At 39.1% G+C, this 58567-nt stretch overlaps 3 protein-coding genes across 8 annotated transcripts; 1 reads left to right on the forward strand and 2 right to left on the reverse strand.

Moving 5' to 3' along the window:
- Nucleotides 1–614: 614 nt before the first annotated feature.
- On the reverse strand, nt 615–28773 carry CTNNBIP1 (catenin beta interacting protein 1). The gene is made up of 5 exons (XM_010122254.2): nt 28728–28773; nt 16897–16986; nt 14395–14516; nt 13830–13920; nt 615–2907 (listed from the first exon to the last, which is right to left on the reverse strand). The coding sequence occupies exons 3-5, from the start codon at nt 14488–14490 to the stop codon at nt 2849–2851; spliced, it is 246 nt and encodes an 81-aa protein (XP_010120556.1). The 5' UTR covers nt 14491–14516; nt 16897–16986; nt 28728–28773; the 3' UTR covers nt 615–2848.
- Nucleotides 27393–48745, reverse strand: LZIC (leucine zipper and CTNNBIP1 domain containing). Of its 6 annotated transcripts, XR_015260857.1 has the most exons (9): nt 48649–48745; nt 47704–47847; nt 46482–46617; nt 45288–45386; nt 44516–44611; nt 42581–42662; nt 41140–41202; nt 28728–28808; nt 27393–27428 (listed from the first exon to the last, which is right to left on the reverse strand). XR_015260857.1 is itself a non-coding variant. In XM_086764583.1 (8 exons), the coding sequence occupies exons 2-7, from the start codon at nt 47802–47804 to the stop codon at nt 41144–41146; spliced, it is 573 nt and encodes a 190-aa protein (XP_086620709.1). In that variant the 5' UTR covers nt 47805–47847; nt 48649–48745; the 3' UTR covers nt 33268–33291; nt 41140–41143. The 6 variants fall into 6 exon arrangements, 5 of the variants coding, with proteins under 5 accessions (XP_086620709.1, XP_086620711.1, XP_086620706.1 ...); XM_086764583.1 differs by lacking the exons at nt 27393–27428; nt 28728–28808 and adding an exon at nt 33268–33291; XM_086764585.1 differs by lacking the exons at nt 27393–27428; nt 28728–28808 and adding an exon at nt 34660–35905.
- A 50-nt stretch (nt 48746–48795) lies between these two features.
- On the forward strand, nt 48796–57524 carry NMNAT1 (nicotinamide nucleotide adenylyltransferase 1). Its single transcript, XM_086764579.1, has 5 exons — nt 48796–48811; nt 50010–52038; nt 52521–52704; nt 53404–53549; nt 54902–57524. Exons 2-5 carry the CDS (start codon nt 51915–51917, stop codon nt 55300–55302), a joined length of 855 nt encoding a protein of 284 aa, XP_086620705.1. The 5' UTR covers nt 48796–48811; nt 50010–51914; the 3' UTR covers nt 55303–57524.
- The last annotated feature ends 1043 nt before the right edge of the window (nt 57525–58567 follow it).

Genomic DNA, 58567 nt, shown 5'->3' on the forward strand with positions numbered 1-58567 from the left:
AGTATCTGAGTCAGCTCTAAATCTTTCTGTGACCTCTAAAACATTGCATTTCTTATTTTTATCTGTAATGGTTTGCCTGAGAAGGCAAAAGCACAAAGGTAAAGCCAGAGAAATCTGTACATATAATAAACAAGTCAACCACGCTGGGGTCCTCTGTGCAGGTTTCTCTACCTCTCAATTAATGCAGGCTCCAGAGTGGTAATAGGGATTTAGTTTTCATAGCAAAAAGATAAATACTTAGAAATATAATTCAAAGGGAATATCGGAAAGCCCTCTTTTCCACTTGTATGGATATCCTTGTATGTATATCCTTGATTTATCTATGAATTATTTATTACAAATCTTCCAGCTCTGGTTTAAATTTAAGAAATCACCGGTAGGGAGGAGGAGAACACACAGGTAACAAAGCAAACAAGTATTCTCAAGAGGCTGCATCTCCTTCTGAATCCCAAATCATGCTGTTACACAACACATTGCCTTTTCTCAAGATATCCTTCTCAACATATTACTCAAGACTCCAAGTTTGGAGCCTACGTGGAAGTTTTCCACAAAGGTGAAGCAAGTATTTTCCGTTTGGCAGTTTAACAGTGTAATAAATCAATAAGAAACAAGAGTAGCTATTAAAAATTGTATTTCCCCCCCAACAGTTACATTTTTAGTGAAAAGATTCAACCACATAAACACTTCACTTCTCTCCTTGAAAAGATTTAACAGCTCCAAAATGCCATAGATACACATGGAGGATGCATGTTAGCTCGACAATGACAGGCCACCACAATCCAGCCAGCAGCCAGAAACACACATATCCCCCAAAATTAACCCTTTAAGGGCTGCCCCACTTTGCACCAAAGTTAAAATTAAAGTACCTCTTAGGCAACCAGGTCAAAATTTAAAGAATCTTTTGGGCTCATTCCTGGTTTATTTTAATAAAAAAAAAAAATTCTTATCTGGGCCCACAAACAGAAGTGAAAGATTTACTTTCACATTGAACTTTACAAAGCTGTAAATTAATCAGAAGGATCTTTTTCACAAATAGACGTACAGTTGTTCTCGTTACACAGTATTTATTTGCTCAAGATAATTTCCCTCCTTGTGCTCACCAGTCCATTCTTCCTTTCGCATACATTCCACGGTTCTCTCAAGTTTCTTCCCCGATTTGAGACCACAACAGCATTCTGTCATCACCATTTCTTGCCATGAAAACGGTCATGTTGTCACAGTCAGATTCTGGAATTGTTACTTCAAATAATTAACAACCATATGAAAGGAACTAGGAACAGGTGAATGGAGTTCTGCTTTAATAGATTGTGAAACATCTTAAAGTCAGTGCAACCCACAGGGAAATCTAGAAGTAGTGTAAAAATGACCTGCACACATGAGAAAAAAAAACCCGAAGTGCTAGGTTTTAGGCAGCAGTGCTAGAAATTTTATGTGCAGGTTCCTGAACAGTCAGTGCACTTCGGGAATTTCACTGCAGGTTTTTTCAGTTTGTAAGTGTGTGTGTCTGTGTGTTTTAAGGCCTTGCAACTACTGACAGAGTAAACCTGGGAGTGTCACCTGTACACTCGCTCTTGGACAGCTTAATGCAGCGCTACTGCCTCTTGGAACAGTGCCTGAAGAAAATGGTATTCTCTTAGGATCCGGATAATCTCCAAATCACCAAACAGTTGCAAGGAGCCAAACCACATGCGATTTTTCAAGTGTCTAGAAACTTAGTTTATTAAAGCCCAGTGCAAGTTGGATTTAAGTTAATGATCATTAATTTTCCTTATGTGAGAGCTAGTCTTGTGCAGCAGTTAAAGGGTTAAAGTGGAACTATATGTCGTATTTTAAACAAGTTCGCATATCCTCTATACAAATTTGGCAAATTCACATCACAGCCATAGATCTCCTTTTTGCAATTCCTGCAAAATATCTACAGCTCCTCTGTCAGAAGCAAAGAGAAGCCACCTGAACAGCCAGGTCCACCAGGAGTTCACAGCACAGCCCACACAGTAGCACAAGACGGCTGGTGATCTCCATGTTCCAGCTTAAACAGGTAGGCTTCGTGAACTAAAAATGCTTTCGACACGTGCTCCCAAAAGAGCTTGAGGCCACAGAGCAGATGAGTATGGAAAAATTCATTGCATCAGAAACACTGCAGCCAACAGGAAATCAAAAACATGATTTCAAAGCCAATCAAAAAACCAAAACAAACCCAAAAAAGCAAGCACTGATATGTGTATGGATGTAATAAATATTGCAAAGCACATTTGTCTTTTCCCTCCAAGTCAATAAGTATAAAGAAATAACCAATGCACCAAAACATCAGTTTTCTGCAATGAAAATGTCGAAGTCAGCAAAATACCTGCAAGCCAACTGAAGAGAAAGCATTTGCATTGTCAACCAATCACAAGTTGCTTCCAGTTCTATGCAGCCAAATCAAACCCTCTTCAAATTCACAAGTTTGACCTAAATAAGCACCACAGCATGAAAAGCTTCTTTAGAAGTAGGATGTCAAGAGACTTTCTTTAAAATATAAAATAAAATGCAAGATAAAAGGTTTTCATTGGTCAAGTTTGAAAAATTGTCTTCCTTTAGCCAATCACTGTCCCTTTGAGCCAATCAAAAATACACCTTTAGGCTTGTCCTTAATTAACACAGCCCAGCTGAGCAGCAAAAACTTATAGGAACAGATGGCTGTGAGATGCATTCTGAGGGGTAGGCAAAGGGAAATAAAATTACAAAGGAGAAAATACCAAGGAACAATTAGGGTGGGCAAAGGGAATTACTAATGCTCAGCCATCCTCCTCTGTCTTCAGGAATCTCACTGTCCTCTCCAGTTCTGTGTCGTTCAGGTGTCCTGTAGTTACTGCCTTCTGTCTTCTGTCTCTGATCTGGAAAATGCCATCACAACATCCTCAGCACCTGTAATAACAATGGGTACAGGAAAACGTGTGCCGCAATTACTTCCTTTAAAGAACAAGTGGATAGATGCAGTACCCAAACTGTCATTCTACACATCCATAAAATCATTAGGAAAAGAAAGAGAAGACAGAAAGAAGACAAAGCTGTGTTTTCTTATCTTTCTGGGAGTGAAACCTGAAGTGGTCCAAACATTTCAACAGTAGATTTAAAACGTTCCTTTGCAAGCCTACAGAAATCAGTTTGTTTTTAAAGAAAACTAAGACTTCCTTGCTTTCACGTATTTCCAAGCAGTAAGACTTGAAAAAAAAACAAAACAAAAAACATAGGATTGTCACCACAGCCATGTAAAGATAATATTTTTGTTTGTTTCATTGCCCTGTAAACTCTGGCACTGCCTAAGAGAATCACTGAGCTTCTCCGAAGTATGAGGAACTCAACCGTTCAATTAAACTTGTACTGCCCCATGCATCAAATTGTCCTTTTAAAGTGAAATTTAGATATTCTTTACTTCATCTTTATTCATTACTCTTTGCTTTTAAGAATAGACATTGTTTTAACAGGCTAGTTGAAAGGTTTTTGGTGTGCCCCCTGCCCTGCCACTCAAAAATCATTTAAGCAGCCGTTATAAACTAACATGTCTTGAAAACATTCCATTCTCTAATGGAATCGCAGTCTTTTCTTTCAAACTGAGGGCTTCCATTTGCCCTAGGAACAGATTCAGCTTTGCTAAGTAATGCTTTTATCCCTAGCCTGAAGAAATCTTTTCCAGAAGAATTCAGTGTGTGGACTTTCTCAGTTATTGGATTTTTAATTTATTTTTTTTTTCTTTTCAATTGAGGCTATCAACTGTGTATAATTACCATCAAAACCCATGTGCCCTAAGCACAGAAAGATGTTATTACCTTCCTATAACCATCTCCAAGTCTTTTCAAACTTGTGTGGTCTTTCAAGTGGGCATTTATAGCAGAAAGGCCTGAATGGCTTGAGAATCACGTCTGATAAAGGCTTGTAAAGAACACTGCATGCTAAGCTCTCATTCTTCAAAAAGATACTTTGGGATATTCATTTTAAAAAAAAAAAAATCTCTCTGGACTTCCTAACTATAGCACATGGCCTAAGAGGCACTTAAAGAGAAATGTCTTCAGGACAACGTGGAAATAAAAATACATCACACGGTACTGTCAAAGCAGCCGTTTAAATCAATATCTCTAGTCTAGACAAGAACTGGAAAACAACCCTGAAGGGCTGAGTGCAGTAGTTTTGATTTCTGGTAAAAATTTGATCCCCGAGAAAGTCAGATAAAAGTAAATGCTTTCTTTCATCTGCAGATCCTCTAACAGCATTTATCTAACTGATCATAAAATACGATGAATCCTCCAGTCACTGTCTATAATTTCCAAAAATTATTTCATCCATTCAAATGATCCTAAGTGTTTCGGTCTAACAGATGACTCACTATGACCACTTTGGCCTTCATTAATTAATTTGATCTCCTTGGGATAATTTTGCTTAATAAGTTTTTCTTTAAAGCTTCTATTAAAGGATTAGACAACAAAATAGGAAATGTCAAGAGCAACAACGACTGCCTGTCCCATTCAGGTAACTGAGCAGCTCTACAGAACTCTCCTACTGGCGTTTGGAAAGTTCAAATTCAACTTGGATCAAGCATCAGCATGTAAAAATTCTCCAGTCTTTTACTTGAAGCATATCAAGAAGCAGATTTCAGCTTTATGCCCCAAGCAACTTCTGCCTATACACCTGCATACAAGGTAAAAGAGAGGGGACTAATAAAAATTCCTCATCTGCTATAGCTAGATTAATTTCCTTTTTCAGTTCTCTAATTTGCTCTTTAGTTGCAGTATAGAAGGAAAAGCAGCCAAAAAAGGGGGGGGGGGGGGGGAAGAGAAGGTTGTAAATTCCCCTTGCTAATGGCCTTAAAAACTAAATCAATGCTTGTGAAATGCGACCACATTTATTTTTATACACTGAGTTATAAGCAAAGGAGGAAATATTATGGACCAAGCAGTAGTTTGATTTTCATCTGTAGGACCCATATCTTATAGGACTACATCAAAAACTGCTCTGATGCTCTCTCTTGCCAACACTCAGAAGCCCTGCAGTCATCTCGCTTTTCATCTCCTCCACAAACTGTTTTTTCCTTGATCAAAACATAAATGATATATAGCACTACAATCCAGCTCTGCTGTGTTGATTTTTTTTTTAAATGCCTAAGAACCAGTAGCCCCTACAAAAAGAAGAATTTTATTTGCAAGGATTCTGAAAAACAAGTCCATGCTAAAAAGAGGAGGGAGTAATGACATTTAAAAGCGTTAAGAAAGCGAGTGCACATAAAGCACGGCCGATGCCACTGTATTTTTTCACATGCATCTCCCTTTAAAGCCAAGGAGGCTTTGCTATGCAAGTCCAGAGCAGCTGGAGTAGCCTAGCAACCGCAGCATCACACATGACGTCACATTAGCACAAGCGATGAGCTGGATTACTTAACAGATGTTGATTGTTTTCCTCAGGTCTCCCCTTTCTACGGTCAAAATATAAAAAAAAAAAGTCTTATAAGCATCCTTAAGTTTCAAGCAGAAAGGGCAATTTAATTCTAGATAATCATGCAACCCCATAAACACATTGGGATATTTCTGCCTGTCCCAAACAATCTCAGCTTTCGGCACTGCTCTTCCGTGCAGCCCACTGTGCCGAGGACGCAGGCGTTTAAAACCCATGATGAGCAGAAATAGCTTTCGGCACAAAGGACGCCGGGAATTCTGCAGTTCATTTTGGCTTTCGCTATCAAAACGGCTACCGCAGGAGAGCGGGTTCGCACTCAGCCAGCTCCTGTTCTGATTTTCTAGGCCCACCTGGCACAGCTTCAATACCAGCGTCGCTGTCAATACGAACTTCTGATAACTTGCTATTTGCCCAGACTTTGAATGGGAAACGAGAAGGAAGTACAAGAAATACAGCTTGTCCACACAACAGGAAAAGAGAAAAGGCCAGATTTTAAAACTGTGTTCTATTTGGAGGAAAAAGCAAGAGTACAATAAAGAATACAGTGCACTTGATAACACATAGTTTACCATATAGCACTTTTTAAATGAAGGTGCAATCAGTACAAGAACCAAGGTGGATAAACAATTCATTAAGGAAAGATTATGAATTGTGTTTGAAAGGATAAATCATTGGGCTGAAAAGGAGATTATGACTGCACTTTCTCAACAGTCGGCTTTTGGATGAATTTTACTTAACACTTTCATAAATGATCTGGAAGAGAAAAGTAGTCTTATCCTAATGAAATTTGATGGCAACATGAAGTTAGAAAGTTCCGCCAAAACACCAAGGAGCAGCAAAACAATACGCAGGAACGAACAGGGTAGCGGTAAAGACCTGAGGTGGCAAAGGGAGTTTAGCTATTCTTTTAGAAAGGAAGGAAAAAAAAAAGATTAGAAGTTATATACTTCTATGTCTCACGGTATAGTTTTAAATAAGATCAGTAAAGAATGGTTTTTAGACACAATTCTGAACAGATTTATTTCCTGCTCGCTCCTCAGTTCCTTTTCTCATTTAGTAGAACTGCCAATGTTTTCATTTGCAGGAATTATATACAACCCAGCATTTGCAAAAGCCTCTGGCAATTGCCTTTAAAAAGACAATTTGATCTATCAAATAAAAGGTAATATTACCTTCCAGGTAGACAACTAAGTGGGTGGGTAACCTGAGGGCACAGCACCCAACAGAACAACACCTTGCAGTCAAGACTCAAGCCTATGCTGATTTCTTTTAAGATTACACATTAAAGACCCAATTTAATCCTTAGTGAGGTGATAACATTATTACAAAGAGAAATATAGCCTTTATCCAAACAACAGCAGCCACACAGAAAGTTCTTGCAGGCTATCAAATCTGATGCCACCATGCAGTTACGAGTACAGGACCATCTACTTCACGCCAAAACCAGTAGTTTCCAGACAAGGTCAGCCCAGTCACTTTCAACATGCGTATCATCGCCCTCTGGGCATTGCATCTCGTGACCTTATTTATATTCACTAACAAAAGAGAGAGTTCGTTATCCACCACTTCTCCATTCTTCACAAGCACCGTGACTCTTGAGTGAGATACAAAAGGCAACAGTATTCCCCAGATCCAGAACCAGTTTGTTCAGGGGAAGTGCAAAAAGGGAAGATACCTTCATGTCCATAAGTCAATTAGTTATAATACAACAATGCCACCACCTCCTGAAGGGCAGTAAGTCCTACTGGTTTCAGCTGAGCATTTCAGTGACCTGGAAACAGAACGGAAAACTTCTCTACTGAACTCAAGCAAGACTAAGACCACAGTCTGCAAACCCAAGGAGTACTCTCAGCAGTGCTTTCAGCCTTCCAGAAGCCACTTACGAAGCATGATTATTTCTGAAGATGTCCTGTAGCAAAAAAACCTGGGTGACATCTGTCCAGAAAAAGGTCATCCACATTTCTCAGCACAAAAGCAGGTTTTGTTCAAGTCCAGTCCTACAATGCAAACTATCCAGAGGTAAATGAAACCCATCTAACAGGTCTGCTCATTAAGCAATTCTACAGCTGCCTGTGCTCATGTACAAACGCAAACATTTCCAGAGAATAGAGAAAGGGTTTCCATGTGGTGAAAGGAAAACAGGGATTAGTGAACAGAGCTTCTGCTGCAGTCCCACTTGGCTCCCACAACGGATGTTTTCTTTCTAATCAAGTAAAAAAAAAAATTAAAAAGCAGAGCACAGGTTACAAAGTTAAGCTGCACATTGCCAAAAGCCTGCACCTAAGACAATAGGACGGTGAACCATGTTTACTTTTAGCACATCCTTCACTGAGCTTTGCACTTCCAGTAATTAATGTATAGAACAATGAAAAAGGCACACTTACACCTGACCTCCTACAACCTATACATCCAACTTCACTCTCCACAGCTGTCCCTTTTCTGGGCACACATTTCTGCACTGAAATAGAGACTTACATATACCCCCCAAAATATTCCCCATCTTCTTTCATGAGCAAAGCGTTAATTGTCACAGACTTTCAGACATGCAAATTCTTCTCCCCCTTCTTCTGCCTTACACTTTCTCACCCTCATCCTTACTATAAATTAACAATAATTAACAGGTAGGCCTATGTCCTGTCTTAAAAAGCAATAGTGAGAGTCTTACTCCACTAACTTTCAAAAAAATCCCACTGCAATTAGGTTCTAATTGCATTTCCTTGGATTGCTGGATTTAGTAGTTCTTTTACACCACCTGGACTTCAGTCTGAGCAAGTCAAGATGATCTGAAGGTGAAATGACTTTACCGCACAGCAGCAGAGACTGTAGGTAGCCACTGAGCTCAGCACATGCAACTGCTCATCAGTTCACCTACATTTCAGAAAATTTCACCAAGATGACTGAAGCTGATGCTTTCCACAGCAAGTACTTAGCTACAGCGACATCAAGCCAGTAGGGTACAAGCTGGATTAAAATCACGCTACCTTAACACAAAGGAAGATGCTAACTGATGCACCTAACAGCTGCTATTTCCAAGTGTTCTTCGAATGATGAACAGATACACAGACCTGACTTGTTTGTAGTCAGCTGCAAAATTAATTAAACTCAAATATCTTTTAGAAATCCGAAGGTTAAGCCTATAATGAATTTATGAATACTGCTAAATTAAAAAAAAAAAAAAATTACTTCCCTCAAGATCTTTTTGTACAAGAAGTTCTTCAATCACCTTCCAGCAACTATCTTCTGAACATCAACTCTTCTCTAAAATTCCCAGTACTAGGATCCTAGTCTGGCATTCTAAAAATACAATATGCACTGCTAAGAGGAGGAGCACATTAAAACAAGCATTGTGTTCAGAAGAATAAAACTAGACTGAGAAGAGCTCTATACCCATTTCTCCATCACTGCCTGGTATGTTATGAGCATGGTCTCCCTCCTAACTCCACAAGCACCCTGGGTTCATTTTTAATGCCCTACCATTCAGAGAACGCGTCTAACTTAGCCGAGGCATGTGTTTGCAGCTCAGCTTTGCCCTACCCAAGGGACCCGCTTTCTTCAAGAACCAGCACGACACTCCTGTTGCTATAGGAACAGGGCTGTAATCACCAAGGTCTTAGTATAACTCACATATCGTGCTTACGAGCTGCACAGCTTCCATTTGCAGATTTGCCAGAGCAGCGACTTAAGCAAGCCAAGTGCTAGCCTACCATTTAGATATGCAAGTAACTGGGAAACAGGAAATAAGGTTTTTATGCAGGACATGCTTCTGGGCATACAACTTCCTGAAAGACATTTTGCTTGTATTAAAAAAATATGTGAGAAAGCCTTAATTTCATCATTTCAAGCTCAAGAAACCTAATGAGTCTGAGCTGCGTTAGTTCTTGCTGCAATGCAGGGAAGACGACTAATATGCTAATATCTCAAAACAGCTCATGATTACATCCCCTCTCTAGCATACACACTGGTTGAACAGAAATGCTTTTGGGTTCCTCAGTTATTCTTAGAGCCATAAAACAAACAAACAAAAAAAACCAAACCACCCACAGATGTCAGCTCAAAAGCTCCTTGAGTAAAGAAGAATGCCCTGTAGTTTGCACTTTCATAAAGGTGTGAATAACATTACAGCAATGATTGAAAAATAAAATGGTTATCAAAAAATGTGAGCATGACCTTAATATTTAGTCTCTTAATTAATACTAAATTTAAGTATTAAATACTTCAGCTTGGAGTTTTATAACCCAGGAGGGCTACTGAGATCTCATCCCCTCTGCTAGCAGTTCACCTTTCAACGGATAATGAAGTAATTTTAACACATCAGATAAGCCTCAAACCTGTCACGGATGCAACACGACTGTCTGGATCAGTTGAAGAAGAGAATGTGTGAATTGGCCCAAGTATTAATAAAAATAGACAAAATATCAAGCTATGAACAGAATTCATACATCTGAATTGTGTAAATGCTCCTTGCTCTTGGTGGATTGTAGCCCATGTTAGGGAAACAGCAGCTCTAGAGAAGTGTAACAAAGTCAAGACACTAAGCACTTCCTGGGATTCTGGAGTATACCGAAAAGAAAGGGTAAACAGAGCTGGAATTAAAAAAAAAAACACCAAAACAAATCCACAAAAAAACAAAACACCAAACCCACCTATTTCAAGACTGAAGTACATGTTCTGGTCATGCAAGATCCCTTCACAGATCTGTTGCTCTAATACATGTTGCAGCTAGGAATGTAAATAGTTTAGAACACATACTAGGAAGACAGTATTCAATTAGAAAAAGTATATGAATTAGACAGTATATCAATTAGAAAGCAGATATCAATTTGATATCTGCTACAGCACATTAGAGAGCCCTGGACATGTGTCACTATTACCTGATTTACACAAAGATATTCAGCAATGCAATCAGAATAACTTTGAGCTTCCAGTCAGAAAAACAAGATTCACTCAACAGTGCACAATGGAGATGCTTCAAGGTTGAAGGTGTTCCAAATGTACATTTCAAATATTAAAGGAGATCGGGAAACAATCCTGAAAGACAGTAATTTTGTACGTCTGAACTGATTAAATCCTTTTGAAAGCAAGATGGGAAATAAAAAGATCAAAAGTTTAATTTCTCCTCTTCCTATAAAAATAAGTACAAGGGGAGTCAGACTGAGGGGAGTCAGACTTCAGGCTTGCTTAAAAACTACAGAGGTATTCTAAGATGCTTCTTGATCAAAATTAGTAAGAAACTTCTCTTGCTGAACCCTAAGACAGCAAGCAGAGTATCTAAATGTCAGAGATATTGTTATTAATAGTGGCTCACTGAAGGTTTATGGCACAAGCACTTGAATTCAGCAGGGACAAGTGTAAAATTTCTTGAATGCACTGTCACATTGCTGCAAATATGTATTGGACACATAGGTTGCAGTGACTCCCTGTGGTCAAACAGACTCAACAAAGAAGCTGACAGGCCTTTGTCAGAAACCATCGTAGGGAGCACCAGACAGTGATAAGCTCAGCAGTCCTACCTCAAGTAATTACTATGAGGCCACCAGCCAGATGTTCTAAGATAATATTTAATGGATGCACAACAAAGAAAAACATAAAAATTGTAACAGAGACTGCAATACACTTACAAAATTCTAGACCATCCATCCTCTACATTTTTCTCCAAAAAAAAAAAAAAAAACAACTAAAACCAAAACCAAACCAAAACAAAATAACCTTCCTGTAATTCTGGAGCCAGACTACAGAATTTTTAAGTGACACACAAAAATTTACACGTCTATAACAAAGCTTTTAGAGTGCTAAGACCAAGAATGTCATTCCCTTTTTTGGAACGAAACGGGGGCATAAAATCAGCTTTGTGTTTTGTGTGCCTGCTGGAGGAAAATGACTCTAAAACAGGTCTGGGACAAGTTAGGCTGAGAGCAATCTGTCCTACTATTGGAAAAGATGATTGTGAAATCCACTAACAGGCCAACTCATAAATAAAGTACCTTTTAGTTGTTGTGTAAGGCAAGTTGCATAAAGGAAAAAAAAAAAACCCTCCAGAGGAGATTCAATGAAAACAGCAGAAAAGGAAGAAACTTCCTTTAAGCAATGCTAAAGAACACAAAACATTTTAAGTACCTCAACGCGTGGACTTAGGATGCGGTTTTTCAGCGCAAGATAATGCCATCTAGTGGAGACAGAATCTCCCTTAAGATGGTAAATTGGACACCTACGCAATTTGTGTTCTCTGTTTCCAAGACTTTCATCATCAACCCTTCCTGTTCTACACCAGCAGGATACAGAAGAAGGTACAGACAGATGGCAATGACTGCTGCTGCGTGAGCCACCACACCTAAGAGCACAGAGGAAAATTATCATAACTGACTGCTACAGATCTGGAGAGATTTCTAAGGAAATTAAAGTACTGAGCAATAAATTACAGTTGTTTATGTCTATACAGATACTACAGTTTCACCTTTCTCCAAAGGAATCAAGGTTTGGCTAGGTTTCCTCATTTTCATTTGTTCTTCACGCTATTCACTACTTAATTTGGAGAGACGGCACATCAGAATATGAAATGAACCAACATCCTTCCCAATTCTCTAAATATTTAACCTTTTTCTTTCTTAGTTCTTTTTTCCCCTACCATGAAAAAATCTTAATGGTCAGACCACCAGATTAATCATAATTTGGGAGGATCGAAGGTGGATTGTTGGGCAGAATCTCCCAGGAAAGACAGAGTGTCTCAGACTGGATCAAAGCAAGCATCAACAGGGAGGACTTCACTTCCCTACAGACAAAGTTTTAAGAATCTTCAAGCACTTTAAGAAAATGATGACAGAAAAATCAGCTAGCATCTGTTCAAATATGGTACAAAGACAACTTTTTAAAAAACATATTAAGCTCTTGTATTTCCTGTATTGTGTGATTAGTGAGTCTAGAAGTAAATTGAACTGTTTATCTCTCTTTTGATTACTTTTTAAAGTTATGTTAAAATTCAAATTTTTTTGAGTCTCCAAAGCCCTCTGCAAAGTGAGAAAATATAATTTTACAGCTAATAAAACCAGACAGTTTAGACAAGAAAGTTAGACCGAGCTGTGCAGGAGCAGAGCTGTACAAATTATCTGTCTCGTCTGCTTGGACTTCTGTTCCTACTATCTCCTCTTTGGCCAAGCACAGGTAATTCAGCATACATTTTCATTGTGAGAAATGTAACTGCTTCAGGGATAATGCTGAAAAATGCCAACTGCAACTAAGACAGTCTTTCTTAACTGAAGAAGTCTCCCCAGTTTTTTATGAGAAATTGGCAAAATTTCACTTTAGACTGGCAGAAAAGTTTAAGAATTCTGAGCCAAAATATACAAGTATATCTACCTCCATCAATCCCCCAGCTATGTGAGGAATGAACACACAGGCTTAAAACTGAAGAACAAGTTTGTGCAGGTTGTGTTTCTAATGGTTTTCTAAGTGTCTTAGATCTATATTAAATTTTTGCTGAAGTCTTACAATTTTCCTTCAATACCAAATCCTATATTACGAATGTGATCTGGCATGAAGCCTACAAATGGAAGGAAAAAAAAATCAGAAAGAAACATTCAGGTTCAAAAGAGATTAGTAGATTCAGAGTAGTGCCACACAATTGTTTACCAAGACTTCTGGAAAGAATTCACAAAAGCAGCACGTACCTCAGCCTCTCAATGGGAATCTAAACAAACCAAAGCAGATTTGCAAACCTATTTCATGTCTACAGCCCTTGTCTGGGAATTAATTATGTTGTGGAAATTAAAGAAATGCAATGAGAAACAAATTCCTCCTATTGCTAAACTTTCTCTCTTACTCTGTTGAGATAGTAACATTGTACTTCACTTCCACTTGCCACCCCCAAACTTGTTTATTTTTAAGCACAGATGTCCAGCTTAACAAGAAATATAAAAATTGAGATGAAAGTAATCTTACGCAGAGGATCTATCCTGAATACAGTAAGACACATGCAGAACCAGAGGGACTTACTGCATACCTGAATTTAACTTCACCTACAGCAAAAATCAAATCAGGTTAAAATTTATTTCTATTTAACGTATTACATAGAGTAGGAAGCAATATATGTGCCTCCAGTTCACAGGACTTTGGCCATCAATGTTTTGAGTTATCATGGAGAATAAGATGTTTAATTACGCTTTTCACCCTAACGAATCTTAGGTATATCCAAGACTGACTTAACTTGTTAAAATAAAACCACCTGTTGAACAGTACACTCTAGTTCTCTTCCAAAGATTAGAGCAGGCAATGACTTGCACATCCCAGATTGCAGGATGGGTTTAAGTTTCTGACATTTTATTACAGAAATACAGGAACCTAAATTTGGTATTTTCTGAGACTGTTCTCACAGATTAGATAAACACAAGGCAAACAAATCCAGTACTCACCCTGATCAATTGAGTGTTGAGGAAGCTGGCTAAGTTGGCTATTCACTACACCTGCATATGTGCGCAAGAATTCCTCTTCACTAGCAGTCAGCTGGAAATGTACAAAGAGTCAGTCAGCAAAAAGGAAAATGAAGATATTATCTCCGACTTCCCAATAAGAAACACCACAGTTGCCTCTATTCTACTTTTCAACAGTTTAATCTGTTATTTGTGCAAACGATACCATCAGCAAGGACACAGCAGCAAACTGGTACATCCTGTATTCATGGAGAGATCCAAGTTGCCTTAAAACAGTTGCTTTATTTTTCTGGTTTTCCAGTAATGAAAAACTTCACTGCATATACAGAAATTATCAAATGCTCAGATTCAGTTTCAGGCATCACAAGCCTGAATTAAGCAAAAGTTAATTCTGTTTAACTGCAGATAATGGTTAAAGCAATGACGGCTAAAGCAATTCCGCAATAAAACCAGATGATCACCTCCCCATCTCAGTAAGAACTATTCCAGTTACTACAAAACTATGTCTGGAAAGCCACAAAATCTGGGCTATGACAGTGCATCTTACATTTGATCCCATCTTCCTCAGCATGAGTAGGACTCTCACTTTCTGCTGAATATACATCTCCTCCGGACTCTTTCCGGGGACGCCCTCACGGTTCATTCCCCTCCTGCCAGCTCCTGGATTTCCTGAAGACATAAGATCAGAAAAAGACAAACTAAAAATAGGTAATGGGGTAAAACAGCGAAGTTTCATTTCCAAACTACCTATTTTTTTTTTGCCAGTGGGCAGACCACTTAATAGCCTGGGAGAGTAAGGTATCACATGCTTCATCAGAGAAATTCTTAAAAATCTGAACAGCAAAATAGGGCTGCACATATGTGACTCAAACATTCAAAGAGGCTGATGTTCACATCCCTACCAGCTCATTATCTGTTGTTACATTACTGCAGGAGCAGAGAAGGACAATTCTAACAACTAGATGAAAGAATCACACTGACAGAAGACCCCGTGGTTTTGGTTTTTTCCCCATAAATAAGCACAACCAACATGAAAACAGGATGCAGCATGCATAGCTGTCAAGCCTGCAATGGCTAAATGAAAGCTGGATCAAATCTAAACTCTCAAGCCTTTCTCCTCTCTCTTTTTTTCTTCTTTATATCATGTAAAGATGGTCACTGCACATTTGTAAAAGTTAATAAAATTTGTAAAATGGTTTTGGACAGAAAGAAGAGCTATTAAGTCAACAATAGTAAAAACCTTAACTTCAAATTTAGAAAATAATAGTGCTTCAAACAACAGACTCGTACAGCAGCGTAACAAACCTCTTACAAGCACCGTGTGTTGGAGAAATGTAACGCCCGCTAAGGAATCTGTGGACGGAGGTGTGAGCAGCCACTCTTCCACATGCACAGCTCACAGAAGTAGCTCCAGAACAGCTCTCCAATTAGTTTTCATTCACAGAACTGGTCCGGTTGTATACTAAGCTATAAATCTGCTTTCCTGGACTTTAGTAACCAAGGGAATACAGTGGACATGAGGCATGCTTAGTGAAGACTATCACAGCAAGTTCAAACAGTTTTCCACATAATGTTTTCCTGTAGTCATTACCAACCTCTCCTCCCACTTTATTTTCATTATTACTTTTAAGGGAAAGTAATCTGGGTGTGGAAACAGTTTAAAATTACACATAGGCACTCCTGAGTGAGTCAGAAGTAATGCAAACTTAAGCAGCAGCTGCTGGGATAGGCTTTACAACCCACATTACTTAGCGTGAAAGTAACAGTAGTAAAAAGTGGAGAAAGCCGTATCACCAGTCCTGCTTCAATAACTTTCCAGTGGGAAGATCTGCATGGCACTGATTTGCTATAGACGGTTCTGCTTGGAAACTTGCAGCCTGTAAATGTGCAAGGGGATCATATTATTTTGCTATAATCAGCAAACGGCTTTCTGAAGGGGGAGTTTGTCAGGATACCAAGTAAGTCTGAAAGGTTGTGACTGGCACTTAATACTATACTAATTCATACTTTTTTCTTTTTTTTTCTTTTTTTTTTGATGTTGTTACTTGAAGAGGGAAGGTGCTGTACTAGTAGCCAAAGAAATCGATTTAGAAAAGAAAAAGCGTAACAGCAAAATCCTGAACTGTGGTAGCACACCTATTGTTTAAAAATGGAACAAATTCTCTGGGATATCTATCAATAGGTGGCACCACACACAAGCACCAGGAAAATACCACGGCTGCCCCCATGCCAGATAGGAGGACCACATTTCAGCATTGCTCTACACATCAGAGATTCCACGAGATTTGTAGTCTATACATGTCATTATCCACTGTTTTCCATCATAATAGTCTTCCAGCTGTTTATTCATTTTTCAAACTTTAACAAGGGGTGATCAAAATTCCTGTCTAAACCTGGTTCTTCCGAAGTAAACTTCAGTCAAGATGGATTTACCATGGAGCTACCTATTTAACAGGAAGGATAAAAATACTAAAGCTTGCCCTTTCAGCAAATGCTTTAAAAAGTTTGTAAGCAACACGGGAGAAAAAGCACTTGACATGGCTCAAAGGCCATTAAAATATATGTATAAAGAGGTTAAATTAAGATTATGGAGCAACACTGCTTTGCTCTTCATACACCACACAATTATTTTGGGTGATAGCCTCAGCCACCACAGCTTTCCCTACTTGATGACATCAAAGTAGAAAGACTTAAGACAGTATTGAGACCCCAGCATGAAAAAATTTAACCTCTGTTCCTGTTACACAATGCTTTTGTAAGACACACTTAGGGATGACAATACCACCAAGCATATATTACATCAGGAAATTTCCACAACCATTTACAAAGCAAGTCTGTGCCCAGAATACAGCACGATCCATCTTTACAAATGAAGGACTGAAAAACCTTATCAAAGTACTTACCAACTTTGGTTTCTCAAGGAAGCTACAGTAATATGCTATATTCAGGAGCATTTCCCTAACCCTACAATTCTTTCTGGCACATAGATGAAGTCATCATCCCCCCACCCTCAACCAGTAAAACATCAGGGATTTCTCTGCCAACATACCTGCTTCTAAAAACCACAGAAGATCAGATAACCCACGTGTTCAGTCCTGATTAATGAGCGTAGCTGGAAAAAATGTGCGAGGAAACTGCCCTGTGAAAACAAATGAGCAAAGCATTACAGAAATAGACAAAGCTGAAAACCAGAGAGACTCTTCATTCAACATGCTTTGAATCACAGCCTGCTTTAGAACACGGTCTAGCCACAATTCATAAAACTGTAGGCTTCTCTGGAGTTTGTAAACCCTTCATATTTTTAAAGAATAAGTTTTCTAAAGGTCAAGTCATTCTTCATCTGCAAGATTTACACCCTGACCATACCAATGATATTCCCAATCACTTGAGAATGGAATGCATTCAAGCTTTGCATTCTTTAAGACCTTTTCAGCATAAAATACAACTCCCTGGAAAAAAAAAAAAAACAAAACAAAACAATAAATGTCATGACACGTAATTTCTTCCAGTAAAAGAAAAAATAGGCACAGTTTACCAAAGATTTTAGGTAAACTAGGGAGAAATGTAAAGCATGCTGATTTTGACCAAAATTATTGTTTTCAACTATGCCTATGTTATCTGAATATAGCAATTATGAAGACTGGCACTTGAAAGATGGGCTGGAAAACCCTTTGCAGAGAATTTTTCAGACCAACCTCACCATTCAGTCACCAACAGCTAACAGTTACAGACTTTTTTTTTTTTAAGATTGGTAACATATTTCTGAACATATTTTACAACTGGCACTGGGTACCAGGACATGGTAAGAGCTTTTAACTCTTCCTATCCATCACATTAGCCTCTAAGACAAGCAGCTCAATCTCACAAATGACGTGACAGCTCAAGCCCTCTGTGATGAGCAATGCAGGCAAGTGCCTGCTACTCTGGACAGCATCACTGCTAGAATCACGTAACTAACAGCTTAAGTTGCTGTGCTTAATTAAGAGTTTCTGACTAGGGAAGATATGCATACCTGCACCATTTGTTAATAAAGTACAGCTTAAGTTTACCAAACTTTTTTTTTTTTGGTAGTCAACAGGCAAAGGCAGATCTAGACTAATTCCATTTCTCTCACGGCTGGTTCACCACCCCATGCAGAAGTCATCATGAGCAGGGAAACAAGAGAGGAGTAGCTAGAGCTACTCAACTGTTCCATACGCCAGGTTTATCAGAGAAACGCTGAATCCAAAATACCTGCCAGCTTCACCCACAGGTTCTCTACAGTGCCTCTTACTAACAAGTGTTGGAAGCAGCTGAGCTTTATCAATGGCTTAAAAGAATAATTTCAGCTCTCAAGAGGAGAGAAATTGCCTGCTCTGAAAAGATTATTTAAGCCCTACCTCACTAATTAGTTCCCACTGTTCTTGCCCTCTAAATACGCAATGCAGTCCCAAGAAAGATTATCTACAGCACTGACAACAGGGCCATTTGCAGTAACTAATTGCTGTTCTCATTCCTATGAGCTTCAAAGACATATTCCCACCACCACTGTACAAATACTCACCACACAACCCCTTCCTAAAGAAAAGGCTTAGAGAATGGATAGTAACCACTTCTGAGACATGCTTCTGTCCTACTGGCAGCAACAGCATATTTATAGCTACCATTAAAATTCCCCACGCACACCCCAAATTGCAAATAATAGTCATCTATGCATTTGTTATCTTTAATACCAACTACAAATGAAAACAGAAAGATCACATGTTTTCCTAACCCTATAAATTCAGAGGAATTTGGCTGAGAACCGTAACAGCCTCCACAGACAGGCCGTATTCATTGCCAGCCAGAAGGCTTATCTCATAGACAGTTTCACTTCCAAGCTAAGGTCTAGTCCCTCTACCAGTCAGTAGCAGCACCCAGAATATGCTGGTTTTGTTTGATCGCAACCTCACCACGCTCACAACAAATACATGGGGGGAACACCAAGCTGACACACCAGAACATGAGAACTTCTCTGTTAAACCGTAAGGCACATCCTCTGAATAACAGGCACGTTTCCTGCTAAAGTCTCCAAAAATGACTGGAGCAAATAAAATAAATCAGGTTTTATTACTTTTTCTTAAAAGCATGAGAACAAAGTAAGACTAAAAGTTCTGGTGACCAGTCCAAGGCCACACACAGGTTCTCCTGCCAACTTGTTCCTATCTGTTCTAAATGGCAGCTCACACTTCCACGTTTTCAACTACACATCAACATTTCTACATTCATCTCTAACGAACCCTAAGAAATAAGATCTAAAAATATTTTGCAACTGTGTATTTTGGGTGTGGGAGGGAAGAAGAGCAAAATATGAGAAAGAGTTTAGCAAAACAGCTGAGGAACAGCTGAATCACTACTAGCACAAGTTCTGCTCACAGCCTTAAGAGTCCCAATAGACCCGTGTGCTACATGATGATCCATCCCTGAAGGATTTTCCAGGTCAAATAATTTCTTGCCTCACTTGCAACTACCAGCTCTGAATTCTGCTTCTTGGCTCACCTACATCCACCTTCTACTCCTGCAAGGTCAGAACATTGTTTATTTTGCCTGTGCTCAGCTACAATTTTTTGTCCCTCTGTCTAAACAAGTGGTGACTGCTTCACTTAGTCTACTAATGCTGCAGGACTCGGGTAGGTCTGGACCACTTGACCCTCACAGAAGCCTCTCTATGCTCACGCAGGTACTACAAACAGCTGCTTGAGCTCCTGACACCAATCAGCACTTCTACCATGGAAAGCAAGATTCGGGTTTTCTCCTGGTTACGAGGTTCTGTCAAATCATAGAATCATAGAATTCATAGGATTCAAAGCCTAACTCATGCCACGTACTCCCACAAGTATGACGGAAAAAACAACCAAACCAAACAACTAGACAGTTTCCAACTTAGGTGTCACTAGGCAAGAACATAAAACCATTTCTCAAACTTACAATCAAAATTCTTCTTGCCCCAATGGGCTTAGGTTCCCAGCCAGGATAAAACTATGCAAGGTCCTTTACCATGGAAATGAAATGAAAGTTATTCCAAGCACAAAACCTTCAGTTTCATTTCATCCTTATTGCTCTGTCCTAAGCAATTCTACTTCTTTACAATGGTTTACAGTTGGGTCAGGGCTTGCTACAAATAGTATTTTTTAACATACAGAAAACTGTGAAAGCAGTGAAGTAATGTTTACAAGTTCACAGATGTCCATATAGGAGATGGAAAAAGGTCCAAGTCTTCGCTTTAGGTTCTATCGCTTAGACATCATGCTGCCTCCCCAAACACCAGTAGGTTAAATGAGTTTTTAAGCTAAAATGTATGGCACATTAACTTCGAAGAAACATGTTTTGAAAGTACATGTCACTGAATTACAACAGCATAAGGAAATGGAACTGACATCAGGGTGCAACAGGCAAAATACAGGATGTATTTGAATGTCAGCTGATCAGCAAAGATTAAAACAAATACTGCATATCCTGTACATCATAAACTTTTATCAACAGCACTAACGAATCCTAGTGTTTAAAGTTAAAATACAGAATTAATTTATTTACCTGTTGTCGCCCAATATATTATATTGCATATGGGAAACATTTCCTGAAAGATAACATTTCAATCTGTATTTTCAGCACTAAAGCCAGACAGGGAAATCGAAAAACAGGAACAGTCACATACTGGACTGAAGGAATCCCCACAGCGTTAACAGAACTCGACGGGAAAGCCGTTCATTCAAAAGAATGAATAGCCAGAGCTGTTCAGAAGCCCAGTTACACATTCCCTGATACTTACTGACCTAAGCAAAGAAATTCCGGCGTCTCAGCTGCATTTCTGGTAGTCATATCCTAGCACTAAAGGAAGAAATGCCAAGGGCTGATGAGGCCATGCAGAATGTACTGCCCTATCAAGTCTGGAACGAGTCTCTCCAGGTAAGGGCGAGGCAGATCTGCCAAACCAACAGGAAAGCCTGCGCTGCCAACACCTTATCTATTTTGCAGCTGAGCACGGTTCTGTTCTCCAATGCCATTATTCAATTCCTTTCTCACAAAAAAGACTAACCTGTGCATTTCAAAAGCTGTAGTTTTAGTCTGAAAAGATCACATTCTTCCCTAAACCATGTTAAAAGACTAAATCCTACAAGCTTGTCCTGCTGCATCCAACACACTGCAAATGGACATAATTGGGTCACCCAATTTTCCCTTGTTTGGCAGGCACAGGGAATGAAATTTAGTTCTCATTTATATTTAATATGATTCACAAGACAGAATAATAAATGAGAAAGATCTATATATTGCAGCCAAAACTGCCAGCCCAGCTTTGGCAAAGCAATGAATTTGGGTTTAAAAGCATTCTCTCCCTTTCCCAACCAGTCAGCGAGGTTGGTCAGTAAACAAACAGAAAAGCTGTCCTGCTCCTCAGCGCTTCATTCCCCGTGCTGCCTGCAGAAGGGCTGGGTCAGGAATGCCCTCTGCTCTGCAAGGCCCAACATGTGGACGGGGCAGAGTCAAGCACGCCTGACATCCCCGGTCCGATCCCTGTTTGTCTGCCTACCAAATCGATCTCTTCGGCTGTGGAAAGAGTACGAGCAATTCTGTCCCCTTGGGAAAAGAACTGCAAATATCACCTTCACATAATACATAGTAGATTGAAGTTATACTTTCTAGGAAGGCAGTAAGTTAGAGATGAGAGTAAACTGGACGTGGTTTTGGAACCAGAAGACGTAGGTATGTCTACATTGAAAAGCAGTTGGGCTACTTCAGAAGTATGTTACCAAAGTAGAAGGGGATTAGGTATTTTTAACTTTTCCACCAGCATTAAGAGATGCTTCCCTACCTCTCCACACTGTTACTTGTCCCGAAAAGTTTATAATGAATGTAAAACTTAAAAATTCCCCAAAATGAACTAAAAGACTATACCAGCCTTCTCTTCAGTTACTGACCCTGGGCACAATGGTACAGTATGTAATGAAAAAATATTGCCTTTTCAGTTAGTCCCCCTTTTTTTTTCCTAACTAGATTTAGAACATCAGTTACTGTGTTTTCACTTTAAAAAAGTGTAGACAGGAGAAATCTGCACGCAAACTCAGTTTAACTAGTCTGTTTTACAGACAGATAGAAACAGCTCCTCAGGAAACTCAAGCTCATCGGCAAGAGCTGTTTTGACTCAGCGCTTTCAGTAGAGGAGGATTCCAGCACGCAGCAACTGAAAATTACAGATTCCTAACTGTATTTCCCTCACTTTCCCCTATCCTCTTATGAATTCAAAACCTGGAAGGGCTTCTCTGCTGGACAATGCCACAGATGGACAGATGGGTTCATAGTAAAGCACTTCTAAACTACTCTGACTCCCCTCCCATCATCCCTTTTTTTAAAAAACAAAACCCCAAAAAATTCACATCCCAACACAAAAAGACACTAAAAAATTTTACGTTTGTAAATTTTGCATAGGCAAACTACTTAAGTATCCCATTTAATTTAAAAAATAGGCTTACTTAATGCAATGAGAAATCAACACGAGCTTTTGTTCCTTCAGATTACATATTCCCATCAACACTGTAATCCTCTGTAATGCTCAGGTTCCTGACACTCACATTTTACTGGCATAGGAAAAAACAAATCAAAACTGAGGAATTTGCACAGCCTACATTAAGGAGGGGAAAAAAAAAAAAAGAAAGAAAAAAGCAGTAAGTTGTCAGTAAATGTGAGTAATATTTTTACATATTCGGTCTTAATAATTTAGGGTACTTACAGCGGCCATCTGGCAAGCTCTTTAAAATGTAAGCCACAGCTGACTACCTCTGTAGTATCTTGTATCATTTCCAGTTACAGTCAAAAGAAATCCAATAGGAGTTTGTTCACCTACAATTTAATTTTTCTTCAATCTGGCTGATTCTGTTCAAGGCAGCTAAAAAACCTCAATTAATGGGATAGGATTATAAAAGCTCAGATAAGGAGTTATGGTGAATAAAACTCTCCGCTGCAGGTTTCCTTTGCACTACACAAATTGAGTTAACAGCCAGCACGAAGAGGCTCCTTTAACTCTATGATATCATTATCCAAGGTTAAGCTATTAGCCTCCACAGTTATATTATTGAGTACTTCAGTGGTTAAAACACGGTCATACTGGGAAGCTTGTAAGTGCAAGGTGATGCTGCACCTTTACGCCTTGTTAATTTTCAAATGACATTTTACAGAGAACAGCTAGAGCCCTAACCCCTTCCAAGCTGGAGCCTGAAACCTGAAGTCAGGAACCAGAGTCTGCAGAATTCTGCTGCAAATTTTCCTCTAATTCAGCCTGACTCATGACCTTCAGTCACAGGCAGCTGGAGACTGGATTAATTTCCATCTCCAGAGGGATATGACAGTGAAGAATTCATAACAGCTACCTATTTATAGTTGAACAGTAAGAGTTGAAATATTTAATATGGGGTGGTTTTTTTTTTTTTCTTTGTTTCTATGTTCAGTATTCTCTTTTAGCTGACTTTAGAATCTGAAGCCCAGTGTCAGATTTTGCTCAGTTTACAGATGGAACTCTAGTGGTAGGTTCTCATCTCTTAAATGTTAGATTTAAATTTTTAACAAAACAGTACAGTCCTCTCTCTTGAAGAGAGAGAGAAAACAGCCCAAAAAACTGCCATTTAGACACGAAAAAAAAATCTACAAAAACAAGCAGGGTTGGTTTTTTCCAGTGCTGCATCACCTTTCAGAGCTTCAAAAAGCACTTCAAAGGTAGTAATGAAATGCATTCAAAAAATCTTCCCTATGTACTAAACCAGTTCTTACATCAATGTTCAAGATAACTGTAAAAAAAAAAAAAAAAAAGAAAAAGGAATCCTACCATTATAATCCCAATTTTTATGAAACTAATGCTTGCCTCCTGACCTTCAGGCACACACAAACTACATTTTTTTTTTCCTGTACCACAGCAGCAATCTTTCAAAGAGAAGACATCTATCATGTGTCATGCAGTTAAAAGAGGTAGCACAGGTTTTTAGGTAGTTCACATCAGTCAACTTGAAATCTCTGAAATAAAATGTAGTAACAGCAACAAAACCTTAAAAAAAGGCTTTCATTTCACACAGGTATTCACACTTCAAAGACGAATTTGTCAGAAATTCTTTAAAAAGTGACAACCCTTAGCTACAGCAGTTTATACACAAATTCTGTCTCGGTCAAAGAAATAATTCTAAAAGAATGTTAAAATACCTTACTCAATATGATCTTCAACAGCTGGATTGATGAGTGCTGCTCTTGTCCCAATCATTAGCATCTCTGACAGAGGCTCACACACCTCTTCCTCTCTTTATAACAAAGCTACCAATCTTCTAGAGAGGAAATTAAGCACTAATGACAGATAGCCAGTGATTTTAACTACCAGTTATCCCACACAAAAGAATTACTGCTGTAAAAAGAAGTGTTACACATTCATCATCAAAACAAAACTGTATGTCAGTGCTTTCTACGAATCTCTTTGTAAATATTCTGTCTTGTCAGAAACAGAAAATGAAGTTTCCAGCACAGAGACATTTCAAACTTGAGATGCCTTTTCTTGTTCTCAAGAAATTAATTTTATTTTCATAGTTTGATCTTAATTGGAATCACAAACCAGTGAAAAACCAAAGCACCAATAATAAGTAAAGATTTTATCAGCAGCTTACAAGAATCAACAAATTATTTTCAATTTATCTATCCCATTTCATACGGCAGGCACGCTATACACGTTGTACAAATATGAACCCATATAACACCTCGACCTATCATCGTTTTGGACTATTAATTATCAACACCAACAACAGAGCCTCCCGCAGCACGTCTAATCTATGAACCAAGGCCAACACACAAACACGCACAAGGAAGATCAAGACCATTAATTATGGTCACTTCATTTTCTTCTAGTGTTAATCAGCTTTATGACCAAAGTCACGTTTTCAAAGGAGCTCTGCAAGAAGTGAGAACGCTGGATTCTCAATCCTCTGAAGACTTATAGATCAACAGCATTAAAACTGAGTTTTACTGAAAATTGCCATTTATATTACAGAAATCAAATTCAACAGGCCAAAAAAAAAAAAACCTTAATACATGGGACAAACATCGTACACTCAAGAAGCATAAACCCTGATCAAGAATTAGTTGACTGTAGAAGCAAGAAACTGGTTCATTTTTCATAATGAACCTCAAATAAGCCTACCATGCCTACACAATAGAGTACAACTCAAAACTGACGCAAGTATATGGCCAAGGTGTAGGATGTTTTTCCTGCTTTCTTCAGTAATTCTCAAGTGGCTTGAAACGGAACAGGAAACAGAAATACGCATGAACAAGCACATAGTCAGAATCACCAGCAGTGCTAATGGAGAATGTTTCCAACCAGTTTCATTAATACTGTATTTGTACTCTGATTTTTGAAATTAAACTATGTCTAGTGCAAAAATGTGATGTTTCAGTCAACTTTAACAAAAAGGCAAGCGACACTATTAACAAATCACAAACCATTACAGAACAGCCTAAAATCAGAACATGCAAAATCCCAGTAAGTATCTGTAAGCAGTTAAAATAACAACATTTAATTTCAATTTACAAGCATGCAGCAGAAGCCACCAAAACCCAGAAGCACCATATTTGGATTCGAGCTGCCTGTGGTCTAGTGACCAACTTCTCAGCAGCTTACGCACGCCGCGTTGTTCTGTTTAACCAGAAGTGGCAGACATCATGAGTACTGCCTCCTGAAAGGAATTCTCTCCACTACTCCGCTCACTGAAGCACCATTATATTTATAGGCGTTTCGTCGGTACTCATCAACGTTCTATCTTTCACCAGATGCCCAGCATATTAGAGATAGCTTTCAATTTAAAATGTGACCTATGCTGCCCTGTAATTTACACTGACATCTGAACATCATTAACGCCAAATCATATACATTTTACACTGACAAGGCCTGCAAATCCTTTTACAGTAGAGAGATTACGGCTAACTAGATTTTTTTAAAAGCAATTAAAAACATGAGCTGTTATTAGGTTGGTGACTACTTAGCGTTTTAATATTTTGCAATACTGTATCAAAGCATTAGGACTAGAGACTCTTAGATTAATAGTTCCTGACTACCAAGATTGCCTAACCATTAGACAACAACATGAAATATTGTTCTGGCCTCATACATCAACAAAATTTGCTATAAAATAGTGATAAATATACCTCTTATGACACCTACTTATCCTGCCTCTTTAGAAAAAAAGAAAAAAAAAAATTCTGCACTCCTTTCTTCATGGATGCTCTACATAACCCAAAAAGCAAAGAAGTCATTTCAGTTTTGAATCAATGTATGGTTAAGTTTCTTAAATCCTTTAAAGAGTTATTTTATTAATAAACTTGCCAAAACTTTAACTAAGAATTAATGGCTATTTGTCTAATACGAATATATTCCTTGATCATCTTTTTTGCACTAACCACAACACAAAACCTTTGCCGCCTCAGTGATTCATTAACATCATTAATATTACTGGATAATATGGGCAAGAGACCCCTGCTCCTTGGACTTTCATAAGATAATACTCCTCAAGAACTTGCCTTGGTAGCGTTTCATAAACTTGTCACAATAGTTGTTCTAATGATAGAGAAGTGTGCCAGTTCCTCTCTCCTCCGAAGAACTTATTAAAAACAAAAAGCACAAAAGGATTTTTGTTACCTTCTTTAGGTCACCAAACAATACCATGCTGCAAAGATGTCTGATGGAGAGAGGAGGAAGGAAAAACATCCTGGCCAACTTTAAGAGTGGACTTTCAACATTCACAAGTCTAAAACAAATTCCTCATTACACACCAATTTTACCGCAGACATTTGGCTTTCCATAAGTTTTTGTAAAGTGGGATTACAAGGAAGGAAATCTTGCCTTCAAGAGACTTCCTATTTCTCAGGAAAAGGGATGCAATTTCCTTCCTCCCCAGCCACAATTTTGAATGCTACCTTAATTATATTAGCCCTGAACTGTGACATAAACCTGTATGAGGTCATTGGTTTGACAGCAGACATCTCCCTTTAGCGCTACTGTACAAACACACACACACGGGCTGGAGAGGAATTAACTGACTACAGGGTTTTTTAAGGGTTATATCAAGTCCCAGTCAGTGCTGGGACTGATTAATTTCAGAGTACAAGGAAAACTGGAAGAATCATAGGCAAAAGTGAGAACGGACATATAGTTAATTTATCAACGAAAAGAAGCAGCTTATAGCAGTTATGGCAAAAATGGCAGCTACCAAGAAAAGAACAATGAAACAGATTAAAAACAACACTGTATGTCTGCACACACACTATTACACATACAGAATTTTATTTCAGGATTAAAGTATATTTTGTAAGAGCTTATGAACTAAGAATCATGACACCGAAACGTTAAGAAAACCGCTGCAAACAGTTTTATGTGAATTGTGAAAGGTTTATTTTGCAGAGTCCTCTGTAGCTGCTGACCAAGTTTGCTGTGATAAAAGTTCTGTTTAAAAAAACTTGATATTTCTGACCTCTAAAGTTAAGCAAAACCTTTCATGAATTCCACATAAACCAGTGAGTATTATTTGGCACCTACAGACATTCCTGAAAAAAAAAAAAGAAAAAAAAAAAAAAAGCAGCTAAGCAGATGTGAATGCTCCTATTTTTCTCAATTTGGCATCAACTCTTAAAGTTAATTATATTAAGTGTGCTATTGCTGATCATTTTTGCATAAACATTCAGTTTCTGTGTTTATCTTGAAGTCTGATATTGCCTCCCCTGACCAACTGAGCAAGCTGCCAGCACACAATGAAATTTTCAGTTTTCCATGGAAGATCCAGCACACTTAAAGTCAGGAAACTCTTAAAATCGCATTAGTAAGGCAACAGGCACCAGAGATCTCTGCAGTTGCACTATCCCCTTCTCATTTCTAGAAAAAGCCTTCCATTGAAACTGTTCCAGCATTTACACTGCTGCTCTACAGAAACTGTTGCAAAAATTTAGGTCACATTTCCTTTAAGTGTACATGGGTGTGTGTATATGTACACTTATTTAAAGCTCAATGAAATTAATTAAAAGTTCCTCACTGACTTCCATGTGCATTGAATCAGGACCTGGATGAGTTCAGAAGCAAAACAATTACTTTAATTAAGCATCTTAACATTCTTGTGAAGCAGTCAACTAATTTTATAGAAGGATAAACTGAGTCAGAAAGTTTCAGAGGTTGGTCATGGTCATAAACAGAGTTGATTACTTAAGTTGCTTTCATATTTTGTTAGTTAACCTCATAACATAGAGAAAATTGACTTTCTGAAAAATCAAATAAACTCTTGGTCTACATATTCACAGGAAATAAAACGGAACATCCTGAGGCAAGTGCAACGCTTGTACAAATCTATTGGCTCCATTTCTGTTCCCCAATCAGTAGCTAATTTAGTCACTCACAGGAATTCCAACAATGTCAGAAGTTGAAATTTTTAGGACTTTTTCACAGTCATTTAGCTCCAGATGAGATTTTTAGGCTGTGGGGTTTGTTTGTTTTTAAATAGCATTATTCATTATTCTATATATCTATATTACTTTTTTAAAAATAAAAATAGGCTTGGTAGACTTGACATTCTGTAAAAACTTGAAAATACTTATTGAAAAGCAAAAAGTGTCATTACACTTCCCAAATTAAAATTAACATTTAAAGCATACGTAAGCACTGTAACATTCTGACAAATCACCAGTAGCAAGCAGAAGCAAGAAATTAAACTTGCCTTATTTTTTAGAGCATTTGTTACATAAAGCTTCCCCCACACTAAGTCTGAAAACAAAACCCAGAGTCAGAAGAGTGTTTTCCTTATTCAATTTTCAACTACTGTTTTTCGGTTACTTTTCTGATCTTTGGTTTCTTCTCACCTATTAACACTCCGTAGTTTTGCTCATTCTGGTCTATCTGCTTGCTTTATGCCGATCGAAGTTCACGGACAGGCCACGGCTCTTTAAAGGGAAAAAGAAGTGTAAGTCTCATCCATTCTCAGAGATACAACAGCATGAACAACAGTAAACAAAGTGTTTTGGTTTTTTCCCTAAATGAAATCAAATTTGTTGGTAAGAAGTTTGTAGAAGATTTAAAATCTATGTACATATTTTCCCATGTACTTAGAGGCAAGACCATTAGACTACCAACATTTCTTAGGATGCGGAGTAGGTGACAAAACATTTCATTCCAATCGTTTACATTTTTGGTGTACATCAGCATCAAAACACAAAGACCTTCTGGGACTATTCACATACTTGTGTACATGCAACAGCTTTACTGAAATTAATGGATACTACTACTTTTCTAGCAAATTAGAACTCTCAAAAAGAACAAAAATAAAATCTCTCTCTTATCTGTGGTGCTGAGAGTTATTTTAAAAGGTATTTTTTAATGGCATTACAAATGTGAATTATGTATGGCTTCTGCTTTATATGGTTTAACACAGAAAAAAATACTTTTATATATACTTACAATCTTACAAGACATGACAGATTTCAGTCTACTGAAAAACATACAGGAGTAAAGAGGACTTGATTAAAACTATTAAACATTATGATTTTTGACACCTTCCTTATTACAAATCAAGGTTTATTTTTAGGTGAATATCCCACCATACCGTTCCAGAAGTATCACACTGATTAAACTCGATTAAATCAAAAACACGATTGACCAGCTTTGCCATCATGACTATTAACATATTTGGAAACATAGCAGAAAAAGTAATTTACTCTCACTCTCTGAAAATTGCATTATAACCACCTTCTAGCTGTAACACTTTTGCCAACTCCCAGAATATAAACATTTGCCATATTTATTACCATTACAATTTTTCCAACTAAAACCACTGACATCAGGTTGAATCGCTTCTGCATGATGCACACAATGGCGCGGTATAGCTGTAACAGCTGCTACTGTCCTTGTATTTCAGCAGGAAATCCAATCTGATGACAGCTTGCAAGAAAAAGAAATACAGTTTTGCATCTGCATGTATACAACTATCTCTGAAGATACTCAATCTTTCTTTTTTTGGAAAAAAAACTCTACTGGAAGTTTCTCCAAGCATATTCAACAGCAGCCTCCAAAAGCCTATTGCCTCTCTGTATGCACAGCACTGGGGTGCATTTTTGATGCTTAAAATTAGGTCAGGTGCTCAGGAGGGGTGCTTTGTAGTCAACAAAAAACTCACAAATTTAAATACTGACTGAAAATCATAAATGTTTGTTTGTTACAGATAACAAACACTCTGAGAGGAAAGAACTCTTCTTAAACTAATATAAACAGGTCAACTTCACACCAGTTGTCTCCTAGGCAAAGCATCAACTCTTATCAGGAGTTTCACCGTACCAAGCACATTCAGATGTTACCTTTATTTGCCTGTACACAACTGCGGGATGATTTTTAAATTTAGCAATAGATGTATATCACAGTCAATGCTTGCAATTACAAAATTTAGGTTTTGTTTCAGTTCACTTGTGGTTTTGTTTAGAAAATAACACGAATTGTTTTGGAAACCTCTCTCTCCTCTTGGAAAGTTGCACTACTCTAAAACCCTGGATGGGGGAAGGAGGGAAATGGCAGAGGATGTAAGGGAGCCGAAAGTGGTACAATTGCAGTTTTCCCATAAAATTTGGATTCAGAAGGTGCTTTCTGTGCAGCCCCAATACATAACATCATGATGTTTCTAGTGAAATGTGTGAGTATTGACCAATTCTTGTAAAGGCAACAGAGAGAAGGGCAAACAGCCCTCCCTCCTCACACACCTACTCCGCCTGCGCAAGTCCACAGAGCTCCCGCACGCAACCGCAAACCGGCATTCAGGGGAGTGACCACCGTGGTAACTCTGATACAGACTCACTCCAGTGACTCCTGTCATGCTATGGGATGATTCTCCCGGTGAAGACTTCAGTATCTTCCCACTCGGATGTCAACAAGAATACGGAAAGCGCTTTTACATCCTATACAACGTTTCATAACTTTTGTGGCAACGCTTAAAATGAATTAAAATAGAACAACTGCTTTGAAGCAATTTTGGGTAAGCCATAAAACTTCAGCCAACCAATTATCAGTTAACTTGGCCAAAATGGCCTTTGCTGTTGCATTTCTTCAACCCTACACACTTCCTTGTAGATTTACACTATTACAATGCACCACATCAACTAAGAGAGCGTGCAAATCCATTTACCAACAATTCTAAACTATACTGAAGAAGCTGCCAATTTCTACCAAAATGCCAGAGGTTCAATAAAAGGGACGATGCTTTTTCAGGTAATGGCAAAGCGATCCAACTCCAACACAACTAAAGTACACTTGCCACCATTTTCCAGCTGAATCTGTTCGCCAAGGCAAACACTAGCTTTCAGAATGATAATAACCCTGCGTTTTAAAAAGTACTCACACGTAGCTTTCAGTATGCTGCCTCACCTTGAACACTCATACTTTCAAAATAAACCCCCTGAAGTACATGACTTAGCCTCACTTTTCACCATTTACAGTGTTTCTCCTCCAGCAGCCTATTTCACATCATACGTGAGCTCCAAAAATATCAAGGGCAAAAGGAGTTGACTGCTTGCAAGTTCAGCGGCTAACAAAAACTAAATATACAATTTCGGTTTTGTATATATATTTTTAAATTATGTTCTTAAAATACTCAACAGACATGTGTATCACCATATTGGAGCCAACTAATACCAGAAAACTGAACAAGCATACCTAACTTGCCTCCAGTGTCTGTTGGTTTTGGGAGTCTGGTGGGTTTTGGTTGTTTGGTTTTTTTTTTTTTTTTTTAAACCACCACATCTGCAAAATGTCTCGCTCTCATCTCGCAGAGCATCAAAGCTTATTTTGTTTAATGTGCCAAGATGAGGAACGGTCAAATAAAAGATGATACACAACAGGGCAAAATATTCCCTTCTCGAGGAGAAAGCAAACGCAAGTCTGGAAGTTAAATGCATCCTGATGAACCACAGCTGGATGTTAAGCAGAAACGAGCAGCACCTCTCATCTGCTCTCTGGAGTGCTAACATATTCCTACCGGAAAACGATGCTGTCCATCTCTCGTGTATCTTTCCAAGAAATACAGAACTATTCTGTGCCAACAAATATTGTCCACCTTTATGCTAAACTGAAAGTTACGGAGTGCTGCTTCAGATGCTCTAGAAACACAATTTTTGGCAAAGGTAGAAGTTACCTCCAAGCGAAGCCCTCTATTAAATACCAGCAGAGAAGCATTTTTCCCATGCGCGTTCCCGGTGTTTCACATCGAGGGCCAGGACACCATGCAGCATCACACACTTTTTGCAGGACTGATATTACACCTCCTGGCATCCAGATATTGCGTTTTATTGCCTGCGGACGTGACACCTGCCTTCCCGACGGCTCCAGCACGCCTTGACCAGCTTTACACGGGAATGACTTCACCTGCCACAAAAATGCTGCCATTGCTGGGGTGGGAAACCACCGCCGCCGTGAAACTGGGTGCCGCATGACGTAAGAGATGATGCCAGAAAATTTTAAAAGGCACCTCCCGTACCTGTGCCGCGGGGCCACGGCCTGGCAGCGCCCACGACCGCTTGGCGGCCGCCGCCGCCGGGCCCCGAGGAGGTCAGGGGCCGCGGCCCCGCGCCGGGCCGGGCCGGGAGCTCGGGAACCGGCCCCGGCGGGGCGGCAGCGGGGAGGCGCGGAGGCCCGGGGCCGGCGAAGCGGCGCCTCGGGCCGGGGCGAGCGTCTTTGTTCCCGGCCGGGCGCCGCGCACAAAGGGCAACCGCGCTCACCTGCGTGCGGGGCCGGGCCGGCCCCGGCGGTCCTGCGTGCGGTGCGGGCGGCGGCCGGGCGCGCTCAGCGCGGGCGAGTAGAGCGGAGCCGTGCGGAGCGAAGCGGAGCGGCCGCCTCCTCCGTCGTGACTCACCGCGGCGGCCCAGGGAGGGAGGGAGCGAGGGAGGCGCCTGGGCGGCTCCGGGGGAGGGACCCGCCGCGTCCCAGCGCCCAGGGCAGCGGCGGCGCCGCAGGCACCACCCGAGCGCCGGCCGGCAGGAAGGGGCGGGGCACAGCGGGGCGGGGCCGCCGAGGGGCGGAGCGCGGCGGGAAGGGGCGGGGCGTGGGTAGGGCCACGCCGCGCCCACGCCGAGTGGAGGCGGGAGAGGCCGCGCTGCCGGGGCACTATCCTGCGGGACCCTCCCCCAGGCCACCCCCGCATAGCTCCGGCAAAGCGGCTGCCAGCCCCGCATCGCTACGGACTGGGGACCCCCCCCTCAGCCACGGAGCCTCTCGGTCGGGCGAGGGGACAGGACGCCGCGGTCTGTTCCCTGGCATGGGCCGTGTCCTTACCTTGAGGAACATCCTTGGAGTCAGGCCCTGAAATGACGCGGTGCCCTGCGTCTCTATGACCTCACGCTTTCCCTCTCGCGGTCCTGTTCAGCGGGGCGAGGCCGCGGAGCACGACTTCTTCGGTAGCGCCGTATTAGATAAATCACATTCATGTTAAAACAGGTTATGGGACCACGTGTCAATAGCGCTACGCTAACGAAGTTAAAGGCACTGCAAAATTCAGCACAGCTTAATTAAAGGTAATTCAGCAAATACAGAAAACGCCATCTTCTGAGAACCTCCAACTAGAATGAATATCCATTTGGTTATTCAAGCACTCAAAATTTAAGTAATCCTTCCCCTAGACAGACTGACACAGAACGGTGAACACAGAAATTAATAAAAACAGTAAAAGAGAAGACAGAAGCCATCATCACCCCTGCGCCATCACTGATCTCCAAACTGGTTTCCCACCACGCTTAACAGTAACGCTGCTTACCGACAACACACATCGGTGGGGGCAGCAAGGCAAGTATAAAACTCCTGAAGACAAAAATGCTTTGTGTACTGAGTGTTACTTAGTAAAATGCATCTGTTTTCTACTCGGTATTTAACTTAATTGCATAAAAAACAGTCACAGTAATGAAATAGGTGGCACTTCCTTTAACAGCTTGCTCCTTAATGACATCAAAGCCCAGTGCCACTGAAATCCATACCCCGCTGCCAGTTAATGAAGGTCTTAACATGAAAGCCTGTGCAAAGAGCAAAACCAAGCTGCTGACAGGAACAGGAATGGTGCAAATATGCTGGGATCTGAGATCACTAGCGCATACCCAGAGCACAGCAGGCAGTAATGATTATTAATTATTTAAGAAAAGAACATAAGAGCTCCAGCATAAGCTGAAAAAATATGCAGAAGCATTGCTCTGGGATCCTCCAGTTGGATTACTGTTAATTAGCACAGTACATGAGTCTGAGGGAAAGATCTAAAAGCATCTTATGCTGGTAGGAGCGTATAATTAAGCCATCATTTGCATCTTTGCAACAGAACGAATTTTCTTACTGATACCATCATGGGCAAAACACCATTTTATGACTAAGTTTTGTCTAGCTCTCCTATTCTAATTTAGCTGGCTGACTGTACAAGAGCGTAATGCAATCTTATCTAGCATCAACTTAACATCCTGCATTTACTTAGGAAGGGGTTTAGGACAGAGAGCTACTGTAAGGCTTCCTCTACCCTTGGAACATTTTAGATTTATTTTCTTAAAACACAGTCTAAATCAGCTTCTGCCCCACCTTAGTTTATTACCACCAGGCTTACAGAGATGTTTAGCGGTCAAGCAAGGCATCTTGCTGTTATAGTAGTCACTTTTATCATCATAAGACATGATGGATGCTCAAGAGACCTCAACTCCTAGCTCTGCAACAGATTTAGTAGAATATTGTTAATGTCTCATGGGAACACACAGACCTTGACAAAGTAAACAGAAGATACAAGTGCACTGTACTTGATCAAATCTATTAGCTTACCAATTGTCACTCTCCTTGCCCCAACCACAAAATCGGAACAATACAGCTTATCATCAGCAGGGGAATGTCAGGAAGTTGAATTATCTACAGGTTAAGTCTTTCTAACAATTTTACAAGTGTTGCAGAAAGTCTGGATATTATTTTACAAAAATCTAACAGATTAAATTGATTTTTCTTTTCAACAGTTTCTAATCTCTTTTATTTAATGAGGTTGCTGTTCATTCTAGTAAGCCAAAACTTCATGAAACCTTCTCCTCTGACTCCCTGCTTGACTTAGAAAAATTCACTCAATTCACTCTGTCCTTCTCTGATCTCCCATTCTTTCTTAATCAGCTCCGAAATTCTTTTAGGATTCCTTCACAATACAGCTGCATCCACTCTCCAAGTCCCTCTGTATTTGCTGGCATCTCCCTCTCATTAAGGGCTTCCAGCAGCATCTGTACACACAAGCCCTGCTTTCATATCCGATTTAACCACATGCAGCAATAATGAAAACTGTTTCTCTCAAAGATGTGTATGGTATCTAATGAGGGAATTGTTTTTAGTTTGGAATCTTTTTCTTTCGGTAATCTTTTATATTTCAGACTTAGTCTGACAATTCCAATCCATCAAAATCATGCTCTGATGCAGAAACTGTACAGTGTTTCCTGAAAATTAAATGCAGTTCAACCGAACAACTCTTTGCACACTAATAAATGACGTAGGGTCACAAGTCAGCTGAAACTTCCATGACTAGTGGTGAGCACAACTTGCACAGATCAGAAAGAGTATACTAGAAAAATAAAGAAATAGTTCAGCTGCCTTAGTTACGATATCTAATGTTTCCACAGACTGTGCAGTGAGGAGATATGCAGAGATATTTTAGAGAGATGGACAAAAAAGCCTTTTAGTGTAAAAAAGGCTATGACAATCTTTTTTTTTTTCGTTAATCCAGACTTAGCTTGCATGGTAAGAAACCTTCTCAGTTGCACATTTTATTCAAAACCAAAAGCGTTCCCAGAATAAATTTGGTATTTACAGCGTTGCAAAGCACACTCCTTTACGACAACATTACAGAACTTAATTTCAATCTCTACCTTACAAGGACATTAACTGGACAATCAAAAGAAAAGCTATTTACCCAGACATTAACACTTCTGTCCGCAGGATTTGCAGGTGATTCTGCCTGACGGTTTTCAAGCACATCTGCGATTATTACTGACCCATTTTTGGAAGCATCCTGAAAACACAATCCTAATCGTTATCAAGGAGCAAACTATTATGATAGCAAGATTAAAAGAGATGTCTGTGAATAAACTTGTTTTTAAAAAATTCTATTAAATGTATCATTAACACGTTAGTGTGTTACAGCAAATACTTGAATGCATGATACAGCAATGCCTTACATATAGTTATATTCACGAACCTTATGTCTGTATTTCCTCTTTTAAGACCTTATTTTAGTAACTAATTCTGAAACGTTTTTATTTATCCTGTCAGTGTCAGATACTTCAGGCCACCTTTTCAGATGCTCTGAACATCATCAGCTCCAGCTTGACTGAGGTGGGAAGCCTGGATGTTTAAAAGTTATGGGAGAAAAATCTCAGGCAACATGGGCATAAAAATCCTATTAAGGTCAAGTAAAAAAAAACCCTACAACCTCATAGCAAGACAGAGTGTCACATTTTCCATGGCTCCTAAAGAAAAACTGCAAAAGGAGCACTCCTATTCCTCTCTCGTGGGTAACTAAGCAGATAAAATTGAAATATGAGTTTACTTCCCTAATAGAAAAGACTTCCTCAGAACTCAGTGAGGATAATTTAAAAATGATGGAAGTGGGAAAACTAAAGATGCCTGCAGGCTGACTTTAATTTCTTCACAATGTAAAAATTGTATCTGTCCTCATATAAGAGGGGAATGGCCATAATGGAAACAAAACCAAATGGTTTTGGTTTAATTTGCCTACCATTTCAGCCACTAATGATGCAGCCTTAAATGCCTGGTCAGTAGGGTATCATTAAGATAGAATTCTCTATCAAAATTAATTTAACAGTGAATTGGATTTTAACATGATGAACGAAGGGATCTCTCAATAAATTTTGTATTTTGCCTTTAAGACAAAGATAACTTGCTATTTTACCATTCAAGATCAAAGAAGGGAAATAATATAAGGAGACAAAGACAGAAGAAAGAGAGACACAGGATTTGAAGCTTCAGTTTTCTCTCTAACACTTTTTCTTTTAGATCAGTACAATCACTAGATTCATCCTATAAGAGAAAGAAGATCAAAAAAGGGATGTTATATATGGCCAAAAATAATGCTGGGCCAATTTGCTGATGTGTTTAAAGCTACTGTACTTCACAATTCTTATTTCAGAAGTAAAATGATAAACAAAAACCAAAGTACTTTTAATCTTCAAAGCAATGTATGATCAATAACAACTTCAGAGCACTTGATATTCAAGTATCACAATCTGTATTTTACTCCAGGAGAGAAAGATGCGTAAAGAACAAGTGATCTACCTGGGTCTAACGCTGAACTGGGGATGGAATTCAAACATCACAAGCTTGTATGTTAAAAGACAAAACCATGCTTTCATTTTGGAGTTGTTCTTTTGTTACTAGTTTTTATTTCGGCAAATAATCATTATAATAAATAGATTATGGATTTTTTTCCCCAGCCTTTGCAGAAACATTTGAGATACTAGTGGAAGTGCATCCCAGGATTATTCGGCAAAATATTTAGCACAGTGCACCAATTAACTTACTATGTGTCTGAAATGAATCTAACCACTTCAAGCAGGTTGCTTAAACAACTTTTTGCTAGGGTCAACAGCTTCATATTGGCAACAGCTTCCTTGCTGAATGACATTTATAGTCCAGGCATTCTGCAGGACATATCCAGCCTCTGGGTCAGAGCCACGCTTTCAGACCCTTCACAACTTCTGCAAAGCGAAGTGTGGCCTGGCAAGCTGAATCTTGCAATGATGTCATTGATGTCAATCTCATCTTTGTCCATCTAAATCATGAGAGATCTTTTCAAGAGCAGAAGCAGCACAACGTAAAAAGATATTCAGTCAAGGATTCATTTAATAGGAATTTTACAACTGCCTGCAGTACAGAAAGTTTGAAAAAATCCTGGAATACTTGCAAATCAATTAAAAAAAAAAAGTTTCTCCTGGAAACGTACACCTCTAAAACTACAAGGAAAACGCTTTCCATATTATTGTACTGTAAACTTACTGTGATCTGTGGGAGTGCTGAGAGATTTAATTTACATACTAATGCTGCAAGCAGGTTGAGGGGTGTTGGGGGGAGAAGAGTTACTTAGCACCAGTAATGAGCAGAAAGGAAAAGAAAGCAGCTACAGTCCCCATGGACTGTTTTGTTTTCAATAATTTTAGGCTGTTTAATAATGCCTTTTAATAAGCTACTCTCAGCTATGAAGCTGCAATCAGCTTTCGTCAGAGAACATAATACTGCCCCAGACAGGAAAATAGTTCTGATAATTGGACAATAGACCTCATCTAAATAAAAGCTTCTAAAAAAAAGGAGAAAGAAGTTCCATCAGTGAAAGACAAATTATGCTGTCTATACAATTCATCCTTTCATTTCTAAAATGCTAGATTTCCAAAGGACATCTACTAAAGCAAAATACATTCTAAAAACCGCATTTTCTGGTTTACTCTACTCCAGGCCTAGTTTACAATTAGAAGAACTTGCTTATTTATAGGGTAGTTATGCCCTATAAGTGCAATCTATATTACAACTGATCATGTTAATTTTCTGTTTATACTCTATTCTACCCTCTTAGTCTCTAAGTGACTACTATGCAACAGAGATTAACACTGCAGTAGGCTATCTAAATTTAAGACTATTTCCACTCCATTCACTCACTTCAATGGCAGTTCCCACTGAAGCTCAAGTCTAGCTATAAAAGCCTAAGATATATATGAGATAGGTAAAGTACAGATGTTCTACTCCATTGAACACCAAATTCCTCAAAACAGTGGGTCGCCTTCACTGCAGGTCCAACTCCACTGTTGCCAAAAAGTCATGCCACCATAAACTGGAACTGAATCTACCCAACATTTGGGTTTATAAGTTGGTTTATAAACCATTACTAATTCTAAAAGAATTCAGTATAATCCCTTCAGTACATGTATTTTTAAATGTTTATAATTCAAAACACTATCAACATGGAAACAAGATTATTTTTTTTCCTAGGAATTATTCTCATCTTTCCAGTATTATCACCATCCTTTTCTTTGCAGCAACAGACTTACTGTGATAGCAGTTACCACATTTTACAGGTCAGTTCATAAACATGCATAAAACTTAAATAAAACACATTGTCCAAAAAATTACCCAATCACTAAAACCAGCATAAAATCTGTTTGTCCTGAAGATACACCTGTCACCTCAGCAATATAGGTAGAGACCTCCCTTTAACCACTTTTTAATGTCATTTGCTGGAGAGTTAGCAGAAGTTAGCGTAATTGCAGCATTTGGGTATTGTACTTTGCTCTCATTTAAGGAAAAATAAATTTATCACTTAGAAAAAAAGATAGTTTGTGGAGTTTAAGCAGCAAAATGGTAGCTTTCTTCTCTTGATACATTTCTGCCCCACCTTATGGGAAGGGGAACTGACTGGACCTGTGACTGGCAAGTCACACTTTCTCTGACGGGGGCCAGATAATAATAGCACGTCAACACGCTCACAGCCAAACGCTCCTTTTGCCAATGAGATTTCATAACGCTTCCTCCACTTTTGAAGCTCTCCAAAGAAAGGAAGTGCTAACTCCCTTTTAAAACATAGCTAGTCCAAAGCACCCAAAACTATCTAATGTTTAAACTCTTTTTGCAGGGAAATTACCTTTTTTTTTTCTCATTAAGTGACTTTTTCTTTTTTTTTTTACAGCTGGAAGCCGTAAGCTGAACAGGTATGTCTACATGCAGCCCCACTGAGTTAAAGAACTTAGGATTTACTGTTGACAGTTTCAGATAAAGCAACACTGCTAAGGAAATGTGAAGCTTTTCTCCTCTTTCTGTTCATAGGAAAAAGATAAGATTGCTAACAGCTAAGATGACCACAGAAATGTGTTTGGCTTCTGTCCATATTGTTTTCTCCAGCTAGTGGTAAAATACGGGGAACAGGTACAAAATTCAATTAAGAAATGCCTTCCCCCTGCCCCCCCCCCCCTTTTTTTTGGTTGTCAGTATCATTAGATCAGTGCCTGAATATATACCAAGGGTAGAGCAGACCCAAAATCCACATTTATCAAGCTGAAAAAATTCTCAGTGAAATACAAGCTTCCCGTCAACTCAAAATGCTAACAAGTACTGAATTAAAAGTGTGAAGCAGCTACTGCTTTAGGAAAAAGATCCCTAATAGTGATTTTACATAAAATAGTTTATCAGGAAGTTAGATGCACCTGGAGTCTCAAGGAGTTTTTCCACACTCAGAACTAAAAATTCAACAATGAGATTTTAAATCCTCCTGTACCCTGAGATTATTCAGGATTCTAACTTCCCTGTGGAGGCACAGACCATCCTCTCTCCACAGCACCACCATCTGATAAATAGATTGAGCAACACTTGCACCGATCAGGTAATGAGAGCTTCCCCTCTGCTTTTCAAACTTGTTTCTACTTGCAAGCTGTTTCACAGTGTCTCAGAAATACTGGGAAATAAAGGTAGCATGTAGTTATACACCCAGAGCTAAAGTACAAGGTCACAGAAAGGGCTTCTCATTGCCATTTCCTAGCCATTCCCTGTCATTACAATGCACAAGGATAAATTACTCCAGAAGCCTCACTACAGGGCTTCCATTGTTTGTCAGTCAAGGTTAGGACACAATGGCACTCATTCATGTGCACAGCAAACAAGCAGTTAAGGGCTAATGGTCAGCATACAGTCTCATTTTGGTTCTTCTGCAAACAGTTTGTAGAAAGATGCTATTTCAAATAAACTATGTCAATTTTTCAAAGCTTCAGTGCATTCCTAGTACAAACTATTCAGTAGGGAGTCCAGACAAAAATTAAGAGAACTTGAGAGCTTGGAAGATTCACCCAAAAAAACACTCACTCATTAGGACTGCTCCTCAAAAAGATCGCCTTGCTACAACCACATGCAAAAAGATTACATTTTAATAGTTAGAGAAATACACAGTCAGAAAAGTTCAAAATAGCTGATCCTTTCCAAAGACAGTCATACCATACTTTTGTTTTCAGACTACCACTTAGTGTTCAGCCTCAGAGCTTATGTTATTAAGGGGTACAGACACCAAGGTTCCAAAGTGCACTTAAGGCTGTTTACTTCAGATCTTCTGGTTAAGAACCCAAGAGGTTTAGGGTTTGGTTTTTTTTTGTTTTGCTCTTCTTTTTCTCCAACATGTTAAGATAGAAAAAACCAAATGCAATATGACAGAAGTCCATTGCTGCTGATAACTGGAGAGACACAAGCCTCACGCACCTCTTCATTGTTTTGCCTTTTCTACGTCAAAACTTGCTAGGGCAAAGACTTTGTCTCCTGATCCTATGAGAGGGAAAAAAACATTTTCAGTATTAATAGAAATTGTGACTTTCCTTATATACAATTTAAATCAAGTAAAACATTTGAGATCAAAAGAAATCAAACCTACATTTCGAAAACTAGAACAGCTGACCTAATTAAAAAAAGACATGCTGGCTTGACAGGTCTGTAACCAGCCATGTCTTGGGTCTGGCCAGAGTGGAGTTAATTTTCTCCATAGCAGCTCTCATAGTGCCTTGCCTGTATTTGTGGTGAGAATGGTGTTGATTACACACCTATGTTTTGGCTACTGCTGAGCGGTGCTGGCACAGCATCAGGGCACTCTCATCCCCAAATGGCAGTAGGCTTGGGGTGGGACAGTCAGGACCGCTGACCCAAACTGACCAGAGATTCCGTACCACATGACGCCATAGTCAGCAATAAAAGCTAGAAGAAAGGAGGAGGTGGGGGATTTATTAAGGCATTTGTCGGCAGAAAAAACTGCTACACATACTGAGGCCCTACTTCCCAGGAAGTGGCTGGACATCACCTGCTGATGGGAAGTAGAGAACACATCTTTTTGTCTTCCTCTGCTTCTGCGCACAGCCTTTGCTTTTCATTATTAAACTGCCCTTATCTCGACCCACGAGTTTTTAATTTTATTTTCTCATCCTGTCCTGCTGAGGAGGGGGAATGAGAGAGCAGCTTGGCAGGCACCTGGTAGCCAGCCAAGGTCAACCCACCACATACATACAGAGCTTCTAATGAAGTACCCTTTTAAGTAAAAGGTTCTCACCTTGCTTACACTCTCAGGAAGACGAGTGCCGAAAGGTAGGTCACAGAGACAGTGTATTTGTACCCTGACCTAGTTTGGCACATTCCTACCATTCATAGTTCCTTTATCACAATTCTAACTGTAATGTGAGAATGAATTGTTGTGCTTATTCAGTGCACATTATAACTGAACTATTGGTCTTGTCAATATGATTAGAGCTATGACAATCATGGCAAGAAGAGTACTTCAAAGCTGTATTTTGACAATTTGCCAATAATTGCCAAATTCTCTGCATCAAGCAGAGGGAAAGGCTCTCCTGAAGAGAGTCATTAACGCAAAAAAGATCTGTGTTTAACTAAGAGTTGTATCTCTGCTTGACACAGACCATTCAAATCTTCAGCATTATGGGCAACGCTTGGCATTTCATAGACATCTGACACTGGATTTACTTGCTGCTTTACTTCTTCTTCATGGATAGTGGATCAGTTTGATTGTCAATAAAATAGAAAATTTAATGGCATGAATCTTTCCTTCGTATTTTCTCTTTCATAAGGGAATCACAAATATTTCTATTATTCACTGTTCAATGAGGCAAAGAAATTGGAAGTTCTAAGAATGAAAACTTACCAAGGTCAGTGGAGACTCTTTCAAACTGGCTCAGGGCTGTACCAGCATTTGCTGACAAAAACATCTCTTCATCTGGAGTAAGCTACATCAAAAAAAAGGTCATAACTGTAAACTTGGTACCTTAACATACACACGAACTACGACAGGTTACAGCAATTGTCAATCTGCAGTTTCTAAGTGGCAGTGTTATCTATGATATTAAAGACATATCTAATATATATCTAATATGTTATCTAACATATTCAAAGCCAAACTAAAAATGCAAGCCAGTCTCCCTACCACTGAATTTTTTCTCAACAGTGTCTGTCAGGCCAGGAAGGAGAGCATATGCAACAGCAGACATGCCTCTACATGCACCACTAAGTTTAAAGCTGACCTCCAGTGATATTTTTCATGAAAAGGTCACACTGTACCTCTGTACCAAAACTATGCAAAGGATGTCAATTACTTTTTTTATCATGTGGTCAACACAAATGAGCTAAGATCTAAATCCACCTCCTGTCACTGAGGAAAACAAAAATATGCAGTCACTATCAGCTCTGACCACTTTAATAGTCAATGATCTAGAAATGGGTCTCTTCCTTTAAAGTTATATTTGCACATGTATATTTTGCTTTTATGTACGTGCTCTGATGCCTTGTGACAGATGCCCATAAAATATTTACTATAATGAAGTAGTAACCTACATTTGAAAGGTTCAGATATTCTAAGTTAAAACTCATTTTAGTAGCCTCTGATATATATATATCCTTACTAAAGCAAAGCTTAAGTGTCTCAAACTGTCCACAGTGTCAGTTTATTTACTAAAAATATAAAAATCAGGTACAGGCATTCAGAACAATGTCGGAATGAAGGAAAAAGTATTAGTTACCTACCTTTGCTGTGCTTTGTAAGCAAGCATCTAACTACTTAACATTTTGCAGTATTGTGCAGACAAACATGGAGTATTTACCATCATTTTTCAGATCCAGAACGGATGTCAAACTACTATCCCAGCAAGTCCTCTGGGTTACTGATCATTTTAAAAGACAAAGAAGCTATGTCAATGCATGGTGAAGTGGCTTGTCTGAAGGGATCCAAGGAACTCCTAACAGGAGGATTAGATACCTTCATGCACTCAGTTCACAACCTTAACTAGCCTTTTAATCTATTTCCAAAACATTTTTTTCTCTGACAGTCAAGCAATAAAAATATTCTGAGGGAAAGTATTTGCTAATATCAGCTACTTAGAATGCAGCTCCTTTAAGTACTGCACTTGATCTTTTCCATTACATTCCCTCATTTCCTAATAAAGTTTAAGTACAGAGATACACAGCAACTCATTTTCTTCATATACCATCAACAAAAAGAAGTAACTTCTCTTCCTCCCTCTAGTGGTAAAAATCAGGGATTGTTGTGCCACTGATTTACTCATTGGGGAAACAATCAGTTTCTCTCTTCTCTCTCCAATTTAGTTATCTTACACCAAGACGTAGGTATTATCACCAACAGAAAAGCAAATAAAGCTCAATGTATGTCAAAAGTCTTGGATAGTTCCTGCCAGGTGGACAGGTGGTAGTTAGCCAGTAAAAGAGTCATTTTGGAGCTTTTACAAATATCATCAGCTTGTGCCAGCTTATATGTGATTCATTCATATTGATAGAGTTGGCCCCAAGCTAATGAATAATAATTTCAATACAACCCACCAAAGAAAGTACTTTAAAGTAAAAACAGCCTTATATCAATGTCCAATACTATTTGATATATGTTAAATAGCGAGTGCTTCAGAAAGCTTATCCTTAAAATCAAAGGACATTTATGTACTACAAAAGCAAGTTGCATTGGATCATCTGCTCATAAACAGAAGTTTTAAATTCTTATTGTAACAATTTCTAATTCCTCTCCAATATACAGGTAGACTTTTCTATTCACCTAACTACCGTACCAACACCTTACCTTCTCACCAAGCTTTCTGAGGGCAGTCAGGATTTCAACTTTCTGCTGTGTATACAGGTCTCGTCCCAACTTCCCAACCATTAAGTCTCGGTCCATCTGTGCACCGGGAGGGAGTGGGTGTGGAAATAAGTCAAAACAGATAAGCTTCCCATTATTTTCACTCAACACAACAGCATAAGCAATGCAACAGCCTAAAAATATAATCAGTAAGCATAGTACCCACGGAAGTAAGGGACAGAGCTACCCAGAATTTAAAAGATGTCTGTGAAGTTTTTCCGAGCATTCTGCAAATACTCTTTGAACCTAACCTTTGCATTCTTAATTTCTCCAAACTTGAATCTCTTTTTAATCAAAGATTGATATTAATTCAAAATTATGGATTCACACATCACCGGCACATGGAGGAATCACATTTCATTTCACTTTATCTGGATCTCAAGCTCGGTTTAGATCTCTGAGACACCAAGTACACTCTCCAGCCCATCAATACAATTACAGATTCGTACCTTTCAGATTTTCTGTTTGCAGTTATACTCAGTTCACTATCTGGTAATCACATTTTTGTGCTGAAGCAGCAAGATAGAAGATAATTCAAGAAATACACATTGTTGTCCCCATTACCTCAATAAACATTTAAAACCTAACAAATTCTGAAACAGTACTTCTCTATCTCCTTATAACGCTGCTATCAAGTTTTCTAACACACTTGGTACTCTCCTACTATCAATCTAGCTCAACTAAACAGTTTTTAGAGTGAAACAGAAAGCTTCACCTCTGCCAACTTTGTCCTCAATTGCCTTGGTTGTTTCTTTGCAAACATTCTAATTACTTCTGGAGTTTTAAATGCTTGGCTGATGGCTGCTTGTATGGCCTACAAGGAAAAGAGAAAGAATGACCAGAACTAATAGCAGTCACAAGCTATAGCTGCAGGACAAGATCAATGAAGGCTGGGAAGCATCATTAGTATCCTCTGCATCATTTGATACAGAGAGCTTTTCTGTTTTTTCCATAACCATGAAAGCGAGATGAAAAAACCCAACTGTATGACCTTTATGTAGGGCTTGAAAAATCCACTAATTAGTGCAACTACACTGAGAAAGAGCCGTGAAACTTTTCATTACAGTCCAGGTCTTATTTTCTAATAATTTCCAACATCTTCCTGATATTAGCACATCACAAGTGGATATGCTATGCTATCTTTAGCAGATTTAATGCTCACATTGATGATTACAGCTCTTCTAAGGGTAACCAGAACGTAAATGATAAGGTAAATCTCCTACTGTTATGCAAATTCCTCTACAGAGTATCAGAATTATTATGATTAAATCTCACCACAGTTATGTTTGGACAAATAATGATCTCTCTGGAAAAAAAACCCCAAACTAAAACATAGGGCTTGAAGGAACAAATCATTAATTAAACATTTGAAAACACAGAAAATAGATCAAAAATTTGTAAGTCAGCATAAAACAAGATCAATTCACTAAGAGAAATTAAAAGTTACACAGTCACTCCTACAGCCTTTTCATTTAGACTGGTATGAATCTCAAGCACAAATCAGCAATAAGAGCACAGGAAATGCGATCTTTATGCTTTCTAACAAACAGGCATGAACTTTCTTTCTCACTACATCTATTGTCCTGGATTGTCCCTCACATCTTTTATATTAATTTGTATTATTTTATGTTATTTTCTAATATTAAAGATCTGATACATGTAGTCCTTGCAGTGTCCCAGGTTTTTTTTCTACAGTGTTATGGTCATAATTCTTCAACATTTTTTTTCCTTTTAAAATTAAGAGACCTAAACAAGGTACACACATATATTAAATAATAAAAACATTAGATACATAGATCTACCTTTCACATGGCCTATCTAAAAATTATACTGAACCACTTGTATCTATTTTCTGTTTCATTCAGTCTAGGAAGAACGTGAACTATTTTTAGTAACACTTCATCCTTACCAGTTGCATCCCACTGAGCTCGTCCACCAAAGTCATATCCCCAGACATAATCTTCTTCAGTGAGTCATTGATCTCACTCAGCTGTTCTAGAGTTTCTTTTTTGGTCTCTTCATACTCATCTGCATCTAGCTCCTCTCTAAAGAGGATCCAACAAGAAACATTAATTCACAGGACTAAACCCGAGATGTTAACATGGCAAACCAGGTATCAGGGAATATCATAAAGCATGCTTCCACAGATAGCAATGAAAACATTTGCTTCGCTTCAGATTATTCTCCTCTTTGCTGTTACTCAGCTAATGCACATTCAGTTTTCTTGGTTTTGCACCACCTCCTAGTCACCCATGCACTTGTGTTGTTTGTGTAAAGTCACTTGTATAAAAAGGCCATGACAACTACAAAATACTCAATACTTCGTGCAGCAGTTAGATTGTCTTGCTCAAAGCTAAGGTGAACCAAATTATCTGAAAAGCCCATCTCCTCACCCAAAAACCATCAAGTTATTCAGGAATAACCAATCCTGCTGCCTAAACCTTGCCCAATTCAAAGAACGGTACTACCAACCCTTTGCAGTTATAATCATTCTTGAAAAAGATATGTACTGTTTGAACAAGTTAGAACTATAGTCAAAGAAAGCATCTAAAACCACACAGGATGGTTAAATGCAAGTACTGAAATAGAAAAAAAACCCCTCTTTTCCTCAGGAATTCTGTCTATCTCAAATTTTACTAGCCCACAAAAAACTAACACACAATCACATGAAACAAATCACATGAAAACGTTAGACAAACTTAAAAAAAACCCACCTCGACCTCAAACATCTGTAATTGTAAACCAAAACAAAATAGATGCAAAAGCAAGTAACTGCTATTAAAAAAGCCCATATAAAACTGTGAATTCTGTAAACACCTATTAAAAGTTAGAAAGCCACACTGAAATATAAAATTTCAAAGAAAACAGTAATGAGTATTTCTGTGCGCATTTTCCTCCAGATGACAAATAGAACAATCTTTAAAAAAATAAATGCTTTTAAAAACTGTTTTTACAATTCTAAATTGTTACTACCTAACACAAACATCCTACCTAATTTAAAAAAAAATAAAGCCATAGCAAAACACAAAATAAAGCAAAAAATCCACAAGATTTTTGAAAGGTATCGTTTTCTTCTGCCAACCATTCCAGAAAAATATGACTATATAGAGGAAAGCATCTATTTTTATTACCTGCATTCCTCCAGGTCTTGAAGCTGCTGCATTAATCTATCCAACTGCTCTTCCAAGTTTTGTTTTAGCTTACTGGTCTCTGTTGTTCCTCTTGAAGCCATTTTCTGTTTTCACATGAAAATTTTAAGTTGTTACATGACACTCCTAGGAGAAAGAATATTTTATTGTTGTCGATCAACAATTTAAAATTTATTTTAAAATGCTCCAAGTAGCAGTAAAATTATGCGTTACCTTAATGATGGAATGTCTAATCAAAACACTTGAAGATCCTTGCAGTGGAAATACAGAATTTTTTTTTTAATTAAATAATCCTGCATTTCATTTATTGTATTGTTTTCTTTGTAGCAAGAGGCAGTTCACCAAGGACAGTAACTCAAACAGCCACAGCCCATAAAACCAAGCAAGTTTAAAACCGAGTAGCAAATATTGAGGTCCTGCTACATGAAACAGTAGACTCCACTCTTCAGCTGCCCCTTGGGAAACTATTTAAGAGACCACAACTCGGATGCAGGTGTCTGAAGCACGCAAACACCTTAGATAGATTCATGAGCTGTAGAAAACTTGAGCATTCTAGAGGAAATTCGTGCTTCCTTGGGTACCAAACAGGAGCAGACAGCTAGCTAGTAGTGAGCAACGGGACATCCCTGGGTCACAGCCGTCAACCAGCTGGTTCTGAGGTTTGCACAAACGCCAATGGCTCCAGCAGCCGGAAGACCGGCGAGGAAACGCCATGTCCCCGGCCGGAAAGGTGCGAGAGCGGAGAGCGAACAGGTCTGGGGGGAGCAGAACCGAGAAGGGACGTAGACACTACCCAAGTCCTGCCTATCCCCTCCTTCGCGCCCGCGGCCCGCCCAGACCCCCTCCTGCGCGCACAGGAAGGCGGCCGAGCCCGCCCTCTCCGCCCCCCTCGGCCCTGCCCGCCGCCCGGGCCCACCGCCGCCTCACCTGGGCCAGGCCGGGGCGGGCGGGAGGGAGCGGCGGCGGCAGCGCAGGCCTAACCCAGCGGGAGCGCGCACTTCCCACCGGCGCCGCTTCCGGCGCGCCCCGGGCCAATGAGAGCGCGCCGCCGCCGCGCCGCCCAGTGCGGCCCCTGCGCGCGGAGCTGGCGGTAAGCGCGGGCGGCGGCGGGGCTGGCTGGCGGGGGCGGCGGGGGTTCGCTGGGCTGGGGCCCGACCCTGCGCCCCGCAAGCTGCGGGGGGGGGCGTAGCCGTGCAGGCCTCTCGCGGCGCGGAGCTGCGGGGACGAAACGGACCGAAAACCGGAGCGATTGGCACGCCGGAGCGGCCAGCGACAGCCCCCACGGCGTAAACGTAATATTTACGGATGTTTCTATGCTAGAGATAGATGAGCGTGTTTAGTAAATATTTACCTCTGAAATATAAACGAGGTTGACCAAAGCATACTGACCATTACCTGCTTACCCGCAGAAGCGAACAGGTTGGTTTTCAGAAACATCCCAAAACCTACTGCAGGTTCCTTTGGTGGTGGTTAGCGCAAATGTGCGCCCAGTCCAGCTAGGCACTGGCAGGGCACAAGCAGTACGCACCAAGTACTGGCAAGATTACGGATAAGCACGGTGAGATGATATACAAGCATATATGCGAAGGACTACATCACAGGGCACCTCATTTTTCCTTCTGAAGGAGAAGGGAAAATTATCCAGGATGTCCTACACGTACTGAAGATCAGAGTGAAAGCCATTTTACTTCATTTCCCCTTCTTAAGTCTCTGCAGAGAGGTTTTACTAATATTTCCTTTAGTGTTTGGTATAGGATAGCATTAATTATTGTAAGACTTCTCAGTTTTGTGAAACTAAACACCTGCATACAGATCTCCCATCTCTGTACAGCAAGAGCTGGGCAGCTAGTTTGGATCTTGTGGTCAAACTGCAATAATCAGAATTGTGTCAAGCAGTGCCAAATTATACATAATTCATCAAAACTACTTATGTTGTTATACCATAATAGGCATAGTGCTGTATATGGCTCTGGTCATGGCTGCGCTTTAATCATCACTGGAACCCAGTCTTCTTTTTCTCTCCTGGGATGTGCAAATTGCATAGCTTTACCCCAAAAGTCGGAGCTATAGGCAGGTCATTTCACCCAAAGCAGATCCCAGCTCTGACAGGGCTGTGTTGGCTATAAGGATGACTAGCAGTGAAGGTAACCATAGGATGATACCTGCACATCAACCATGCAGCTGTTTTCTATGAAAACAGTGCTAGACACAGGATATCAAGGGAAATTAGGAGACTGAGGGTGTGTGCAAACTATTAAATTATATTTATATTCTCAATTTCTATGCAGATATGAAGCACCACAAGTTTACGATGCAATAAACTGTTGCCTGTTTCTGAAGACTGTAAAATTAGCTAGCAGCACGAAAACGGACATTTGACTAACTCCAGAGAAGGCACTATATATTTTTGTCTTAAAATTTTCTATTATTTTTGCTCTTGCTTTGTTTTTTTTTTTTAAAGGAGAAAATCAACCCTTTTCAAATTTGCAGCATGAGTCACTTTCTTTAGAATGTAGAGCTTTATGCATTACAAAGGCAAGTCTAACTCCTTTCCTTGCCTGTTCCCATAGTAACTCTTCTAGCTGATGCCCCTGTGAAGACTGCATTCCAAGTAACACCAAACGCTTCAAATGTTGAACTACTCTGCAGTAATAAAGAATATTTTAAAAAGTTTGTGAAACTCTTGAAAGCACAGAAAAGTACTAACACCTGCAAAATGTGAAGTCTTGCAAGACTTCCTTTTATTCAAGGGCTGTTTGATGTTGGTACATAGTAGCTGTTACAAGATTTAGCTGTGATGGTATCAGCACTGTGGCGGCTGCGAACATCACTCAGCTCCTTTGAAAAGGAGACAGAATGTGAGGGTGACCCTGTGGGATTTTTGCAGGCAGTGATGTTGCTGTAGAAACAATGGCAGACTATTCAGCGTTCAACGTCTCACGAACAGCAACAGCAGGAGAACGGCCCATAACGTATTCCAGTTTTCATTTGTTCAGGGCCAGGCTAGGGGAAACCATCTTGGCAAGACAGAATATTCTCATGAAAGAAAAGAACACCGAGAAGCAAAAATCCATGTAGTGGTGAAAAAGATAAGTAGTGAAATTTCCTTATTTTCACCAATTCATAAGCAACTTTCTGAAACAGAAGTTCAAAATTGGAACAGTGCTGTTGTATTTTAAAAGAAGGAAAAAAAAAATCTGGTATTTAATCGCAGCTTTTCCTAAACTTTTTAAAATTCACTATTCTTCTGCCATCTGTTCTGCTCGCACACCTACCACTTGCTTTCTGCACCACAAAGCAGACAGGTTGTTTTCATGTTTAGTCCATAGCACTCTCTTCCCGCATACCAAGAGAAGGTAATATGTAAATAAATTATGAACAAAGAAATGTTAATGCTCCTGTCCTCCAAAACTTAATACACTGTAATTGAACTGTTAGTTCAATAGATTTTGCTGAAAAGACTCACTGCAATTCAGAGTAGCAGCACTGGGAACTGTCATAGGATGTTCTGTCCCCCCTGTAAGCACTAGAAGTAAGGAAGTGACTTATAAAGATGTGTCTCTTGGCAGTTGATTGACATCTTAAAAAAAATGCAAAGTTCTAATAAAGTTTGTCCTGCAATCAGGACAAATAATCTTTCCTCATGAAGTTTTTCTGCTTGAGCTGCTTTTCTTCGGAGTGGGCAGTACGCTGTAGTCTCTTCAGGCAAGCAGCCTGGTTTCAGTGATTTCATTTTTAAAGATGTTTCCTTTTGCATATAGGAGGGATTCGCAACTGCTTTGATAACACATGGAGCAAGGTAAATTTGAGTTCACTTATTTATTACACGTCTTCTTCCTAGCACACTCACTTTCCTCTACATCCTTGATTTCTGAAGCCCCATAGAAGAATTACCCTCCATTCTGCCACATAATGCCACTGTTATCTCAGCTCCTTTTATTGTACCTCTATGCAGGGATAACCAGAAAGAACTAGAGGTTTTAATCTCTTAAAAATTGGATAATGCCGTATCACCTGAACAATCACAGGCCAAATGTTGATGGAAGGACAATACAGTGTTCAATTTGATCTTGAAATCTTCTGCTCATTGGCAGCACAAATAAGTAGGAATAACTATTTTTTAATCTCATCTCTTCTTGCAGTGCCTGGTAACTAGCACCAACATTCTCCACCTGGCTCTGTAGCAGCAAGGAATGGCTATGGAAGATCCTGACAAGAAGACTGAAGTAGTACTGCTGGCCTGTGGGTCCTTCAATCCCATTACCAACATGCATCTAAGGCTATTTGAGCTGGCTAAAGACTACTTTCATGAAACAGGTAGGATGGTAATTTATGTCATTCAGAACAGCTCTGATAACTAGACACATAAAAGTGAATGTGAGTTATTTTGTGTATAGGAATGCATGTTTGACAGTGGCAGATATTTTTGGAAATACTAATTAGATGTTGAAGCTTGTATGCCTGTATGTATCGTACAGAATGATGTAGGTCAAATACATGAGAGAACAGTCTTACATATGTGTTATTTATTACTAATTTTAATGAGCTAAAGCACAAGTTTTATAGTTTTTCTTTATAGAAATGTATCTTCCTAATATATCTTACTAGATATTTAGTTGTGCTGCCTTGCACAATGGCAGAAGTATGCTGTACTTTTCCACTGGGCCGGCTATCAGAGCTGGCATTGGTGGTCAGATCACAGTGAATTATGGTTACGTAATAGTTTAAATACAATACAGTGGAAGTAACATCTGCTCAACCACTTTTCATGTTCTTGTGTGATGTGCTTTTTTCCACAGGAAAATACAAAGTAATCAAAGGAATAATTTCACCAGTAGGTGATGCGTATAAGAAGAAAGGTCTGATCAGTGCAAATCACCGTGTAACTATGGCAAAACTAGCTACAAAAAACTCAGATTGGGTGGAAGTTGATGATTGGGAAAGCAGCCAGAGTGAGTGGCTGGAAACACTGAAAGTTTTAAGGTATTCTTCAGCCAAACTCTAAAAGGTCTCAAGAACTTATAGAAAGATAAGGAATAGTGTTAGCTCTAACAAGTTAGAATAATAGCAGGCTAACCTCAAATCATATGAATAGACTGAGTAACGTCAGAAGTACTATTTATATGAGAATTATAAATGAAAGATTGCACCATTAGTCCTAAACGTACAGAAAATGAGCCTGTGAACAATTTTTAAGATACATTGTTTCTTAGGCTTTATTCAATTTTGTTCTGAAGAGGTATTCATGAGGAAGGACAAGAGACTAGACTAGAGTAGACAGATGCTACACAAGCTTCCCTCATTTGATCCTGATTGTGCTGTGCTGCCCATTTCTGTATTTAAAGGCTGGCATGAGAATTGTCTGAAGGAATATATTTTTTTTTAAGTTTTACATTTTTTACTCTTTCCATCACTTCTACTTTACTGAGATTCTTCTTTTCAAAATGAATTTTTATTAAAAAAGGACATAAACCAACCTTGTAGTTGTTGCTTTGAAATCTTTGCACTTTGACCGTGTTACGACCCAGCTCTCACAAGTCCCTGTTCCAGCAGATCAGCTGTTGGATGGATTGTCTGTGACAGTACTGCAGGAGGAAGTGGTGAAAAGATTTTTTAGTTGGTCGTACTCCTCCCTATATTCTCCTACATCTTTAAAATATCTAAAATACATCTGTTTTGCAGGTACCATCATCAAAAGCTCTTATCTCCTGATCCCACTAATAGTCCGCAGAATGCTATACCTTTAACAAAGCCAGGACGGAAGAGGAAACAGGAACCAAATAGGCATGACCCTGTTAAAAAGAAAAATCAGAGTCCAGATATAAAAAGTTAAGTCTGTTCACAAATTAAATGCTTAACAATACTGGCTATTTCAGGAGAATTGCACTGATGAGTAACTCCTTAGAGATGCTAATTCTTCGTTCTGATTTCACTGAGTAAGTTTATTCCCTTAGATCCCACAGCATAAACCACTTGGCTTCATAAACAAGATGACTGTAAGGGTAAAATAATAGGACAATAAAAATACTCAAGATAATGGACATTTGAACTGAAACGGGTCCAAGCTATCCATTTTACCTACAGAACTTTGCTATAGTGTAGTTACAGCTGAGAATTTTGGATCTTCTAATAAGTTGCTGATGAAAGAAAGGACAGGATTAAGTCCTGAATTTCAAAATGTAACTGGGTGCAGGATCATTTGAAACTAATTTAAAACTTCATACAACAGACATAGCTTGGTTTTGTAATTTTAGGTAGCATTTATTTTGCTCATTGCTTTTAGATCTTAATTGTAGTTCTTTAGCTGAGAAGAAAATTAACTCTATCCCTGTCGAAACCAGGACACATGTACAATTATTTGTCTTTATATGGAATTTGAATGGCCTTGCATAATGACCATCTTAATCCCTTACATTAGCAAATCTTGACTTCTGCCTGGCTTCTTCCCGTGAACCTGTCCAAATTCTACTGTGTAATTGATAGTGTTTTAAAGTAAATATATTCAAAGAAAAGACCAACAGCATCAGGCAGGCTTTTTTCACATTGTGTTGACAGATGTTTTATTACCTTCCTACCAGCCTGTGACATTACTGGAAGCTGCAAATCTGTAGCACTCTCAGATTTTGCTTCCATTACTTTAATGTGATTTCTATCTGCATGCTTCTCTAGCTTCCCTATAAAACATAGTATGGAAGAGTGTCCCCTAAAGTGAGGTCACACAGTCTAGGGGCTGGGGGGGTGGTGGTCATATTTTCTTTCATTTACATAATCCACTCTGCCCCTGTCCCATAAAAGCTAGGTCCTCTTCTGTAACTCTATGGAATGTCAGATAAAGTTTTAACAGCATTACAGTATCTTTTCATACTTAGCTATTCTGGAATTTTCTCTAAATTTTCTTTTACTTTCATTTTCCGAGTGATTGAGTGACCCCAAGGCTAAATGAGCATATTAGAGTTTATTTTACAGTCCTTTTGAACAAAGGGACTCCCATAACCTTTTTTTCAGAAAGTCCTGTATTGAGGCTACTAATTATAAATTATATATTTTTTTAATTTCATTCCATTGTCTCATCTTAACCAAAGATAGAGAGGTGGCCTAGAAATTGAATGTCCCCATCAAGTTAGCTAAAATCTGGTGCCCTTAAACCAAGCCCTGTTTCTCACTTATTTTTCTTTTTAAGGTGTCCCACAGGTTAAACTGCTTTGTGGAAGTGACATGCTGGAATCTTTTGGGATCCCCAATCTGTGGAAGTTGGAGGATATCACTGAAATTGTGGAAAATCATGGCCTTGTATGCATCAGTAGGGCTGGAAACAACGTTCAGAAATTCATCTATGAATCTGATATTTTGTGGAGGCATAAGAATAACATTCACCTTGTGGAAGAATGGATCACAAATGACATTTCCGCCACCAAGATTAGGAGAGCACTGCGGAGGGGCCAGAGCATTCGTTACCTAGTGCCTGATGTAGTTCAAGCATACATAGAAAAAAATAATCTGTATAGTCCAGAGAGTGAAGACAGGAATGCTGGGGTTATCTTGGCTCCCTTACAGAAAAATGCAAGTGATTCCAAGAACTAACAGGCACTACACAACTATCTTCCTTTCTGCTGTGAAAAAAGCTACAGTTCAGTACTGGGGGGGTTGGTTTTCTGATTGTTTTTTTTTTTAAAGTAAATAGTGGGGTAATTCCGTGGCATTAGTACATATGTAGTTGCTGTTGAGGTTTGGTGCACTCAATAATTGGACCTACACAGTCTTTTTAAAATCCAAAAATAAGATTTTCACATTTAAATATTTTATCACAGTGCAGTGAGCTAAGTATAAGAATTCACACTTGCATGTAGGAATTACAAATTAACAAACAAAACAAATGAAAGTGTTCTGATTAGTTTTAACTCAGACTGCTCTTTATAAAATAATAACACAAATATTTTTAGTAAGTTACAGTGTCTTAACAGACAAAGCCATTTAATTTCAAGATATACCGCTTACTAATAGTAAATCTATATAACACTTTTTTTTTTTTTAAATTGCCAACACCTCAAAAAAAAATTATTTATCTCTATCCTGGAAAGGAAACATTTACTCCTGGCTGAAGTAGTGCTAGATATACCATGCTCTGATTTGCCTGCCTTTCAAACATGCAGCCTGTTCCTCCGCTCCCAGAAATGCCTTGTGCTTTACTTTTCATTTTTCCAGAGCTGTATATTCAGCTCAGCACTGTTTCTCAAGGAAGGACAGACCTACTTCAGAAACTGGTTTATAGCCATTGAGTTATTGGATAAAAAAATAATAAGTGTCATTGCACTGAGTCTCAGACAGTTGTCCCTTTATTTCAAACAATAAATGAGCTTTTACTTTTGAGCCAAATGTATATAGCCAGAATTTTCTCTAACTGAAGTTGAGAAGAAATGGTAGGATATTAAGACTGTACATAAGTGAAATGTTTTTCTTTGCTAGAAATGTGTTTTTGAATCTAACAGTATATTGTTTGCATTATGTGAATATAAACTAGAAAGGCACTGTGAATGTCATGGTGATAGAATTCTACCTCCCTTTATTTGCCATCACCCCATTTTTGTTTAGATTATGTGCCTTACTAAAAATGTCAGCACTTCCAAGATGCTACCTAATGGTTCAACAGCTTTTTCATATGATCTGCACAAGATGACTCTGTTCACATTTTTCAGATTAACAAACTCAGCAGAATGTGAGACTCTCAGGGCAGGAAGCCTAGAAGCTGTTGGCAAGTCTAGAACAAGGGACGTGTTCCAGTATCATAACTATGACAACCCACCATCCTCTTTCCTTGGACAGAGGGTACCCAAAGAGCTGAGGCAGAGGTCTAGGCTTCCCTAGGAGCTTAGCAGGAGTCTGAAAGCCAGAAGCCAAACACAGAACATCACGAGTGACCCTAGGGCCTGCAAGGCTTGTATAAAACCTAGTAGGAGTGTCGAGGTACTATTGCGAAACCTGGAGTAACCCAGAGTGGAACTAGCATTGGGCATGCAAACTTAGAGCCCCACATGAAATTCTGCAATTACCATAGACTAGAACATCCATGTGCTGCTAGCTCCAGGCTGTAAAGGTGGCTGTCCACAGAGAATCTACAAGGAGATTAGTGTAATAAAATCAAATCACATCACATCACACAGAAGTGCATCTGTAACTGCACTGCGACAGAAAGTAGCATCAAGGATTCTTAGTTTTTTTTTTTTTTTTCTTGGTGACTCCTGCATCAAATGTCCTCAGTCTGCCATTTTTTCCCCTAGAGCTCAGGCAAGCTTACACTGTCCTTTGATAATGAAGCTGGGTTCATTTATCATCAATAAAAATAAAGGTACTGAAGGATAAATTATGCCCCCCATGACACTTTAGCAATCAAACTGCTGTAACTGATTGAAGATAACTGTATTATTGACAGTGCATAGGAAAGGAGAAGATCTACATGCCTCTTTTGCTTGCTGTCTGTTGTTATGACTGACAAGAATAGAGGGCAAGAAAGATTTATTTTCAGCACTCAAGTCAACCAGTGTGCTTCTGAATAAACAGAGCAGATCTTTCTAATGGGAAAGCACTCTATGTGGTCACTTTTCAGAGTAAAACTGCACTTTAAGTCTAGGTTTATTCTTCTAAATAATGATGCTGGTGTATGATCGTGCATTTTGTTAATTCTAGATAAACTGCAAATTCAATAGGGTGTTTTATAAAGCTCTGGTCTTCAAACAGTTATATTTCACTGGGTTTTAATGTAGTTATGTGTGATGAGTCAATAAAATAAATTGCATGTAACATGCTAATTTTTGTCATCTTGTTATTAACCAAATCTGATGTCTGCATGATTTTTAAGTACATAGAATGATGTCAGTACAGTTTTGTCTATACAAAACAGAACATTGTTCAAAAACTACACTGACTGCTGAATATGGATCTCTTATTTTACAAGTAAGATCCAGAAACCTGCCTGTTACAACACTAGAAGTAGGCATACATTGACAATCTACTGTCCCAATCAGTTACAAATGCCAGCGTTACAGTCAGTCATGTGCCACATTCAAAAATGTTAGACAGGTATAACTTTCCAGAGTGGACTAGATCTAAAAGAGAATCTATATACCTGAAAATGTAAGGTTTGTGAATAATGCAGTTCACTGAACTTCTTTAAAAAAGAGTTATAATGCATTCACAGATGTTTTACAAACAAAAATTACGTGGTTTTTTTTTTTTTTTTTTTTTACATCACTGCATTTGGTTCTGCTCTATTAAGAAAACATAGGGCCCTTACATCACATGTGTAATTCAGACTCAAAATATTTTTTAAATACTGCAACAGCAGCAGGAGCCATTCTGTAATGAGGCCACATCCTTAATGGAATGTTTAGATGCTCAATGCTGCACAGCAATTAAGATGGGAATGGAAAAAAATATTTTCCACAAAAAAAAAAGTGAATTTTTAAGGGAGAAAGAAATGAACCATCATAGGATTTGGCCAGAGCACTTGGCAGTTCTTAGAAAAAGTTCCATAGGCAATTCTTTGACTGAGCCTTGAAATAGTAACCCTGATACCCTTTATAAATCTTAGTTTGAGATTAAGTACTGATTTACAGAAAGAAGCACCACATCCCAGGCAATCTGCATAATCTTAATTTTCAATTCAAATGTTATATCCAGGGTTTTACACAGTACTTACCCAGTACTTCTCTTTACTTGGAAGAGTCAGTAGTATTGCAACAGTGCTTTACTATCATAACCTCGTAATAACAAATTATGGGTGAAATGTTACTATTTCAGTCCAGGAACATTAACTTTCATTTCTGTGTGCCATTCCTAGTTTAGTATAGGT

This window comes from Chlamydotis macqueenii, chromosome 21 (genome assembly GCF_036417535.1).
Source record: "Chlamydotis macqueenii isolate bChlMac1 chromosome 21, bChlMac1.mat, whole genome shotgun sequence".
In the NCBI taxonomy this organism is placed as follows: domain Eukaryota; kingdom Metazoa; phylum Chordata; class Aves; order Otidiformes; family Otididae; genus Chlamydotis; species Chlamydotis macqueenii.

Coding starts and splice junctions, on each gene's coding strand:
- CTNNBIP1 (XM_010122254.2), bottom strand. CDS start 14,490: ATGAACCGTGAGGGCGTCCCCGGAAAGAGTCCGGAGGAGATGTATATT. Junction 13,921..14,394: donor TGAGGAAGATGGGATCAAAT/GTAAGATGCACT, acceptor GTACATTTCCAG/CTGACTGCTAGTGAAGAGGA. Junction 2,908..13,829: donor TCAACACTCAATTGATCAGG/GTGAGTACTGGA, acceptor TTGTTATTACAG/GTGCTGAGGATGTTGTGATG.
- LZIC (XM_086764580.1), bottom strand. CDS start 47,804: ATGGCTTCAAGAGGAACAACAGAGACCAGTAAGCTAAAACAAAACTTG. Junction 46,618..47,703: donor CAAGACCTGGAGGAATGCAG/GTAATAAAAATA, acceptor GATCCTCTTTAG/AGAGGAGCTAGATGCAGATG. Junction 42,663..44,515: donor TCAGAAAGCTTGGTGAGAAG/GTAAGGTGTTGG, acceptor TTTTTGATGTAG/CTTACTCCAGATGAAGAGAT.
- NMNAT1 (XM_086764579.1), top strand. CDS start 51,915: ATGGCTATGGAAGATCCTGACAAGAAGACTGAAGTAGTACTGCTGGCC. Junction 52,705..53,403: donor GAAACACTGAAAGTTTTAAG/GTATTCTTCAGC, acceptor TCTGTTTTGCAG/GTACCATCATCAAAAGCTCT. Junction 53,550..54,901: donor TCAGAGTCCAGATATAAAAA/GTTAAGTCTGTT, acceptor TTTCTTTTTAAG/GTGTCCCACAGGTTAAACTG.